The sequence below is a fragment of the Emydura macquarii genome, unplaced genomic scaffold (genome assembly GCF_026122565.2).
Source record: "Emydura macquarii macquarii isolate MOO-44397 ecotype Brisbane River unplaced genomic scaffold, CSIRO-AGI_Emac_v2 contig_3343, whole genome shotgun sequence".
NCBI lineage: Eukaryota > Metazoa > Chordata > Testudines > Chelidae > Emydura > Emydura macquarii.
The window spans coordinates 2,218,201-2,279,148 of record NW_027133480.1 but is presented as its reverse complement, the minus strand read 5'-3'; the positions used below and the strand labels follow the sequence as shown (position 1 = coordinate 2,279,148).

At 38.6% G+C, this 60,948-nt stretch overlaps 2 protein-coding genes and 1 long non-coding RNA gene across 3 annotated transcripts in view; 2 read left to right on the top strand and 1 right to left on the bottom strand.

The window, feature by feature from the left end:
• Window positions 1-1,757: 1,757 nt before the first annotated feature.
• EDRF1 (erythroid differentiation regulatory factor 1) lies at window positions 1,758-48,787 on the bottom strand. The gene is made up of 25 exons (XM_067533393.1): window positions 48,669-48,787; window positions 45,291-45,499; window positions 43,580-43,646; window positions 37,406-37,531; window positions 35,953-36,077; window positions 35,298-35,457; window positions 32,725-32,826; window positions 32,298-32,419; window positions 30,966-31,077; window positions 29,303-29,450; window positions 28,891-28,999; window positions 28,424-28,535; window positions 23,038-23,295; window positions 21,215-21,286; window positions 20,960-21,110; window positions 18,405-18,593; window positions 17,079-17,279; window positions 16,395-16,613; window positions 14,850-15,073; window positions 12,527-12,685; window positions 12,044-12,193; window positions 10,970-11,123; window positions 10,021-10,136; window positions 8,669-8,835; window positions 1,758-2,678 (listed from the first exon to the last, which is right to left on the bottom strand). The coding sequence occupies exons 1-25, from the start codon at window positions 48,783-48,785 to the stop codon at window positions 2,507-2,509; spliced, it is 3,741 nt and encodes a 1,246-aa protein (XP_067389494.1). The 5' UTR covers window positions 48,786-48,787; the 3' UTR covers window positions 1,758-2,506.
• A 216-nt stretch (window positions 48,788-49,003) lies between these two features.
• On the top strand, window positions 49,004-51,927 carry LOC137143569 (uncharacterized). The gene is made up of 3 exons (XR_010917202.1): window positions 49,004-49,159; window positions 50,526-50,609; window positions 51,822-51,927. It is a non-coding gene; the product is annotated as an uncharacterized lncRNA (long non-coding RNA).
• Window positions 51,928-56,781: 4,854 nt separating this feature from the next.
• TEX36 (testis expressed 36) overlaps window positions 56,782-60,948 on the top strand; it is an 8,762-nt gene continuing 4,595 nt past the window's right edge. Inside the window, exons 1-2 of the mRNA XM_067533398.1 lie at window positions 56,782-56,955; window positions 59,245-59,376. Coding sequence (XP_067389499.1) covers window positions 56,791-56,955; window positions 59,245-59,376 — 297 coding nt within the window. The 5' untranslated portion in view covers window positions 56,782-56,790. The remainder of the gene's footprint in view (window positions 56,956-59,244; window positions 59,377-60,948) is intronic.

Below are 60,948 nucleotides of genomic sequence, written 5' to 3'. Positions count from 1 at the left end.
TTCCAAACTCTGACTACAGCAAGCAGAAGTTGTTCCCTAGTGCTTCACAAAAGACTAGTTTTCAAGCTTAAAGAAAAAGTTGTAGCTTACTGACCACAAACGCCTGGTGAACATTGCAAAACAGGAGATGTTCTTTGACATCTAGTTTACACTACAACGTGGAATGTTATCAAGATTAGCCATTAAGAGACTACCAAAGTTATTTTTATTGGGAATCAAATGCAAAGAAAGGAGGAGATTAGAAGTCATAGGCCTTGTCTACACTATGTGGGCACTTATGTGGGCAAAACTTCTGTTGTTCAGGGATGTGATTAAACCACCCTCCCTCCCGAGTGACTTAAGTTTTGCTGGCATAAGCGTTTGGATAGTCACATTATGCTGACAGGAGAGCTCTCCCGTCAACATAATAAAACCAGCTCAATGAGCAGTGATAGCTATTCAGCGGGAGAGTGTCACCCTGTTTACTTTTTGGTTCTATAACTATAGTCCTCTTACAAAAAAAAAATCAGAAGAATCTTACCCCTTCTTAGTTCACAGGTGTTTGCTTTTGATGTAAACAGAAAATTAAAAACAAACACTGAAGTGGCTAATTATTATCCTCAATTGATACTTTCCTAGCAATTGTATGGCTATCCTAACGGAAATCTAGACTCTATATATTATTCATTTGATTAAATGGCAGGATACAAAATGAGCCAGGACAATTCCTTGGATAGCCGCATAACAGTAGGTATGATTTGAAGACAAGGTGGTTGCAAAGGATGTTCCCTTAGTGACACATCTGGCTTGTTCAATTGATTGGTCCTGATGTCTAATGAAAGAGATCTACCTTGACCTGCTTAGTCCAGGTCAAGTTTGCAGGGCTGACAAGAAAACTGTCTTACTCTTAATATGAGCAAATCAGATATTAAATCAGCCGGATACAACATGAAAGTCATGTCATTTTTAGTCACTTTTCAGAGTGAAATTACACTCTAACATGATGATAATCAGGATTTCATGATAAGACCTACCTTTTTCCCCCTAACACAGGGCCTTCCAGAATAAATACTGTTCAACTTTTCCCCACTGATGGCTACATGCTAGCTCCCAAAGAAAGGCAATGTATCAGTCTTAGGCACAAAACACTGCTTTGATTTTGCACTAGCATTTTGAAGTTATGTTCATAAACTTTCTGACACAGAATTTCTTCTTGCTTGATGTGAATATGGAGCAGACAATAAAAAAATAGTAATGGAAGGTGCAGTTCAATACTAACACCACGAATAGATAGCACATTGCAGGGAATCTAGATTAATGACAAACATATATAAAGTACCATTTGACTTCTGTAACTTTTTACTTCAAGAAAAAAAAGAGACCTAGCTTCCAATTCTATTTTGATTCAAGAGAGTTAGAAACATATCTATTCACCAAAATAAAATCTTGCATCTAAGAACTTCCGACAAATAAGATAACAGTTCATTATTGTATATATGTAGTTATAATACTTCTAATTTTTAGAGCAACACTAGTAAAAAATACTTCAGATTTCATGTTTCTGAATGCCTCATCGACACTTTGAGAGAGGTAGCTACATGTTTTAAGTCCTAACATATTGAGATGAGACTAAGGCCTGATTTTCAGATTTCCAAGTGAAATTAATCAGAGTTGTTGGTGCTCAGCACATATGAAAACGAGGCCCATGTTTCTTAAACCTGTTTTCAATGTGACAGGGCAGTTTGTGTCTCCTGAACAGAAATATTAAATGATAGCAATACAAAAAAAAATCAGACTTAGATGTGTATGTTATAGTTTTAATAAATAAAATGTATTTAAAATATGCTTTTTCATTTATTCACAGTTTCAAGTTTGAAGAAGAGAGGATAATACTATTCCTGATCAAACAAATCAAAGTACAGCTAAATCCATTTCACTTGCTGGTGAAAATGACACTCCAGCAATGGCTAATATCTGTGAAAAATCTCATATTGAGGCTAAAAAGGCACACACTTATTTTTGTGTGTGGTATTAACTGTAGTTAAAAAGGAAATATGTTTGCATATATAAAGGACATTTCTTTGTACAGTTTCAGTTAACATTACTGAAAAAAGTCTTCCAATACCGCTTTGCTTACAAAGTAACATTTTATACAAAAATATCCAAGGCATCCAACCGTAACAGATTACATTTTTATGCTAAACATTTTATTTTGCATCACTGCAAAGCACACTACTTTTCAGAGAAAGCAACTGTGTATTTCTCAAATGTAAAAGAGTGGAAGCTTTACATCTACATTTCCATTTTAGCACTTCACAAATGTAAAAACATTAGTAACCAAAGCATAATTGAGCTGTCATGGGATAGTGATGAACTCCTGTTCTTTCTCAGCTGTACCATGTTATAAATAGGTAATGCTTACCTCAACTTCAATAAAACTAAGCACCACATGGAACAAAGCCACTGACCCCATGTTTAACAAGGCACTGATATTTCTGCTACCTGTAGCAGTTTTATATTTAGAAAGTCACCGAATTCCAGTCTTATTGGCTTCACTGTTCTGAGTCAGCTGTTCCAATAAATTTAAAATGACTTCTATTCTTGCTTGCAGAGTCACACTTTTGTTAGCAGTTGCACGCAATAAAAGGGAGTAAACTTGCTTGTTGGTCTTAAGAACTTGCTCTTCTTCATTACTGCCACTGAAAAAGGAAACAGATAACCTGAACTATTAAATTGTATCAAACTGTGAACAATTACATTGTGCAAATATTTATTAAAACAGTGACTACCCACACAATCAAAATCTTGTTCTCCCCAGGTTTCCATGACTCCTGCTTCTCCCACTACCTCTCTAATCACTTCTCCAGTGTTTCATTCAGGCCTGGTCTACACTGGCGATGGAGGTCGACGTAAAGTCACTTACGTTGATCTCCGAACACCTGCGTCTACATTGGCACTACAGTTAAATTGACTTAAGTCGCGCCAAAGTTGACTTAATAAGACCACCTCTGCAAATGGCGTAGCACCTAATTCAAATGTATTGGTTCGATTTAGTGTCAGTGTAGACACAACTTCACTTAAATCGACTTTATTGGCCTCTGGGAGGTATCCCACAACGCCCCCTTGTGACCGCTCTGGACATTTGCGCTGTGCTGTGGTCACGCTACCTGGAAATGTCCCCTCCCCTCAAGCCCCGGGAACATTTCAATTTTCATTTCCTGTGCTGCCAGCGTGGAGAGAGCATTGTTGCTGTACTCCTCACGGCTACTGCAAAGCCCAAACGTGCTTCAGCATGGAGTCCACCAGAAGTCTTAGATCTTTTTGGGCTGTGGGGCAAGGAGTCCGTTCTGGCTCAGCTCAGAACCAGCAAAAGCAATCTGGACATTTATGGGAAGATATCCCAGGGCATGCTGGAGAAGGGACACAAGAGGGACGCTCAACAGTGCTGCGTGAAGATCAAGGAGCTGCGTCAGTCATATCAGAAAGCCAGGGAAGCTAACAGCTGTTCTGGCTCCTCGCCCAAAACATGCCGCTTCTATGATGAGGTGCGTGCAATTCTCAGTTGCGATCCCACCACGGTGCTGCCCCGCAGCATCGATACCTCCGCTAGCTCACAGTCCATGGACAATGATGAGGACTCCGTGGACGAGGAGGCTAAGGAGAGCAGGGTGCAGGAGAGCGGGGTGTCCGTTCTCCCAGAAAGTCAGGACATATTCCTGACCCCAGAGCAGTCCAGCAGCACACAGGACAGCACTAATGATCCCAGGGAAGGGATTTGGGGGGTAGTGATATCGATGGTGTGTGTGTGTGGGCGGGGGGGGGGGGGGGGGGGATGTTGAGCAAAGGCAAACAACATACAGGAACAGAAATTATTCCTGCATCTCATTGGAGAACCTGGTTTTCAAAGCTTCCCTAATACAAAGTGCTCTGTGGTTAGCTCTCAGCGTACTGCTGGAATCTGGCTGCTCATAACTGGTGACCAGTCTTTCTGCCTCCACAGCCCAACCCTGGGGGAACCTCTCACCCTTCGCTTCACACACATTATGAAGAACACAGCAAGCAGATAACACAGAAGGGAGGTTCTTTTCACTCATATCCAGCCTAGTGAGGAGACTCCTCCATCTGCCCTTTAAACGCCCAAAGGCCCATTCTACAACCATTCTGCAACTGCTTAACCTGTTATTAAAACATTCCTTGTTGCTGTCAAGTTGCCTGGTGTATGGCTTCATTAGCCAATGGAGCAAGGGGTAAGCAGGATCCCCCAGGATCACTATTGGCATTTCCACACCCCTGATGTGAATTTTTTGGTTGGGGAAAAAAGTGCCCACCTGCATATTAGAGAACAGCCCCGAATTACGAAATACGCGTGCATCATGCACCTTCCCAGACCACGCCACAGAGATGTTGGTGAAACGACCCCGGTGATCCACAAGGCCCTGCAGGACCATGGAAAAGTATACTTTGCGGTTTATGTACTCAGTTGCTAGGTGGCAGGCGATAAGATAGGGATGTGCGTCCCATCACTAGCCCCCCCGCAGTTTGGGAACCCCATTGTGGCAAACCCCTTCATGTGTCCTGCACATTTCCCAAAGTCACTCTCCTTCGTGGCAGAAGTCTATTGATGGCCCTGCATACTTGAATCATGGAGGTGCCCACTGTAGATTTACCGACTCCGAATTGATTACCAACTGAGCGGTAACAGTCGGGGTTGCCAGCCTCCACAGAGCGATGGCAACTCTCTTCTCCACCGTCAGAGCTTGTCTCAAGTGAGTATTCACGCGCTTCAGGGACAGGGCCAGCTCCGAGCACAGTTTGAGGAAAGTTGCCTTTTGCATACGAAAGTTTTGCAGTCACAGGTCATCATCCCACAGCTGCATAACGATGCAGTCCCACCAGTCTGTGCTTGTTTCCCTGGACCAGAACCAACACTCCACGGACTGCAGATGATGCGTTACAGCCTGCAGCCATCAGGAATTGTTCTGCTCGATGGCTTGTAGCAGGGCAGCCTTGGTGGCATCACTGTTGCCTGTACTCTACTTCAAAAATACTCGATGTTAAGCCGCAATGTATTTGTGATGCTCATAATAATAGTGCAGAGTTGAGCTGGCTCCATGTCTCTGCAGCAATGGCGAGTGCACGGAGTAAAAAAAAGTGCAAGAATATTTTGCCTATGTGTTTGGGGGAAAAAGGGAGGGGGAAGCAGCGTTGCATCACGGGACGATGACACTCGTCCCAACAGCCACCGCGGCTAGTTGCACTGTGGGACAGCAACCCACAGTGCACTGCTTTGAAAGTCGAAATAAGGGTGGACGTACGAGACCTGCGCAAATAGCATGGTGTGTACACGCTACCGCGACTTCTAAAAATCGGCTGCTGAAAGTTGACTTTAAGTAAGTCGACTTCACTTGGCAGTGTAGACATACCCTCAGAGTATCCGCCTCATTTCCACTCCAGCTTTCAGGCAGAGATCTACGGGGCTCTGATTCTCATCCTGTCGTCTTCCTTTACAGCCTCTGGGCAGCATATGCACAAACGTGACTTCAAGTACCATCTCTATGTTAACTCCCAGATTTATTTCTCCATGGTATATCTCTCTTCTTTCATCCAAACTGAAATTTCAGCCTGCCTTTCTGACATCTCTGCATGACTATTGAGACATCAATTTAAACTTGATGGGGCCAACATAGAATTCAATCTTTCCCTGCAGAAGCCCTTCTGCTTTCTCTGTCACCATGGGTACCCACCACCATTCTCCCTGTCACTCAAGCCTGTAATCTGGGCATCATCTTTGACCTGGCCTGTTCTCTAGGTCCTCACACCTAAACTATGTCTAAATCTTGCAGATTTTTCCTGCATAACATCTTTAGGATTTGGCCTTTCCTCTTCATCCACACAGCTAAATCTCTTGTCCACCAGTCCATCATCATCTTGTGTTTTGGCTACAGCGGCCTTCTCCTTTCTGGCCTTGACAAATGCCATCTTTCCCCACTTATCCATTCAGAACACCGATGCTAAGGTAGTTTTGCTGGCTCATCACTTCAACTATATTACCTTTCTCTTTGCAACCCTAAACTGGCTTCTCCTTCTCCAGTGCCCTGTTAGGAAATAAAACTCCAAAAGCCAGTTTTTAAAATCTCAGAAAAAGAACAACATTGACATTGAGGTTTGTTTGTTGAGTTCTGTTGGTTTTTTTTTTTTTTTAAACATATGTGACTAGTTGGTTTAAGTATAAATCCTTCAAGAATCGCCAAGAAACAAAGCAGCAATTAATTCATAATATTTTGCACAAAATAGTGTCAGATTTATTTAACACACAGAACAGGTATTCAATAAAAAAGCCACTGAAATGCAAACTATTTCCAGGATAAACTACAAAAATGCCAGGAGAAAACATCATTTTGAATTACTATTCCCCCTTCACCCCCCACAATTTTACATAGCGAAATTCAGTTCTGCTTGAGACTTAATTTTTGACATCTTACTTTTATGCAGGTTCATAGCCAGACTGCAACTTTCATGGCTTGAGCAAAACAGTTTCAAAGATGGAGTAAAAATTTCCTTTCTGCATTCCCCTTGAATGAGCGCATCAATTACCATGCAACAGCAAAGCAATTACTCAATTCCCACTCAGATCAAGCTAACCATTGCTGTGGAGGCATGTGGGAGGGTAGGCATTCCCTCCTTACCCCATAGAGAGAAACTGATTTGGACATATAATATTTGCACATTACATATAAAAGGTTAGAGAGAAAAGGGAATTTAACTTACCCTCAAAGCACTTCTACAGTTTTTGAATGACACACATTAGTTGCATTAAATTTGTATGACAATAGCATTCTGCTTTTATTTTGCAGACCTTGAAAAATTAAACACTGTAACAGAATTAAATTGAAGCATATACACCATGTATAAAGTCTTCAATATAAAACCAATTTAAACAAAATATTAGTGATTAGAACAGTAGATGGGAAAAGAAAGTCTAAATATTCTATTCTGACATTATACCCTATCCAAGGCTATGAAGTATGATAGCACAGAACCAACACAATTACTTGTGTTAGTGAATTACTCTGCATGTCAATTTGTTTAAAAAGATGGATTATACTCTGATCCTCTACATTTTGTATATTTATACTGCCACCGTGTGGAAGCTTTTTAAAAAATTAAAGGCACCTTACTGCTGCTACACAGAAAAAGTCAGGCTCTTTTCTAGTCTTTTGTCCTTCCATGTATGTCTCTCCCCCCTATGCTTTATGGTTCTTTTACGCAGGAGGATGGATGCTTTTGCTAAATTGCATTTAGCCAGCAGCATCCAACATAATAGCACATCAGTTGCCTAAATCCTGCCCAGCGACTATTTCAATGTGAAAATACAGACAACTGTACCTTGATCTTAATGCCAACTGTGCACTTAATACAGCATTCAGCAACAAAAAAAATCCTCTGTCAATGTATACGACACTAGAACTAGCTGGTATCACAGGTTTTGTAAACATGACTCCAAAAAAGTGATTTTTGCTATTACTTATGCGATTTCTGGTGCTCTACAAGCTGCTTTAGTGTCTACAGAGTCTCAGATGATGAGATCACCACATATTTGCAGTTGATGGGATAAAAGGTATTTTGTGAATCTCCCAAGGCAAGATGAAATATAACTACATCCAAGAGCAGTGATACTGGTGTAGGCAATTATTACACTGCCACACACTTTATTCTAGAGAACACCTGAAGGTCAATGCACAAAAGAAAAAGGAGAGAGAGAGAGAGAGAGGGAGAGAGAGAAGCCATGTTTTTGTTCTGAATTAAATCCTGACAGCTAGATACGGTATGAGAACATAAGGAAATGCTTACACAAAGAAAGGATAATCCTTTAGGCTGTCACTCCAATGCTTATTTTAGAAAATATATAGCTCTACCTTGCTAAGCATTACCCCACAAGTTGCACATAAAACCATCACTCTTCACATTTTTTAGCTGTAGTGGGGACTTCAGCATACTGTAAATTTCATACTTCAAACCCTCTCCAAAATCCAGTAATTTGCAATGGGTCTCCCAGTCATTAGTGCCTGTTAGCCTAAAATCTCTCAATTCTTGACAGCATTTTTTTTTTGGAATATATTGTTTGTCCAGCACATTAGGTGTATGTATTTTCCTTTGACATGGGTAGGTCTACCTTAGTTCCCACCTATGCCAGAACATTGCTATCTGCCAACAAGTGATTGCGATGCAAGTTAAAGATAACTTCTGTACACGTGTATGCACCCACCCACACACAGTGGAATGAGGGGCAGATAAACATTATAAAACATGGTGACACTCCCTCTCCCCATCTACCAGGGACAACAAAGTTTTGATAATTTTTTTTTTTTTGTTATGGCCATTCATAGATTCTTTTTATTGTCTTTCTTCAAGATCTCAGGAAACAACAGATACAAGATGCTACCCACACACAAGCAGCAGACAAACTTTTTAGGTCATTCCCTCAGTTATACAAATTATAGAACAGCAAATACTCAAAAGAGTAAGTCAGAGTTGAGATGTGGCTTGATCTCTCACACACAGGAATTATCTTTGCAAAAAATACAAATTGCATATACAAACACTGTATTTTCTTGCATATGTGTAACAGGTATAGATACAAATTAGAATCCAGTATTCATTTTACCAAAGCTAACAAGTCTCGACTTACCCAATTTTCTTTTTTGTTGATGTTAACAATTTAATTGATTGAAGAAGGAGGAATGACAATCGAGATTCAAATATACTGAGGAGTTTTATTACTTCATCTTTATTAAGGTTAGACGAGGAGTCACTAGGTGGTGTCTTCACATCACTGCTTTTGACATCCTCATTTATCTAAAAAAACCAGAAAGGCATTTCAACCTAGCCCAACTAGCAAATTATATTTTTACATCAGGTTTCAATAGTATTATTTCAATTTAATGTACTCATTAAAATACACAGTGTTAATGTCAAAGCTATTATTCCATCCTGTTTATGAAAGTGTTTTGGTAATAACTTACATCAGCACTGTACACCAGTTACATAAGGCTGGCTGTGAGTTTTTCAAAGTAGCTGTAATATGTTCTATGTACTCCATCAAATTTAGTTATGAAAATAATGGGAAAGCATGGATTTTGGTAACTGTTGCTCAGACTGTCAGTGCCATTGGATAATGACAAAATGTATCTCAACATAGGCAGCAATATTTACTTATTCAACCATCTGGATCCCTATGATAGGGCTCAACTGCAAAAACCTTCCAAATTTTTAACATTTCAGTGACATGGTGAATCTTACTGCAAAAATATAAGCCATGTTCAAAAGAAGTGTACATGCAGTTCTTAAAGACTTCAGAGGATCCATAAGTGTCCTACAGACAACTACTACAGAAATGGAAAGACATTATGGTCCATGTTCCAGTATACAGAAATGCATCAGTGTCAGTCAATTTTTACAGAACTGTGAGAATTCAGAACTACATTTCTCTTTCAAATTTTGGCAGTTAGCCTTAATAAAAGTAGTGTTAAGTCCAGTGTTACTAGGATTACATTAAAACTTGTCTTCTAAACATGAACTCATCTGACTGAGCTACAATATGTCATGTACATAATATATCATGATGTTTGGATATGATATTTTTGTCCTCAACATTTTAATGCAGAACTTCAGTTCTACTTAAATCTCCAATTGTTCTGGTGCTGTCTGACAAGGCAGAACTTGACAGGACTCCAGAATGGATGTAGCCTCAAGACTTAAGATCCTGTCACTTTGTTTAACTTGTGTCCTGTCTTTGTGCCTATAGAAGGAATACATGAATTGGAAGTGGTCAGAGAGGGGTATTTCCTCTGTATGTATGCTTATCCAGACATAATGAAGAGAATTTAACAAAAACCTAAAGATGAACTGTGATAGCTTAATATTTAAAGAATGATTCAATTATAATTTTAAAACCAGTATTTTATTCCCAAACGAACAGGTGTAAGTGACTGCACAAGGTGCAAAGAAGTAGATAATCAGACCACTTGTCCTTTTGCTTACCTGTTCACATTCAGCTGAAAGCTCCTTTCTGATCAGCTGGAATGCACACCTAGTCTTTATCAATATGTCTAGAGCCCCAGACAGAGTCTTTAGTTTTCCAGCACTACTATTTTGACCTAAAATTAGAGAAGACATGAGCTCTGGACTTACACAGCTACTATCATGCAAGGATCTGAGAGAGTCTTACACAGGTATTATTATTTGTATTACTGTAGTGCCTAGGAGCTCTACTCATGAATCAGGGTCCCACTGCATAAAGACAGCCTCCGCTCCAAGGAGCTTACAGTCTAAGTAAGAGACAAAACAACAGATGGATACAGACAGGGGAATACAAGTAACGAGACTGGTCAGCATGACAAGCAGTGGTCTCAGCACTCCAGCAGCATAGCTGTTGTCACAGGGTATTTTTGGTAGGCATTGTGGAAAGAGGAGAATTCCCTCTTTCCACAGTGGGATTCCACAATTCCTAAGGAGGGATGTGAAGGAAAATAAGATGGATAATACCTATGGGGAATGCCTCGGGGTGGGGGCAGCACAGGAAAAAGCACAAAGACATTTGTTTGAAAATTTCACAAGTGGGCAATGGACTTTCCCAGAGCGTGGTGGTGTCCCAAAGCAGGGGTACATTATTACTTTCTCAAGAAAATGGGAAAATGGACAGTAATAATTTTAGTATAGTTGTGGCCATGTTGGTCCAAGGATATTAGAAAGAAAAGGTGGGTGAGGTAACATCTTTTATCAGACCATCTTTAGTTGGTAAATGAAATAAGCTTTCAAGCCTACACAGAGGTCTTCTTCCAGTCTGGGCTTGAAAGCCTGTCTCCTTCACCAACAAAAGATAGTCCAGTAAAAGATGTTACCTCACCCATGTGGTCTCAGTAACAATATTTCTCCTAATTTGGACAACAGTTACCTCCCATAGTGATTCTTTATATGTAGTCCAACTTACTTGCCATCTGGAACTCTGCAAATGCTACTCTTTCCAACTGTACCCGAAGGAACTCACAGGGTGCATCCATTAAGAGTTGAAAAAGCTTCACTGCTTTACTGTAATGAAGATCAGCTAGAACTCGATGCTGTTTCCTTAGATGCTCATCGCCAACCTGTAACAGAAGTACATAATATATTAAGTGCCATGGAAGTTATAAGTGTTTAGGCATTCAGGTAACAGATGCAGTGAAAAAATTGCCTATAGGGGCAGGGCACAGCCACAATCTCTCCCCTGCTCAATTCAGAATTTTGAAGTTTTAAAAGCAAATGCAGGGTTGGCAATTCCCAGAAAAATCTAGTTTAGGACAGGGCGCTGGTAAGTAAATTTATTCTTAGAGTATACTAATGAAAATTACTGAAAAATACTTAGCAATTTGATAATGGTTTTGCAGTAACATGGTCTCTAATTTTAATTAAAGGAAATAAAACAAAAATAGCATCACCCTAAAGCTCGCTCACTCACTCCCATAACAGTATGGCTGCAGAGGTGACGCAGTATCCCTACACGCACCAGGTGTGGAGCAGAACAGAGTCCCCCCCGGCCAGGACTCTGCTCTTCTCCCCCCACCCCCTCCAAACCACAGTCTCTCCCACCACACCTTGTGCCTGCAGGGATCGGCTGTCACAGCCCGGTGGCAGGGCAGGGAGTCTTCTATAGCTCTGCTGTCATGGCCTTGCTGACTCACTCCTGACAACAGCGCTACAGAGGGCTCCCTAACGTATTTCAGGAGCCATTCAGTAGCAGGGTGGTCTCCCCCATGGCCAGAGGCTCCTCCTCCTCCTCCTCTCGGTCTTGGCCAGGGATTTCTGCTCTATTATCCAAAATGCCGCATTTTCCAAATCCCTACCCTGTCCCCCAGCATGAGATACATGGGGGACAAGGAAGGAATTTGATAATACAGATGTTTGGATAAACAGGAGTATACTATACACACACTATATATATTTTTATATACACACATACACAAAGCATAAATTACAGCACACAAGAAAAAAAAAATCTACAACGCAACTCAATATTCTGGACTATTACCTGGTTTCTCAAGCAACTGTGATACATGGAAGCCAGTCTATGGTGAATAGTTGCAGCCCGATACTGGCAGAGGGGTTGTCGTGCAGACTCTGTATCAACATCACAGTATTTCAAAGATTTCATCATGGCTTCACTAACTTCCTTCTCTATCTACAAAAACAAGATTTCATGATGCACTGTCAAAACATTTACTTTGAAATATGGAAGATCCAAAATGAAAGAACAGGTTGTTCTTTGTTTTCTTTTGTAGAAACTAAAATATAAATATGATAGTATATAAACATGGGTGTGCACTCCTCTTAATGTGCCATATTCTGTTAGCAATAACTGTCATACAATGGTTTTATCCTAAAGATTTACAAATTATGTATGCGCTTTGGCTCAGAGCAGGAATTCTCTACACCATTCTGCTCGTTCTTCACAAAAAATTAAAGAATGGCTGGCTTGTTTCAATGGATATTGTTACAAATCCTTTTTCATTACCTGTTCCTGAGCCTTTCTAGATAATGGTGCATAATCCTGCTGCAAAGTTGCCATGGTAAAATAGGTAGTGGACAGTTCCCAATTCACAGAATCCCAAACAGCTGGATGCATCTCTCTTTTACCCAGTGATCTTAAAGCCTTCAAATAGTAATCAATAGCCTGCAGAATATAAGCAGTAGTTAATGACACAGCTTTACAGCATAGTAAATGGTAACAATCCATTATCCTCTACTCATTCTAATATGGATGCTCTTAGCATTTCTTAAGGAGCACTTTTAAAATCTATTTAAAATCACGCATCTCTGACGTCTAACAGCTGGCAATTCCATGCAAATACAAATTTGGAATTTAATTCAGACTAAAAATATACAACACAAATTAGTTTACATTACAGTGCATAGGTATGGAAATGGAAGCAAAATTAAGCAATAAGGATGAAATCCTTATCTCCTGTGTAAAAGGGATGGTTTGGCATAAGAGAGCTACATGAGGGCAGGGACAGAATCCACCCAATCCTGGAAGCAGAGTACACTGTACAATGAGAAGCTAGCCCCCACAAACATGGGATATGTGGTGTATTTGAGAGACCCTATCCAGCTCTCCTGTCCAACCATAAGCCTACCTCCAACAGGATGCTGCAAAGACACTATGAAGCTTGGCTCTGGAGCCTACATGAGGGTGCAGAGACTCTCCATTCCTTTTTCCCACACAAATGAACTGTCCAGCTTTGTGTGTTTTGCGCCCCCTGAGGGCCAGGAAGATTTCTGTCCAAGACCTAACACACTGAGATCTTGTTTATACTGATACTAAAGATTCCATAGCATTATTCAGGAGAGTTGGGGGGTTTGGACCCAGTGTTCCGGTCAAAAAGATCCCTCTATCTTGGCATGCTGTCAAAGTCTACCTTAGCTGTACATCAGTGGTCTTTTATGTACTTTAGGAAGCCTTGAGGATCCTTTTGGATGAAAGATGCTACCTTAAATGTAAATTATTTTCTTCTGAGACCTTTAACAATCAGTCAGCAATGAGACGGAGAAGACTGAATGCCTCCATCTTCTCCTAGTAGCTCAGTGATCTTCCCAATCATTAAATGAATGGTGTAAAATATAAAAAGGACAATATTTGACTATAATAAGGGTGACCTTTAAGTTCACTGGTTATAGTGTTTCCATCAGATATGTTCACAATTTTTGCTCTCCATTCATTGAGGTCCTAAACTCCACTAAGGACTATTTTATAGCTAATCTGAATACTCAATTTTAAATGCACTTTTAAAATGTTTAAAATATAAGATTATATGGTTCTGAAAAGATGAAAAAAGGGAGTTTTTTTTAAAAGAGTTAAATGTTAGTTTTAGGTCATATGTTAAATACCATTTTCCAAGTCCCAATATTACTGCCATATATAACAGTTCAAAAACACTGCACAAGGGACTTCATAACTCAGAGCTGTAAGGTTTGTAATTTCCAGCCACGAGTACTTGGCTGAACATCTGTTATAACTATATTCTATTTACTCTGTTTTTATATACAGTTCTTAATTTTTAAAGTTCTGTTTTTAAGAGACTTACTAGACATTTTTAAAATAGGTAAATAATTTTGATATTTCTCAATATAAATTATGTATATAACATAAGGTAAGCGAGGTAACAGCAATCTTTTAAAAGACAGCCATGGAATAAGTACTGCTAATCAATACACTAAGGATCTGATTTTTTAAACTCAGACATACCACTGCATGCTTAATTTCAATGTGTAATTACACACGTAAATGGCTGTGCGTAAGTGACCGTGTGCAAATATTAAATCAGCACATTCCTTCACAATAACTGCACTCACAAATTAAGTTTCAATTTGTGAGAGCAACTGTATGCTTGTCGGGAGGTGAGGGGAAAATAATCAAACTATAAAAAACTTTGCTACCTTTTGTAACTGACAACACACATACCTGCTATTTTTCATAGTGAGCTCTTTCTTTACAGTTATCTTTATTCTTGGTATTTTCCTGTACACTTTCAATTAATATGAAATCAATACACAAAAAGTTACAAAATGTTTTCAGTCATTACATTTAAGCTTTAATTAAAATATTCATAACATTTCTGTCATTTCAAAGTGCTTAGAAATCAGTGCATCTAAATCCAAAGGTAAAACCCCACAAAAAAGATTAGTTTGAAAATGCTGAACCACAGCAAGTGATCCATCCAGAGAAGTGTATAGTCTCCTTGTATTTTATGGACATGCTTAGTGGAAAAGTCACTGCTCAATAGCAAGGCTCATTCTTTTAACAGAGGAACTGAGATCTCATCAACAGGCCTTATTACCTTATTATAATAAAGGGCCTCTTCTGGGGAAAATTCTCGCTTAAAATCTCCTCCAGCAGCACAATGTGCTTGAGCACAAATTCGCATCAGTCTTCCTGTGTTACACAACAGAAGGGCAGCATTGGTTGCATCATCAATTGAGTCAAAGTTATGAATTCCTTTTTCAAAGCAAGAGAAGCTTTTCTTCCACAGTTGCTGCTCTGCAGCAGATACACTTTTGCTCACTATATGAAAGGAAAAAGAGGTCTTACAATTTCATTCAAGCTTTTTAAAGATTTCTAAACTATCAACATCTTGATTCAAGTATTGTTCTTGTTCTATTTTTATATATGCTTTTCTGGAATTTAAGACCAGAAGTCAAGTTTGAAAACTTTAAAGTTCATCAAGAGTGCTTAGTCTTGGGCAGAACAAAGAAAAAATTAGTTAGTTATTTTTTTGGCAACTAACGATGATGTCTCATAAAGAGGTAGACATTTTGAATATGCCAACAAACACTACCCTGAACTGTATTGTTGAAAACAGTCATTGTCTTGTGATAACAACATTAAATCAAAAACTAATGCAAGTTAACAGAGAACTGATAAGACAATAACCATCATTAAAAAGACAATATTTACTCAGCCATCTCAAAGTACTCAGATACCACTTCTTTCCTACTGTAAGTACATAGAAATAACTCAGATTCTACGCTATAAGTAACCATGAGTAAATTTAATAACCAATCACTTTAAGTTTAACATTAAGGTTCAATTTCAGCTAAATACTTTTCTGTTAGAGAAACAGAAATGACAGAAAAGTAACATCAAATCAGAAACTTGTCAATAATGTCCCACAATAATAGCCTGTCTATAATTAGGCAAAGGTCACAAAAGACTATGGGTCTGTTAAGTACTTATAACATCCCTAAAATAAAAGCCTTAAAAAAAAAATTTTGCTTTGCAAAAACCACTCTTCCTATATGTCAGTACATTGCTATTAAATCAATTCCACTGAGGCATGTGTTCTAACACTCACACATGGCCCAAACCTGCAAAGATTTACTAACAGTGGTAACTGTGTCACTATGTATAGTCCTATTGACTTCACTGTGACTATGGACAATGCATAAAGTTAAGCAAATGCACATCATTCAAATATTAGGCCCTGTTTCTGCAAAGACTTAAGCAAGATCCCTCATTTTTGTGAGTAGAATTGTGCTAATGTTCTCATATGTTTTTCATGGAATTATAACTGTAATACAAAGGTTTTCTCAAAAGTCATATATTCTATATTACAGTACAGATTAACATGTTCATGTGTAAGTTAGAGTAACCCAAAAAACACCGCTTATAATGGAAATCCCGACAAACCATTAACTACAAGAGACAGTATCTGTTATGAAAAAGTTCTTTGAAATTCCTTTTCTTCCAGGAATGAAGAGTTCAGGAGGCATCTCTCAAATACTGTTGCTGAAGTTGATAATAATTGTTACACAATTCTATTCAGAGGTTTACAACAGTGAAGTAGTGTATGTAATAAGTGAAAAATTAAAAATAAAATACTTGCCTACTCTCTCAGTCTGCACTGCAGCAGCCTGATTCATGTAAAATACTCCAATTTCATTTCTGATGTTGCCCATCCTCTTGAGTACTTGTGTATGCTGCTCTGGATTTTGTTTTTTTAAATTACTAAAAAGCAAGATTTCATTAGCTGCCTCATAGCATTTGCAGCTAACCAAAAGCTGACATTCCAAGTCTGTAGACAAGTCAGTAGCCCATGCAAATACTGGAAAACAAATAGCAAGAACTGCATGTCAATTGTAAATTCTTTCCAAACAGATTTTATTTATTTTAGGGACTATGAAAAAAGTGTAGTAGTAAAAGTTTGATAAAATGATTGAGTTGTGCCCAAAAATTAAAGGGGTTCCACAGAGCCTAAGGAAAGGCAGAATGTGGCTATTACTTGAAAGATGTAAAGACTTTTTTTTTAATTTCCACTTAAGTTTAAAGTGCATGATTTTATCATATATTCTCCAGAAAAGCCATATTCCTAAAAAGCTATTTTAATTTCTATGCTCAGCTTTCCTTTTGGCAAGAAAGAAATAGCACCAAAGTACCATAAGATTCCCATACCCCCAAGATTGATGTACTATACTGTTTTGCCAGAATATGAGGAAACACTGTGGGATTAAGTACTGTCTGATAGGACCACTCTAATTCAGCCAAATAGATTATTATTTCAATGTTATACCTTGACAGTTGGATTCTCTATGAAGACTGTGCAATATTTCCTGATCTTCTTTAGTTTGGTAATTATATTCTTCAAGATACGCAGCTCTGTTATTTGCATTCTGGGCAAGCATTAGCTGGATATCACCACAAAGGGTTAAACATTGACAAAGAAACAGTAGCACTTCAGCAGGCATATTGGTGCAGAGCCAGCAGTAAGTATCTGGTAGGGGAAAAACCCAAGAAAACAAAAGTAAGCACCAAGAGTCTTGAAACATGTAGAATCCAAATTTAACTATTCGTAGAAGAGTGACCCTGTAAAACTGGTGATATCTTACTTAACAGTTCTGACTCCAAGTCATATCTAGCTGGCAGGATTAAGTTTTTACATCTGTTAACACCGTACAGCAGTCATAGATAAGGAGGACGAACTGACTTCTATCCCTGCTCACATAGTACAGAACCATTAACTAAGCTACAAATGCAAGGTCAACTCCTGCCCTCAGTTGTAACTGTGTAAAGCCACTGAAGACTATAGGATTTTCACAGGTAGAACTGAGGGCAGGATTTGGCCTGCAGAATCTTCATAACTTATGATGATATATGAACCAGGAAGAACAATTTGACTTTCAGATCACAAACTGATTTTCTAGGGATGACAATTAGAAACTACTCCCCTTGCATATTTTTACTAACCAACAGAGCATTATGGCAAATCACAATGCACCTTTTTTTAAACAGAGAAGAATTTCACTTTAAAGTCATTATATTTTCTGATTATACAAATTCTCAGTGTTATAACCAGGAAACAGAATCAGAATATACTCCATCATTCTATTCACTAAGTCTCAGTATTAGTTGGAGATGCACTCCACTCGTTGGGTATCTGCTTAAAGTTTGGGAGTGAATTTAGCACTTCTGAAAATGAAGAATGTATACGAACAGCTCAAGCCAAGTATAATGAATAAAGGTGCTGTTTTAGCTTTTCCGTACATTCCTGGCACTGGACTTCAAGTCCCAATCTATACACCGAGTTCTGCCCTCTACAATGCTGAGTCCTGGCCCTCTGCCTTCAACGTGAAACTGCCACTTGTGCGAATTGTGACAGTTTTGTAATGGGGACAAAAGGAATGAGACAGAAGAAACCTCTGGTTCAAACTAACAGGCTTCCCTGTGTCCAACCCGCTCAAGTCAGTTCTTTACCATAATTTGATATTTGTTAGGAGAATGGAATTGGTGCACCAAATTCTGTCCTCAGATGCCACTGAGTTTTTCAATGGTTAGCAGAAGTATTTCCCATTATTTGTCTGTGTGCAACGTTTAAGAATAAAATATTCCAATTACTTACCATGGCACTGTAAAGCTAATTTAATGTATCGTAATGCTCTTCCATATTTCTGAAGACTCATAGCAGCATCAGATAGAACATAATAAGCCTTCGATGACTTTAGAATCAGCTGGAGTTTCATTTTATACTGCCAGGATCCAGGAATCATTCCTGATTGACTGGAATGTTTATCCTTTTGAAATGAGCCCACTATAAATACAAAAATAAAATAAGTAAATCTTATATCTAATCCAGGAGTCAAAAACTCAGTTCAGTGGTTTAAATCCTTTATACCACAATGCTGCCCAAGTAAAGTCATTTAACCTTCTTGCCTGTCACGTTATCCTATAGGTAAAATGGGCCTAATAATATTTGGAACCCATATAGCACTTTGAAGTTATACAGAACTTTTTCAGCTGTTGATCTCAAGGTACTTGACTAAGGTGGATATGCACAAATAGCTCCCTTTTAATGGAGCACATACATTTGAAATAGCTTGAGACACACTGTGGTCTAGTGGAGGAGAAAGTTCTTTTCATGTTTGGGACAGAGCAAAGTGGATAAAGGCATTTACAAATGGGGTTGGGGATTTTTTTGTTTGCTTTGCAATGAATCCTTACAACCTAAATATTAGCTCCAGTATTGACAAGAGCAAATAGGTGGAGGCTTTCTGGTTCTGAGAATCTCCAGCAATGAGGAAACTGTATCATCTAATTTCTGCCTGGAAGACAGAACTTTTGTAGTCTTCCACACTGTTAGTGCCAAGGCATCTTTAGAATCATATGATGAGGCTGCTTCCTTGATGCTGGAGTAGCCCTGGAACCAGACAGAGTGCGCCACTCACTTGGAGCCAAATAAAGGTCCTGGTTCTGGCACCAAAGATTTCTGCTTCACCAGTTCAGGGGGCTTTGAAGCAGACAAAGATCTACAATGTCCAGGCCAGAGACTCATTCCTATTCAGGAAAGCAATATGACCACCATCAAATCAACCTGGAGCAGAGCACATCTCTTTTTGGACAAATATGATACATCCTACATACTACCTAAACAGTTCAGACACACAGTGCACTGGCTGTCAGCAAAGGTTCTTTCTGAAACATTAAATTTGAGGGAAAAAGGCCGTTAATCCTCCCTTTATGTTTGGGAAAGTTTTCAGGAGAAGCATGATACTACACATTTTGCACCACAGAGCATAGGTACAATAAAGGAAGAAACTTTGTTTCTTACCAATCTTTGAATTTTCTTGGTCTAGTATAATTCAATCTCTATTATCCAAACACTAGCTGGTACCCTGAAACACTTGAGTTTATTCCTTTTGCTGCTACCAAAAGTCGAAAGGGGAGACTGAACATAAGAGATATTGTTTAGGTGTTTATCCTAGCTCAGAATGCAATGCAGCCTGTTTAACGGTATATTTAATCTGAAATTCTGGACCCAATTATTGGAGGGAGGGGTGTAAAAACCAATATGTCATTTGCAGATCTACAAGTCACGGACTTTCAACTGACACCATCTATTGTAAATCAAAATTGGAGGAGAAATGGTAGACTGTTTCAATTATTATTCGTTTAGAAAAGCTTGGGACACTTTATTATTCTTTTTTGGTTTGAGAGTTGACAAAGCATGGCAATATTATATCTTGAAAGTAAGCACCATTCCTTACCTTCATGGCAATAATCTTAGTATTTCATCTACCATAATATAGCTATTTAAACATTGAAATCTATTCTAAAAAGTTAACTCTTATGAAAGCTATAGAAAAAGAAACTGCCTTCCACTGAATATACTTTGCCATTTTCAGCTCCCAGAAAAAAATATTTAACAGCCAGTTCAGTTTTTAACTGACTACTGGGTTAATGGAAGGAAACTCCAAGTAAAATTAAATCCAAGAACCCCTAAAATTTATTTTTTGAATTATGATTATATGACAACTGTCTTTTTGTTATTTTACATAGAGCCAGAAAACTAAAGCAAGGTACTCAGATGTTATGGTGAAGCAGCAAATGCAGGCTAGTGCAGATTTAGTAATTAAAACATACTCAAAGACATTTTTATTCAAACAGTTCCTACTGTTCTTGCATAGACAGAATAATAACTGCAAGGCAAGAAAAGAATATCCTGGCCAGTAATGAGCATGATGTTGACACTAAAATCATTGCCAAACTCCACAGTCTTGGTCTTATAAAGATAATTTTTCTAAGTGACAAAAATCTAATATCATCCAAACACACACACACACCCCCTAAAGGGGGCACTACATCACCATCTAGGAACAAAATGAAATCCTTACAGAAGCCAATGGCAAGCCATATCTAAATAAAATGTAGTAACCTTATGTACTTACTATAAAAGGATCTTTAATATGCTAAAAGAATCCCTACTGTCCTGTTTTTTTTCATATTTAAAAGGAAAGGCCTATATTCTCCACTTTTGTTTGTGTGCAATATCCTTTTCTGCTTTTTCAATCCATGGCGTAATTGATGATTTACAAGTAAATTGTTTAGATGATCAAAATAAAGTAGCAGCAGTGTGCTGCACCATTCAAAAGGTCCTACTTGCAAAACAATTCAGCTTACTTTTATCTAAAAACAAAGCCATCTGTTTTTCCAGACACTCAGGACCACCACTTGCGGATTCATCTTCGTATTTTAATGGGATTGGGGTGTTGGGGTTAGCTGCAGGAAGGTCACCATCTTTTTTAATACTGCGGTCAACCGATTTCAAGCCCTTTAAAAAGAAAAAGTCTTTTATTTAGTATTTACTTGGAAGGTAAACTAAATATAAACATGCCAAACATTTTGACCAGGACAGAACAGCATTAGGAAACTTACCTCTAGAACATAGCTGAGCACAAGTCTACAGCGTTCCTCAGTGTCATGGCAAACAGGAAAAGCACAACTAGGCTTAAAAAAAGAAAAATATTTTAAAGAAGGCAGACCCATTTAAAAACCACAAAAACTATGAAGCTTTAAAGGATAGACAGCAGAATCCAGTTTATTTGGGATATGGTTAACAGGCTACAATGGAGATTATTAATGGAGTATGCTGAACTCTATACTATATCTAGATTACAACATTTCTTTCCTTTACTTCAGCAACTGCAGATACTAATGGTCTTCACTGTAGTGTTGAACTAGAATGTTTACCTAAACTGACTAAAATTCATGATCAGTCTGTTCTAGTGACCCAAAATCCTGAAGTAAGGGCCATAGAAGGATAGCAGCCTCTTTTCCAGAAAAGCAGCCACAGAGTGGCTGCAATGAGCCTCCTAAAAGGGGGAAGGATGGACGAACAGGCAGGCAGATGTGTAATTCTATTTCATTCCACATAACCCATTACTCTAGCTCTATGCAAGGAGGGAAGAATTTCACCCTAACCACCTTTTCTGAATGACAGGAACAATCTTCATTGACCAACTTTTAGTACGGGAGAAAGATGAAATCCTGCCAGTGTAATATCAATCCAAACATAGCAAATAGAAGTGCAGTACCCTCCAGTAATTAATCTTCGCTTTAAGAAGAAAAATCAGTGTAGGGTTTCCACTACCAACAGGATGCTAGATTTTTAGCAGAGGGGCCTTGAAGTACTAAAGCTTGCAGGATATCAACGAGCATTGGTGATAACACAGATCTTGCAGAGTCTCTTTATTATTTGGCATAGGGACTAGTAAGAAAGTCAACCTTTTTGACTTATATGATATACACTTTGCAGAAGGATAACTAAGCATGAGGCAATCAAGCGCTTCACTGCCACAGATAGGGCTTAATGAACTGTCAAGCGGCAAAGTGAAACATTGTTAACATTTGGGAGCTAAATGAGGAAACTCAGTTTCACATTATTTGGTTGTTTTAGAATAGATATTGTACTAAACAAAAGCTGCTTTGATGAAGTTTGACAGATAGTAATTGCATTACATTTTTGCTCATCTACATATTATGGAAGCATATACCAGAGAAGTTTCTGAAATATTTATGACTGAGGTGCATGCCAACAGCATCATGGTTTATATTAACGCAACCTAATCAGAGGCATTTTTTCATACACAAGTGGGGAAGGAGATAAGATTTCTTCCCTCAGAATGGCTTTAACACACCACACTTTCAAACAAAGACTGCTAAATTCTGAAGGACACAGAGGGAACTGAGGAGTAACCTCCCCCCAAATCCATGGGGTAACACTCAGCTTCCTGCATGTCAAACTGTTAAGGTACATTCCAGAGATGTGCTGGGAGATCATGTATTTTAGTGTGGACAATCCTTAATTCTCCACAGATATTAAATACCTTTCCATATTCAGATTATTCTACAATAAGGATGAGTAATTTCTCTATAGGTGGCTGTGCAGAAACTAACAGACAAGTATAATACACAAGATAATAAAGCAAAAACAATATTAATCTGCAATAGGATAAAAACTAAAGAGCCACAATTTGGCCCAAAGATTTTATTTCCTTTCTGCCCCATATTCCAATTAATCTGAGGTAAACAAATAAGAGCTGGCATAAAGGTCTCTAGACATTTTTTTAATTTTTTATTTTTAATAAAGGAACTGCTTACAGTTAACTGTATTTTGACAATGCAAGTAGCACTATGTTCATTTCAAGCTTTTTTATTTTATTTTAATTTTTAAACTGCACAGCTTTTTAGTAACTTACTCGTATCTGATGAATAGATTTATATTTTTCTGGTACCGACAACTCTCCAACAGATTTGATTACAGCTACCGCTTTATTATCATCTGGTGGATCAGAACTGGTGCTGTAGGAACCATTTTCATCACTATCTGGCATTTCTTCTTCCTCTTCACTATAACTTTCATCAGAGTTCCCATTTAAAGGAAACTCTGCATCTTCTTTTTTAGGCTCATCTAACTGGAAGAGTTCTGAGAGCATGTAATTTGCTGAAGCAATAATCTTATTTAAAAAAAAGAGAAAAAATATTTCAGTTACTGCAAGTTACTAACAAGAATGTTTGCATCTGCATAATTTAAAAGAGAAAATCCTCCAACCTTAGCTCCATTATCAAGAAAATCAAGCTCAAATACATCCATGGCTGCTAACACTAAAACTCGAAATCGGAATTCAGAAGGTAAACACACCACTGGTGCACAAAGCAGACTGGCTCTGCGGATGTGCGTGACAGATGCAAGTTACAGGAAGCTAAGAAGTTACGACCCTCAAGAGTCATGATCCAACCCTACTTTCAATGCAATGCACATATAACAGGTTGTGGTCCAAATTTATTCCATTTCTGAGATTTGCCTTTATTCTTTATAAAGTAGCAAAAGCCCTGAAGCAGGAATGGAGTAACAAACTTTAGCTTCAGCTCCCTCCAAAATAGACTGTTCTCAGTGTTCCTCTTCATATTACTTTGTATCTATCTCACCACATTTCTTGCCACAGAGAGTAACTCAACCATTTGAGACCCAACATGACTGCCAACAAAATAGCATAGAGTTCTAAAGCTTGCTTCTGGCTGCAGGTCTTTACTTCTACCTCTCTACTCCAGACCTGTCTACTTCTATACAAACTACAGTCTCATTCTCTTTCTCCAACATCTCCTTGTGGATGTCTAATCCATCATCTTGAGTTCAATGTAGCTAAAACAGAGCTCTTAATCTTGTTCCTCCAAGACTTCTCTGCTACCTCCTTTCTCATCCACTGTGGATAACACCATCATTCTACCAGTTATTCAGATCTGTAACCTGGGTGTTATCTTCAAGTCGGGCCATGTTCTGAGTCCTCACATGCCAGCTATGTTCATATCAGAAATCATAAAACCAGATCCCCCAAAATCATGAGATCGGCCCCAGAAATCATATCATCTTCATACCATGTATTTTGGTATAAATTGACTTAACATCCCTTTATTCTTCATGCTGTGTGTGTGTGATAATTTTAAGTGAAAAGTCAACCTTTAATGCACACAAAAATGCATGCCTCTCGTTGGCTGCTCAGGTGGAGACTCCACTTACTATCTTGCGGGTGAGCAGAAGGTAATAGGGAAACTGCCACACATTTCCTATTTTGAGACTTCCTTCTCCTCAGTCTGGATCACAAGCAGAGAAGTCATACCAGACAGTGGGAGACAAGAAAGTATTGCTGCTGGGTCCAGGACCCTCCCTTGACTTCCTGCTCCATTCTCTCTCCCAAGACCCTCTCTGCTATAGAACCATGCAAGGCAGGGCTCAGTGGCAAGACCTGTCTGTGTCCTCTGCCCCAAGGTTCCAACACACAGCTCTGCCCATGTGTCCAGCCCTGAATATTGCAGGAGAGGAGCTGCCTGCATCATTCTGAGAGCTCCTCCTGCAGCTGCCAAAATACCATGACTCATGATCAATTTGCAAGAGCTGACAACACACCACTGCCTTCCCCTGGCTGCTCAGACTGGGCTGCCCACACCCACCGTTACCCCTAGGCTGAGGGAGCTCCCATTCTATGCCCTCCATCTCCCACCCCCCATCACTGTTCTCTGAACCACCGCTCTGCCTTCCTCCTGCCCCACAACCCGTTTCCCATTCCCCTACAATTCCAAAATATGCCTCCTGGTGCCCCCAGCACCCCACTCCTACTTATTCTGCCCATCCATCTTGCACAGTGTCCCTGCATCTCACAGTCCCTGGGTCCTGTCTAGCCTCCTGAACTATAGAGCATCAGCCTTTTTGCCTGTCAGCATGGCTTCAGCCTGACTGAGAACAGTGGCAGGAGGCAGCCAACTTTATTAAGCGCAGCCTCACTTCCACATGTAGACAGACTGCAAGGAAATGGTGACTATCTTGCCAGCTTCAGCCCCATTGACAGTAACATAGAGATGGTGGCCACTTTGAATAAAGGAAATTTATTAATAAAGGAAATTTCATGTGGCAGCCTGTTTTCATAAAACGTTTTAAAAAATCCCAAAATTGCTTGAGTTGCGATTAAATCACAGGCGCTCACGATACTGCATCTCCAAGGGCATGTCTACACAAACACTTACTGCATGGCAAGCTGAAGTATAAATCTACAGTACTCTAGTATGTCACACACTATGCAACCTTTGGGGTGCAGTAGTAGTGTCCTCACAGTCAGGGCACACCACACTGGAGTGCTACAGATTTACAGCACAGTTTTACATGTAGTAAGTGTATGTGTAGCTGTTCCCAACAACATGTCATTTCCTATCCATCCACATAGCTAAAACTCATGTCTAGGCTCTTCTCATCTCATATCTTGATTACTGCAACACCAATCTCTCTGGGCTTGACAAATGTGATTGTGCCTTGCTGATATCCATGGAGAATGCCGCTGCAGAGAGCATTTTCCCAGCCTGTTGCTTTGATTAGGTCATCCCTCTCTTTAGATCCCTACTATGGCTCCTTCTTCATCATACCAAACATAAGCTACTTATCTTCTAAGGCCCTTTATCATCTATACACACCTTAGCTATCTCACATTCAGTATTGAAAAGTCAACTCCCACCTCCAATTGGCCCATTCATCAATCTCCATCACCCACTCGTTAATTTTTCAAACGGGCACCTTTATTCTTTCTGTTATGCTGCCCTCATGCTTGGGAGAAGCTTCCCATTAACTCATCATCCTCCTTCAAAACCCTTCTTTCCTGTGTGGCCTACAAAAAAAATTTACAAGGGCTAGATTGCTGGTGTGCTCAGAGTGCAGTCTGTTGTATTTACCACTATTAGCTCATTGTTTCCTTGTACTCCATCAGTCTGTCTCTATCCATATGTTGTCTCTCGTCTTATACATAGATTGTAAGCTCTTTGGGGAAGGGACTGGCTTTTTGTTCTGTGTTTTTTACAGTGCCTAACAGATCCATGACAAGGATTCTTTGTGCAGTAATACAAATAATAAAATACTACACTTGTCTTCTTTCTCTCTCTATACATATACATTATACATATACAATGTATATGGAGATAATCTCCTGATTTATTAAAAAATGGTTTTCTGATCATAGCCACACTTGAAAATTAGTTTAATAAAATTTCACATATACCAAGATTTTCTTAGCCATGTAAATAAGTCAATGACTATGGTGAGGCAAACTTCTAGCTATGTCAGTGGACTTTCTGGTAGACTCTCCGGCTTCATAAGAGTTTAATTCACAGATTGGCATAAATCAGCTGCAAACCACTGTCGTGAGTGGCAGTATAAAACCCTAGAGATAAACTACAAGTTATTTTTGACGTGATGTATGTATGTACTGGTCAGTTTTTTTGTTTTTTTTTAAAAAGATAGTGAGGGTTAATGCAAAAAGCTTGTTTTATCTCCCATGGGTTTAAAACAGGTACTTCAAGAAATAGTGGTGGCTGTTTTGAGGAGTTGATCTCAGCTTTGGGGTCATGAATAAGAGCAACCAGTGTGATGAGAACCAGAAGATGGAGGAGGTCACCACCTAGGTGTAAGCAGGAGCAACAATAATTTGGAACTAGAAACCACTCCCTTCCCCTACGCAAGATAAGGTAAGGAGTGGAAGACAGTTCGGAATCCCTTTTCTTACCCACCACAATCCAATGTCTAACATCAAAATACAGATGTAATGATGTAGACAATGAAAGCTAGCATCATGGCCTCTACCATGGTGATAGATATAGCCATTTAAAAAGTGATCCATGAGCTGTGATACTATATTTTAAGATTACTTTTATGTCACCTCACGACTCTGATCCAGAGCATCCTACTGATAATTTAACTCTCTATGTTATAAGCTATACACTGAGTCCAGACAACAACCACCATTGGGCTGTTTCATGATCTGCCTTTCATATTTATGGAGACAGTTTTCAGTTGACAAGAGTTACAATCTGAAAAAAAAGGGGTTTTAAATCTAGGCTAAGAAACTGCCAACATTAAGAGAAATTTTAGAATAAATGTATGAGCTTCAATGTGAGATATCTTTCTAAATAATTTTTTTTGCAAAGTTTATGAAGTTTCCTTAAAGGTATTGTATCGTAGTCTACATATGATAATACATATTACTGCCCATACAGCTGCTTCAGCGACATCATGGTCCATTCCGCAATTCTACACCTGAGCCCAAAAGCCTCTTTAGATTCTTACAATCTAATCCATCAGTCCCATAGGGAACAGAATCTGACAGAGGATGCTGAAATAGACAAATAGATCCCATTATCCTCTGCTGCCAGAAGGGAAGCAAGCTCAGGTTTGGCAGCAGGAATACTCAGGGCCAGAGTTAGAGCAACGAGTCCAGACCTAAGCACCTCAAGTGCAACTTCCCTGCATGGCATCCCCATAAGACAATAGCCAGCTCTTTCTGGCTGGGGATTGACTCTCCTCAGCATAACCAGATTCTGGTTTGGCTTAGAATATGAATAGAAACTGCCTCTACCTCTGAAACTGCAGGTGTTTGAAGCAGCATAAAACTTCTATGTTCTAGCTTCAGACATTTCTTCTGCCTTTCTTACTGCTGCTGGATATGTAAGATGTCAACCACTCAGCAACTTGAGAAGCACCATAGTCTAGTGGACAGGAGTCAGGAGATATGGATTCTGTTACTGGCTCGGACACTGACCTGCCAGGCAAGTCTGTTTCTTTCTCCTACCTTCTGTCTTGTCTATTTAGATTGGATGTTCTTCAGGGCAAGGACTGTTTCTTAGTATGTATTTGTACAGTGTTTAGCATGAAAGAGTCTTGATCTTTGTTGGGGAACTCTTCCCCCAAAGAACAGTCAATGTGAAGTTTTAATTTAATCATAAAGAGGGTTTTTTAGACCCATATTGGTGGTTTGATCTTCAAAATAAGAAAAGTGAAGTTCATTAAAAAAAACACCACCCCAAACCATGCAGGCACGCTTGTATTGTCATTTTTCAGTCCAGGGAACTTCTATAACTAAGGTCCATTGTCCCTCCATGAGAGGATGAGATTAGCCCACTAACATGTTGCAGTCACACTGTAATTAATATAGCATTTGGTTACCTTATTAGTGCTTTTAGCTGAAGGTAGAATGTCAAAGTCTATTTTTCGTTATATGCAAGCTACATGTCTTTCTGCACTAAAAAAATCTATTAAAATATAATTCTTACTTGAGGATGTCTGGCTTTATCCAATAATTTAACACAATTAAGGAGCAATGTTCTGATAGTGCCATAGTGTTTCTTGTTCTGGGGTTTTTTCATCATCATATTGCAGGCAACCCTAAAAGAAAGTTGAACAAAATAGTAGACATAGGATAATTTCTTTGTGTCACTGAAATGTCTATTACACCATTTTTTCTTATTATTTCCTGCACATCTAAGCATTCTGCAAAGCCCATCTTTTTTAGCAGGTTTCTAGAGAAGGACTAAGATGACAGAGAAATTTGAGGAATGGGGAGATTCAGATTCAGTTAATATGATTGCTGGCTGATTGTTGTACATATAAGGGAATGGAATGATGTTTTCGTTTTATACTGATTTTTGGATTGCATTTTTAATTGATGGCCAGAGTATCTTATTTAAATATAAGTAAATAAAATACTGCAACAGTTTTTGCTTCTATAAGAAATACTTACTTGTACAGGAGAATTGCCACCGGCATTGTGAAAGGGTTTTGGTATTTATCTTCGGTTTCTTCACAAAGCGTGGTAAGGTCATAGAGCTTTACTATATCACTTCCACTTGCTGAAAGAGAAGATTTTTCAATTAACCAACCTGACAGTATAGAGATCTCAAACAGGGCCATATTATCCATTAGGCACAATAGGCACAGTGTCTAGGGCCTATGAAACTTTCAGGGCCTACGAAAAAAATTTTTATATACAATATTTTATTTTTATTTAAAAAACTATTTATTAATAGCTTAAAATCAAATTAGTTATTTCGGTCAGGGGGCCTACGAAGGCAAGTGTGCCTAGGGCCTACGAAGGTCTTAAAACGGCCCTGGTCTCAAACGTCATTTATTAACTCAACCAAGGAATTGCTTACCTTTAAAAAGCCAGTAAGTATGTCCTTCTTTGGTGCAGTTTGATTTCAGAAAAGATAAGATATTTTGAGCAATATCCTTTATTACTTTGGTAGAAAAATTGGAGTTTTCCAAATTGGGAATATCTTCAGTCTTGATCATTTCATATTTCTGTACAGAATGTATTTTAAACACACATTGAAAAATCTTCATAAAATATATTGAGGATGGCTATGCAAATAACCTTTCATCATCCATTAAACTGAAAACAGAACTTTCATTATTAATATTTTCTAATACTGATAGCCCTCAAAATTCTGAGCTATGAATTTACCATTGTATCCAATTACGTTTGTGTAGTTTTACTTTTTATACCCTTTGTATTGTAAATTGCTTCATCTAGGACTGTTAATAAAAAAACTTGTTGTCAGGGACAAAGTGAAATTCTGTGACATTTAACACATACAGTAATCTCAATAAAATGATATAAAATGAGTACAGTTATGCTGAACAGATTGGCTTAGACTATACTGTTTACCGTTAATAAACAACTGTTGCCTCAACATATATTTGTAATTTAAATAAAAGTCTGAAATGATTGGACGCCGGATCCACACTTTTACTACACGCTAGTTTACAACCACTTTTCTGTATTCTCCTTACAAGTTTCAAGAGTGCTGTATAATTTAAGATTTTTCAAATCTGCAAAATTAAGTTTGCAGTGAGTTTGGAGTTGTACAGTTCTTAAAATTCAGAGGTAGATACACCTATAAAAATCAACAAATGATCGCTTAAAATGGAAATGTTGACACTGGGACCTTTCATGTTTGCAAGCACTTCACACAACAGGCTCCAACCTAGCTGACTTTTAGGCGCTACCACAATATAAATACTAAAAACAAACAAAGATTCTGTTAAAAGAATATTGTTTAGGTTGCAAAGTCAAGCACACAAAAGTAAAGAAATCCAAGAGTTACAGCTGCCCATGCAATCTTAATTCTACCTCCTTGTGCATCCCAGTTGTACATTAAATGAGGCAGGAGTCCTGTGGAAACAAGCTATGTATGCAATCGTAATTAAAGATACTATCAAAATACACAACAACGAGAGAGAATTAAGGTTACACCCGTAAATCTGGCATTTCCTAACTTCCAGGTGCTTGACTTTTCAACATAGATAACATTCTTTTAATGTTTGATTTGTAATTTCCTAGGCGTGTGTGTGTTTGTTTTTAAGAAAACATAAAGCAAACTAAATGTCCCCTTCATGCATCTTCAGCAGGGCTTGAATTCTGAATACCTTTAGTATTATACCACATAGTCCTGTACCTCAAGTGGTAGAAGTAAGTACATTAGCTGGCAGCAGCAGGAGGCTGTTAACCCATTTTAGGGGTGGAAGAACGGGCTCTTTTTAATTGTTCATCAGTTCAGCCACATCTGAACAGAATTTCACGGAACTAGCAAGAGTGACCTCTCTAGCCCCAGGAATTTGTTTGCAGTCAGCCTTTAAAATGTGAGAGGGACAAAAAATGGCAATATTGGAGAGTCTCAAAAAAAGGTTTATAAAAACTTTTCTAGTGCAATGTTGCTTCTAGTTGCCCCAGAACAACTTCACTGTTATGAATGGACAAGTTGCATTAATCAAAGAATTGGTAAAGGGCACATAGTGTAAGATGTCAGGACTTACCTGAACAATTCCATTAACATGAAAACACATCACAAGTTCTGGGACATTACATATTAAGTTGTCCAACCAATAGTCAATTCCTGTTAGCACGTTTATTGGCTTGTTGTTATCCCTACAGCAAAAATATTTCTGGTATTACTTGGAGCAAATAAAGATATTTTTAAAGCTATCAGGATACATCTAAGCGGTTTTGTTTGTTTGTTTAAAATCGCCAGTTAAAATAAATGTTTGTTAAGAACTTAGCTATGTGTGTCAGCAGAAGGATAAAAGCACAACCTTAAAAATCAACATAAAAAAAGCTTTCATTTGTGACTAAGATTGTATTTTAAAGTAGCACATGGGGAGCTATACTAACCACTCTGTTGATATCAGCATCTGTTACTGCTAAGAGGATACATGCACATTAATGCCTTCAGCACTTTAAAATTACAGCCCAAATTATTACTGAGATCACCCATAATTTTTCCCCTAAAAAAGGTGTTTAGAGAACTAAGGGACTAACAGAATTAGCTGGAACCAAGCACATTGCAAACTCTCTTACCCAGCGCTACCAATGCACCTCAGTTCTGGGCTGCATTTACAGTATCCAGCTATGTGAATCCTGAGTGTCTTTTGAACAAAGATGGCCTATTATGCCAAACTGGCTCCAACTTTTTAAGCTTGCTTCCATCTTCCCCACCCTATAAAAGGCATACATACTTGTCTTTCCTCTCACCCATGCTGTGGGAGACTAGGCTCCGTTACTTCTTTATGGGCAGGAAGAACAAGCAGCAAGAACAAAAGAATCAGATAACAGAATCAAGCAGATATTTTCAGCTATTGATGGACAGTAAGCCATAACTATATTATGCACGGCATCCAACTCTTTAGTATTTGAGCATCTCACGAATATTAATGTATCTTTACAACATCTGTGCAAAGTAGAGAAGTGATACTCCCATTCTACAAATTGGGGATTAGAGCAGAGATTAAGGACTCTGATTTTCAGAAGTGTTGAACACCTACAACTCCAACAAAGACAGGAGGTTGCAGGTAGTTGGCACCTCCAAAAATCAGGCCCTATGTGTTTTGCTGAAGGTTACATAAGAAATCTGAGGAAGAGGCAGAAAGAGAACCAATACATCTTGAGTCCCAATCCAGTGCCTTAATCACAAAACCACCCTTTTAATACCTTATGAAACCATTACCACTTCAATGTTAGAGTATAAAATTAATCTTTAAATGAAGATAAAGAATTAAATTATCTAACAAAATATATACACACAACTTATATAAAATTGAAAAAACAAATAAGTCAGGGCTGGTGCACGTCACATTAATTTAAGAATTCACCTGAGACGCAAGCTCACAGCAGGATATCTTCCACCTCCAAATATAGGCATATTTGATCCTACTAACATGTGAATATCCTCAAAGGTCCACAAGATGTTTCGGACAAAGTCATTTTTAAGTCCCTTTGTTTAAAAAAGAAAGTGTCTATAAATAATCCACTCCATTAATTTTTTCTCCATCACAATCTGCAGAATTACTATGAGAAAGCAAGATGTAAAAGGCGGCAAATAAAGGACAGCACATAAAGACTATGCTATGGGTTCACAGTAACTTAAAAGACCAAGATCACAGATGTCACAAAAACTATTTCTACAAATGATTTAATTTCTCTCCCCCTCCCCACCAAGCCAAATCCAAGTTAGAGCAAATTTAAACGATTTGTTAAACTGGGGATTGTGTTTCAGATCAGATTTCATATAAAGCATACCTGACTGTTTTCCCCGTCATTGAACAAAGTAGTCAGATTTTGTTCTTTGGGGGCTGAGGCCACATGCCCCACTACATATGAGGGTTCAAGAGGTACACTTCCCTATGAAAAGCACAAGGATATAAGGGGTGATTCTGTTGCTGAGGTAAAATCAGGTCATTTTAAAAAGTGTATATATATCCTGAACATCAGAAGCATAAAAAGTGAAAACCTTAATTCCAACCTTTATTTGTTTAATGTGTACAACTTTCTTTAGCCAGTAGTATACTTCAATTCTTTCTTACTGCCTTGAAATTTTAGTATGTAATTTGTTCGAGGTTAGCCTTCATTTACATATAAAAAAAAAGTAGTTTAAATTCTCAAACTTTGGAAGATTAAATACAATAAGAAAGTGAAAATATTAAAAAAAATAATAATTTGGTACCCATGAAAGGCACCACATTCACAATCCTGAAGATTTAAATCTTCTGTCCCGAAGTACTATTTTTCCACAGAAAAAGCACAGCATGTGCTGCAAGAGTGCAAGGTTTTCTGCACTGCTTTGCAGCATGCCTGAACCATAACCTGGAAACAGTACCTCAGTGGAGGAGAGGGAGTAGGAGTCCTTTCTCCATGCCCATTCAGGCATCAAGGTGCCTTTCTGCTGTGAAAGGATGGCAATTATGGTTCCAGCTCATAGCACATAGAATTGTGGCAACTTTACCAGTGCAAGCTATATTCTATGTGGTGAGCTAGAACAGAGTCTTCATAATTCTTTATCAATCATCTGACTCATCTAGTGTCCCTCTTAGTGGTAGTTTCTTTACACAGATAGGTGATCATTAACATCTGAATGTCAATAGAATTCTGGAATTTTTTAAATATAATAAATTTACGTTAATTATGAGCAAAACAGCGAGAGTTCTGTGGCACCATAGAGACTAACAAATTTATCTGGGTATAAACTTTCGTGGGCAGAAACCCACTTCGTCGGATGCATGAAGTGGAAACTTCAGTTTGGTAGGTATACCACTTCATGCATCCGACGAAGTGGGTTTCTGCCCACGGAAGCTTATACCCAAATAAATGTCTTAGTCTTTAAGGTGCCACAGAACTCTCGCTGTTTTGCTAAAAACAGACTAACATGGCTACCGCTCTGTAACTCATTAATTATGAGGCTACTCTACATGCACAAGAACAACTACTTCTCCTAATGTGTTTAAACATGCATTGCATAGACTGAACTCTTAATATGATGTATAAAGTCCCTTTAACTTCAGGGAACCTTAATATTCAATTCCACTATCTGATTACAACATAAAGAAAGAAAAACCTGGCTCCTACCTGGCTGAAAACGTGTGTGCAACAAGTCAATCTCTTTTCAGCCCCTTTGTGAGCAATTATACTGAGGTCTGGAGTAATACTAACCAATCAAAATGCACATGCAATTGCTTATATTGTATTGTATGAGTTCAGTGGAACCTATTCTACTTGGGATAGCCAATACCATATCTCTGCTTCCTTTGATGTATGACAAAATAGGTATTTGCGTATGCTGCTTGAATGGCTTAGAGGTGAACAATATTTTTCTGGATCCCTAACTTTCTCTCTTCTTCTTTAGTGTAAAGTCTATCATCTTTAATAAATTAATGGGCACAATGCAGAAAATTCCAGGTATGTTTGATAAATGTTTCTGAATCACTAATTTTAAAAAACTAACTGTCCATATACACTATTCTGGTGAATATCAAGATTTCCTATTCTTTGACATAAAATTATTATTTGACCAAGATTTTGCTTCAGTAAGTCTGGATTCAACAGAAATAAATATTTGGTTAAGATTAAAATGCCCTAAGAGAAGACAAAGTATTCTGAAATTCTTCCAGATTTCAGTTTCATCCATTTCTGCCCATGTCAGTGCTACAAAAGATGAAGGTCACCAATCCTTAGCACATCCTCAGAGTACCAGAAAAAGGGCTGAAACAGAGTAACGAAAGAGCCATCTTTTTTCAGTACAATTATTGAAGAAATAAATGATCAAAATGCAGTTCCTTTAAGACTGTGATTGACACAAACCAACAAAAAGCAAGAAATGTGAAATTATGATATTTCACATTAACTCAGTATTGCAACACACAATGTATGAAAAAAATCACTTTTCTCAGCCCCTCCCATACTTTTGTTTTCTAGGCGCAGGCAGGACATTCAAGTTACATTTGTATGGAATATTTTTATTCCAGTGTTTTATGACCAAGTGTACTAAAAGGGAGCCACAAATTAAGGACAAGTGCTTATTCTGGAATGAAACCCAACATTAGAATTAGATACAGAAAAAGCATTAATCCTATTTAAGAAAAAACAACTATAGACATCAAAAACTAGTTTTACCTATCTGAATAAAATTCAAAGCATTAGGTACCATATATTACTGCTCAAGGAAAGCCAAAACTGGTGCTTTTAGAGTCCATTTGAACAAAGCTTTTTCTAAACGTTAGAGACTGCTTCTCTGGATAAAAGAAGGTCTCTTGACTACTACATTTCTATAGCTTATATTAGATACCAAATACCTCCCCCTAGATTTAATCCGTATTAACCTGATTAGAAGAACCTGGATCTTCAGATACTGAAGAAGGCATTTCAAAAGGGGCTGGCCAGGAAGCCCTTCCTGCTTCATCACTCTCATCAGGAGCTGGATCTTCATGATGCTGTTCTGCAGTGGAAGGAACTGGCTGAGCAGCTCCATCACCATTAATGCTGATGGAAAGACAAATTCAGTCAGAAACTAAAATGAATGCAAAGAATCAAGCTTTGAGATTTTGTTACGATATTTAATGCCTAACCGATATTTACTGCATTTTACTGTCACAAAAAAAAAAAAAAGAGAGAAACGCTAATTAAATTATAAAACTACTCAGCACTAAGCAGCTTGTAAATCCATCCGTTAAAGTGGAAAGATGGGTGGCCAGGATCATGTTAAAAATCCTTGGAAATTGTGGGTTTTTCCCCAGGCAGCAGTACTGCAATGTGTTTTCAACTAAATCATGCTCAGATACTAAAATATTTTAAATAAAGAACTTATTTGCATCAGTGTTGTATTCTTAAAACTAACTCCTCTCTCGATTTTCTTTCTTTTAGGATAAAGAGACAATTTCATATCTTTAACATTTATTTCAATATAATGAATAAGAGAAAAGTAAATTGTGGACAAACTCCCAAGTTATGCAAATAAAATGATTATAATCAAACTACCTGTAATATAAAAACTTGGAAAGTATAGCCTTCTGGTACCAGTGCTCTTTACTCTTCTTCTTTCTTTGCCACTTCTGATCTATTAGTCTTTGATAGAACTCTTTTAGCCATGTCCAGTCCCCTGTCTAAGCAGCATAAATAAGTATGAAATTAATGTGAAATAACACATGAATAAAATAATCTAAGTTAAGCACTTAGATAAAATATACCCATCCATCATGAAATGGCAAAAAAATAAAAGAAAACTTAAATATCTTTTAACAGATTTTCACAAAGATGCCTTCGCATCTGAACTCTGAAATCAAATGCAAAGTACTCCACTTAGGAAAGAACAATGAGTTGCACACATACAAAATGGGAAATGACTCCCTAGGACAGAGTACTGCAGAAAAGGATCTGGGGGTCATACTGGATCACAAGCTCAATATGAGACAATAGTGTAACACTATTGCCAAAAAAAAAAAGGGGGGGGGAGAGGGGGGGCAAACATCAAGTTGGGATGTGTTAGCAGGCATGTTGTAACCAAGATATGAGAAGTAATTCTTCCGCTCTACTCTGTGCTGATTGGGCCTCAACTGGAGTACTGTATCCAGTTCTGGACCCCACATTTCAGGAAAGGTGTGGACAAATTGTAGAAAGTCCAGAGAAGAGCAACAAAAATTATTAAAGTTCTAGAAAACATGACCTCTGAGGGAAAATTGAAAAAATTGGGTTTGTTTAGTCTGGAGAAGAAATGACTGAGGGGAGGACAAGATAACAGTTTTCAAGTACACAAAAGGTTGCTATAAGGGGAAGGAGACAAAATTGTTCTCCTTAACCTCTGAGGAAAGGACAAGAAGTAATGGGCTTAAATGGCAGCAGGGCAGTTTAGGCTGGACATTAAGACAAACTTCCTAACCATCAGGGTAGTTAAAAGCACTGGAATAAATTGCCTAGGGAGGTTGTGGAATCTCCGGCATTGGCGATTTTTAAGAACAGATTAGATAAACACCTGTCAGGGATGGTCTAGATAATACTTTGTCCTGCTGTAAGTGCAGGGAACTGGACTAGATGACCTCACAAGATCCCTTCCAGTCCTACTATTCTAAGATTTTATATTTCAGTGATATCTACTCTTCTAAAAACAGTATTCTAATTTCATGCAGTGTTAAAAGACTGAGTAATAGATTTGTAAAACTGTCCAGCAACATCAAAAACATTAAATGAAAAGATGAGAAGGAGTATTTTAAGCATATAATGTCATCAGTTAAAAAGGTGTCTGATCTGCTAGTGCAACTTATGGATTCTCTCTTGTTGGTATAGAACTACAACTAGGGGCTTTGTGTAGAATTGTTTGTCCTTGTATATAGTTCTCAACACTTTCGTTACATTTGCTATACCTTTGTGCTGACGACACTGAACTTGAAATAAATATACCAGATGGCCGAAGACATTAACAAAACAAATAGTTAACCTGAGATGATCTCATGAAGAGCTCCTGAATATCTAGCTCATCCAGTAAAAGGGTTCGCCCAATACGGTGTACGGCCATGCTCACATGCGACTTGCTGTAGGGTATCTTCAGAAGTTTTTTAATGTTCTTGCAAAAAGACAAAACAGAAAAGTTATGTTCCCCACAATTATACTGAATTATAAGAGAAGATTTAATAATTAGAGTGTTCTTCAGAAATAAAAGAACCTACCATGAGTGGAAAAAATCAGAGTAAAATTTTTTAAGAGGGATATGCCACTTTAAAAAAAAAAAATCTTCAGGTCATCCATCTCCTAACACTCCTGAACAAAGTATGCCTCAACTAGGTTATCAGACAGCTTTTTTTTTTTTTCATCTGTCAGTGACAAAAGGCACCATTTCTGATGGAAAAAAGGCCATCTTATAGCTCTTGCTCTGTTTTCCACCTTCTATGTTTCTCCCTCTGGTTTTCCTCCCCTTTCTCTTGCTCCTCTGGCCAAGCCTTGCCAGCTTTTGATTTTAGCTGTAGTTCTAATGTTCCTCTCAGAGGGGAACATACCATGCTGCCCCAATGGTTTATCAAGCATAAAAGATCAGGATTTGCTGTTTATAAATCTCTCATCAAACTACTACAGTTGAAGTGGATCATTAAGCAATTGGATTCTAATTTACACTGAAAATGGAAGTTGTCACTGCTTGCCAGTGAAGTTGTAATAGCAAATGTATATGCTCATCAGTAGTTTGAGCACAGCCCGTTCCCATAAAAGTAGTATCTGAAAAAACAAGCCTTTGATATCAGCTGTCACCACTCATGATATTACCACTCAGTATGATACTGCTTCAACTGTAGATTCTTCTTTTAATTATTATGTGTACTACCACAGAGCCTAGGGACCCTAGTCTTGGACCAGGACACCATTGTGCTAGGTGCTGTACAAACAGAACAAAAAGACAGTACCTGCCACAAAAAAGCTTACAATCTAAATGTAAGACAAGAGACAATGGATCAGGGTGGATAACAATACCAAAAAACACCAAACACACACCAGATTTTTTTTTAAAAATCATCAATAAAATACTAAATTTCTCTCGTTTAAAAAATAACAGTTACAATTAAATCTCATCACAAATATGCTAAACCTACTTTTACAGTCTCATAAAAATGAATTAATGACTCTACTCTGTCCAGCCTAACTACCAATTCTTGCTTCTTGAAAGTTCTAGGTTTTCAGTTTGTTTCTCAGCAGACTAAAGTTGCATATTGCAAAGGAAGACACTGGCGGGATAGGATTGTTGTTATTCTGTGTTTATGTGGTGGTGCAGCTGGGCCAAGCAAGGCAGAGGAGCTAGTTAAGACACTGTCTTAAAGACAGAGAGACAAAGAATGGAGGCAGAGTAGAAAGGAACAGTGGAGTGGACTGGAAAGAATAAGGGAAAACATTATTCAGTATACACACAGCTTCCTATATTCCCCCACACTTTTGCCAGATAAAAACTGTCATGGCTTCTGGGCGTAAGAGACCCTATCTGGAAGTATTTTGAAGAAATTCCTTCCCTGGGTAAAAAAAGAAAAATGTGTCAAGTGCAAGAAGGAAATGCAGGGCCTAGATGCAAGAATGAATCATCATAATGAAAACTGCTTATTAGGAGAAAATGATGTGGATGAAGATGTGGATATGTCTGAAGAACAATGTGGAGCAACTGGTTAGAAACTTAAATAATTCACTTTGCAATGCATCATTCTTCAAGACTCTTGCTATGCCTTTTAGTATAAGTGTGATTTAACAAGTGAATTCCCAAGCTGTTTGCTATGTTGGATGTTGCTAGAAGAAAAAAAGTTTAAACAAGCCATAAGGATTAGCTAAGCTAATTAGTTAACAAGTTTTAGAATCTATCACCCAAGTATACGGTACAGAAAGCTACAGTAAGAGAAATCTAGAGTTGCCATTGCCACTGGGTGTCATTTTCTTATTTTATATTACATAATACACATGTCAACATCTCAGTAGTGAATGAGAGATAAACAGAGGGGATAGGCCATGAAGGGCCTTGAAAGCGACGACAAGAAGCTTATATTTGATTTGATAGAGAAGAGAGAGCCAGTAAAGAGATGACATGATCAAAGCATGGTGGATAGGAAACTTATCTTTGCAGTAGCATTCTGAATGGATATGAGCAAGACCACAGAGAAGGATGATGAATTAATTGAAGTGATGAGAACCTAGATCAGAATTTAATTGTAGATGGATAGAAGAGGCAGTATGTTGCAGATTTTTTCTGTATGACATCTCTAAAGTTTAGACATAGCCTGGGTGGGAGGACCTAGAGGGAGGCCCAAGTAGAAGCTGACACCCAGTTTAAGAGCCTAAATGACAGGCAGGATGGAGATGTTGTCCATAGTGACTGAGAAAGGAGGCAGTGGGAAAGGGGGAGATTTAGCTGCTTTGAGCTTGAACTCACAGCTAGACATCCATAAGGAGATGTCAGAGACAGACACCAAGATTTTAGTTTGGACAGAAGGAGACAAGTCTGGAGTAGAGAGGTAGATCTCAGACTTGTCAGAATACAGTCAGTTGAATTTGTTTGCAGATGAGATTATCCAGAGATAAAGTGTAGAAAGAGAAGGGGACAAAGGACAGATCATTGTGGAACCCCCATAGAAAGTTGTGGGGGGACAGAAGGATCCTAAAGAGAACAAGCTGAAGAAGTAATCAGAGAAGTAGGAAGAGAACCAGGAGAGGACAGAGTCACAGAAGACAAAATTTCAAGAAGAGAAGTGTGGTCGACAATACTGAAGGTGGCTGACAGGTCAAGGAGAATGAGGATAGAATGCTGGTTCTGAGTTTTGGCTAAGAAAAAAGGTCATCAGTGACTTTAGAGATACAAAGTGGTCCAATAAAAGATATTACCTCACCCACCTTGTCTCTCCCATGTCCTGGGACCAACACAGCTATGACGACACTTGCATACCACAATTAGTGACTTTGGCAAGAACAGTTTCAGTGAGCAGGTCACCCAATGAAATTAATAGGCAACAGGTTTAAGAGAAACAAAAGGAAGTAATTCTTCACACAATGCACAGACAAGCTATGGAACTCATTGCCAGGGACTGTTAAGGCCAAAACTATAACTGGATTAAAAAATGAATTAGATAAGTTCATGAAGGATAGGTCCATCAATGGCTATTAGCCAAGATGATCAGGGAGGCAACCTCATGCTATGGGTTTCCCTAAGCCTCTGACTGCCAGAAGCTGGGAGTGGATGACAGGGGATGGATCACTTGATGCTTGGCCTGTCCTGTTCATTCCATTTGAAGCATCTGGCATTGGACATTTTTGGAAGACAGGATACTGGGCTAGATGGACCACTGATTTGACCCAGTATGGCCATGCCTGTTATGTTGAGTGCAAAGGGGAAAACCAGATTGGAGAGGATCTAGGATGGAACTGGAAGAGAGGAATGCCAGACAGCAATTGTAAACAGAGCATTCAATGAACTTAGAGATGAAAGGGAGATGGGGTGGTAGTTGGAAAGGCAAATGGGGTCAAAGGTGAGTTTAGGGGTTTCTTTTGTTTGTTTTTTAAGATGGAAGAGATTAAAGCGGCTTGTATTGTGAGGGGAAAAAGAGTAAGAGGTTCAGGAAAAGAGTAAGGGAGATGAGAGTAGGCACAAGGGAGATCAGAAAACATAATGGGGCCACTGGGGTGTTCAAGGAGCAGCACAGACACGAAACTTCTGTGTTTGTGACAGGGAAGAAGAAGAAGAAGAAGAAGAAGAAGAAGAAGAAGAGAGTTGTTGGAAAGGAATGGAACGCAAGCTGGGCAGGGGAGAGGTCATGTAATTTTGTCAATTTTCTTTTGGAATAAATCTATGAGATTCGGTGTGGACAGAAGTGGAGGCAAGAGGTGGAGAGGATTTGAGGAGCGAGTCAAAGATAGCAAAAAGGTGGCTGAGATTGCAGATATGGAATTCTCTTGCAAATTCACTCCCCAGATCTCCTAACAGGAATCTTATAAAAAAGAAACTTCCTTGTGTTAACAGCACTTTGTGTTAACAGCACTTGCAAAGGACTTGTGGGTTCCCCAATTTGTCTAAAAGTTTCATCCATTAGCAAAGTATTACCAATGGATTAAAAAAATATTAAATTTGAATCCTACACTACCAATTTTAGAGAGCTATTTCAATTACCATATATAAAATTAGAGCTGGCAGAAGTCCCTTTTAGTTGATGTTAACCAAAAAGAAAACCTAAAATCTTTTATATCCAGAGAGGGATTTTTAAGTGAAAAAAGTTTGCATGAATACATTAACAGCAAGTTGATCGAGTTATTGTCACTCAGGATCATCAAAACGAAAGCAGAGGAAAGAGGAGCTGAAAACGTAAGTTAGCTATGTGAATATGCTACAAAAAAATCAACTTCTCATAATGGAAACATTAAAAAGAAAATGTGGATTTATGTTTAAATGTTACTGCATAATACCACAAAAATACAAGATTATATAATATTAATTATACAAAGAAAGGTTTTAAACGCTTGAATTTAATACAAGTTATTTTCAAAGCAAAAACAAAACCCAACCCCACCCAAGAAGTTTCCCAAAATTAATATATTTCTGCAAGCCCAAAAATATGTATATTTGGAGATAATGATCATCTTGTGATAATGCTTTTGAGAGTATATCAGATAAGATAGCTGTCATAAGCAACCGATAAATGTCTGAGTATTTATCAAAATGTAATTATCAAGGTAAAACAGGAGGCTCTATTTTTAAAGCAGGAAAATATGGTCCCATAACAATGTTCTGTTCCACTGATAGTGTTATGGGTATACAAAATGCCTCACAAAATTTGTATCCGCATCCGATCCATGATCCACAAAAATGTTCCATGAATATAAAGCAGGTATCTGCAGATTTGTAGAGCTCTACAAATAAAAACCATGCCAGCTGACTCAGGCTTTTGGGGCTCAGGTTGCAGAGCTGTTTCACTGCAGTATAGACTTCTAGACTCCGGCTGCAGCCCAAGCTCTGGGACCTTCCCACCTCGCAGGGTCCTACGGCCCAGGCTGCAGCCTGAGCACAGAAGTCTACACTGTAATTAAGCAGCCCCTTAGCCCAAGCCTTGCAAGCCCAAGTCAACTGGCACAGGCTAGCCATGGGTGTCTAACTGCAATATAGACATACTCCTTGTTTTTTCCTTAGTCTGCACATTTACCTTTCCCACTCTTTTCAGGCTAGTAACTCATATGCAAATGGACTATAGATGTGGACCCAAATAAAGGTGAACCTTCAATAGGGTTCCACAGTCCTAATTTAGTTTTCTTATGCAGCTAGCTCAATATGTACAGCCCTGAGAGCTTCTTCTTATTCTGGTTATCTACTGCATGGTCAAACTATGACTACATGGAGCATGGCATGAGGCCAGGAAAATGTACAAGTACCACAGAAAATATGCACTTTGGATAAACATCATAGGAACTTTTTGGTTATGTATGAACAGAGTCCTCATGAGTAAGAAAGGATTCATCCACCCCACCCAAGTCTAGTTTGATATTTTAAGTTTTACATTAGGCTACCGAAATGAGATTTGGGAAGGATTCTGTCTAATAGAATGCCTACCCATCTTTATCAAATGTGTTCTTTACACTCTCATTCTGTGAAGCATTCAGTTGAACCCACATACCACTTTGTTTATGTTCATTATTGTATTGTACATGATCATACCATTAGACAGCAAAGGTACATTTGCATGAGTGTTACCCAGTAGTGGAGAACCATATGTACTTATGGCACTATATAAAATGTCTTTTGTGTGCCAAAAATACCCTGAAAGTATAATATTTCAGATTCACATTTATGATCTACAGTGTAGGAATTTCATATATTTGCTGTACAAACACAAATCACTGCAGATGAAAAAAACTTGTTGATGGGAATGCATAAAAAGAAAATTTTATTTGTACTTTATTCATTCAGCGGTCACAATTTCTTTTAAACTATAAGAAAATAGTCAAAGTGAAATGAGTTTATCTTCTATTGCAAGAGTTTTCCTTTCTTAAAGAATTTAACTAAATAAAAGATCACTAAATAAAACAAAGTCACTGTAGCACAAGCCATTTTCTTAATCAAGGTACTATTAAAAAACTGAAGAATTATTGAACTATAAATTGCACATACCTCAGAATCGGACACAACATCCACATCATTTCCAACTGAGTCAATGAAGTCATAGGCCATGCCAAAGCTATTTAAAAAATATTAGACATTTAAACCATTGCATTTTGACATTTAAAACATAACTGCATGTTCCTCAAAGTACCTCGTGCCTCTTAAAGAAAACCCATTCTTTCATAAAAAGAGAATCCTCAGAGCCATTACTAAGTACAACGGGATCTGAGCTTTAAATACTGCGAAATCATTTTGAAGTTACAAGTGGCTTCCAAGAAACAATATTTAAATTGTTATTGAAAACCAGTTTTCAGTCATTACAAAATACAATAAGTTTTTAGAGTGATGAAGGCAACCATACAAGATGCTTTATTTATTTTGTAATGGAGAGGAGGGGAGTTGCAATAAATGAATTAGCGTGTCATGAGAAGTGGTTATTTGCCAGAAGGGAATGAATATTCATTTTCCAAAAGTTTCTGTTCTCTTAAGTGATTAAAATTGAGGAGCTAAGCCCTGTTTAAGAGCTGGACTTCTTCCTTCCTTTCATTTCTATTTAAGATAATGTTGATTATTTTATTATTTTTAAAACTCAAATTATTTTCCACAAAACTGACTTAGCAACAGAACATGCTCATTTTAATAATGCAACATCCTTACTGTTTGTCTGCCTTATTTAAAACCTGTATCTCTCCAAATTGCATGTAATTTAAAGAAGAAAGTTTCCTATGTAGACCACTTTTTCAAATTAAACTAGGTGGCACGTTCATCTCAATGTGACTAGAGACATTCATATAGCCCTGAACTGGTGCTTTAACTACTAGAATATGGTGTTTCCCTTGGAAGCTTGTGAATTTCCATCTGTGAACAATTCCAAAACAAAAAAGGTAGAGAAAGTAAAAACAGGAAGTTGCAAACCTATCTAACAAACCACATATATTAATTCTGCCCACTTTTTAATGTTTTTTTAAAGATGAGAGGTATACGTTCTCTGCTGTGCATGGGGTACACAAGAGGTATGTGCCACTTAAGCCCTAATTTAGTGATTTAAGAGGTGTGGGCACTATGCATAGTGTTGATTTTCATCTTATATGCCAATCTGCTTTGAGTGACTTGCACTCGTTCAGCAGATCATCCCAGACTTAACATTGGACAAGGAAAGTTCAGCAATGAAAAAAATGTCTCCTGTAATGCTGCCAATTTACAAAATATTAAACAATCCTGTTTTCCCTAATTCTTTTCCTTATGTATTTGCCACCGATTTTTATTTTTAAAAACATACATTTATTGTAGGTATGGCAAGAAAATTTCACTTTCCATAAGCATGTCCATTCTTATTCCTGAATTTCCAAGCCTGCAGCCGATTCCTGACTGACAGTAAGGAGGCTACACATTTGTTTCAGAATACTATTCCATTTCCTTATGTGATCAAAGGGCAGATTTCCTATTACAATTGAGTCAATCCAGTTGTACTGACCAATCGATAACATCCAATTGTAGGTCTGTAGTCAACATAGAGTGAGTTTGATTGTCTCAGTCCAGTTGCTAGCATACACCTCACAAAATACACCATCATAACTGAAATTCTTATTCACCTCCTAAACAAGAGGTATTAAAGCATATTGGGTAAGGGAAGGCAAAGGGGAGTGGGAAGACAGAGAAAGAACGAGAAGCAGAAGCAATAATAGAGGATAGGAGAATTTGTAGTGATGTCAGTGTTTACCTTGAAAATGGTTTGCTTTTCTTGCTGTTGCCAAGAATGGTTGTTCCTGCTGGCCCCAGTTTGGCGCTTTCACGTAACCAATTGGCAGGTGGAAGTTTCAAATCAGTCTTCTCTTGAAGACGGGAGAATGCTGCTTGTGGTGGGGCAGATGAGTATTTCACCACAGCACGACTTTTTACTTCATTGCCTCCAAGAAAGAACACCGATCCCTGGTTTGCAAAACAGAAATTAAAGTCCTTCATTCATAAAATAGTTTCTTCAAAAGTTATTAGACTTTTCTTGATGTCAGTTCAATTCCATTAACTGACTACACTAGGAATACAATTAACGACAGGCCTCGTTCTACCCAACTTAATTAAGGCCTAATCCTGTAAAGATTTACACACGTTTAACTTTACACATTCTGATAAATTCCAGTGACTTCAGTAGTATTCTTAAGCAAGTCCTTAACTTTATGCACTGTGAAGAACACCACTGAAATCAGTCAGTAGAACTCACCACAGAGTGTAAAATGAAGCACATGCTTTATAAGTCTTTGTATGACTGGGACTAAGAAAATATATTGAAGAACACTGGGTTTATTACAGATTAAGTATAATAATGAAAAGCATTGTGCGCTGACATAATTAAGGGTTTATAATTATATTTTTGATTGCTGTACCTCAGTCCTGGTGTAAATATACTATTACTAACACAACTGAAGAGAAGGTATTGTAAGTCAGACAACCTTAACTACATGTGCTGCTATGTGATCTGCTTATATTAGTGCCTTTCATTTCAAGTCCCCCAAAGTGTTTTATACCTATAGTCAGCATTCACATCACTCCCTCATGATTAGTAGCAATCAACCTATATCAGCATATCACAGAACATCTGAACATCAGAATAAGAAAAACCAACAGCAAAATAAATGTTTTAAGTATTACCACATAGAAAACTGAAACAAGCCCTCATTCTGGTGCTGAGTTGTTCTGTAATGTATCACTTACTCATTCTTTATCCCCAAGGTAGCTGCACTGCAGTAGTACAGTGTTGAGCCCTGCATGGACACAACATTTGTATCCGCATCTGATCTGTGACCTGAAAAAACGGTCCATGGATATCAAGCGGATATTCTCGGATTTGCAGGGCTCTAGTACTGTGCACGCTGTGTGTAGAAAAGGACCTGATTCTGCAGATTAATCTGTGTGAACAGACCCTTAAGACCAGGCAGACTCCCAATGACCTAAACTGGGGCCTGTCCATTCAGGTCTCCTTAGTAGAACATCTAGTTTCCCAGTGCTGTATACAATAGATCTAAAGTCTGAATATGCAACTAACAGGCATAGCAAAAGTAACCCAGTAATCTCTTATGTAACAATAAACATACAAATTATTTTAGACTAATGCCTCCGGGAAGCTTTATCTTGTCTACATTGGATTTCAAACACCAGTGTAGCTCAATGCAAACCCCTACTCTAGACAATTTACACTGGTACAGTTTACTTTAATTTGAAATTCCCCAGATCAGATCTATACTAGGGATCTGCACAGTGAAGCTATATTGGAAGCTGAAATCTTGATTTAACAAGGCTATTTTTATCTCTCTTGTATAGAACTAAATACTCTTTCAGTGCTTAGCAAATAAATAATAAAAAATGATTGCCTTGCAGAGCCAATAATTTGTAATAAAACTTTTTTTATAAAAAAAGTTTAACAACCTTGAGTTTAGTGAGAGCAGATGACCCATGTATTTCATTTCTAGTGTTTTCAGAGGGCTAGGCTTTGCAACCCAATGGCACACACAGGCATAGATGCCAACAATTACAGCATGGCTAAACACAACGAAGATTCAATAGCCATGCCCCAAACCTAATTTTGGCTGTTGCATTAAAATACCAAAGAAATATTGAGGAGGAGTGGAGGGGCGGGCAGAAGGAGTCACAGAATGAGGAGAAGGAAGGAAGGCAGGTAAGAAGGGAGAAATGATTTGAAAGGGGAAGAGAGAATTTAAGGCTATGCTGGTTTCTTTATTGAAAAACATCCAAACAGCAGCTCTGGAGAGCTCCTCTTCTTTCCCCTGCAGCTCAGGCACTACAGCACTACAGAGCAATTTGGCATACTAGGAAGTCTGCATTGTGGCAGCAACTCATCATTATTCTCATGGGGTATGTCAGTTTACCATGTGTTTGCAGTGTAGTTTTAGCTGTGTTGGTCCCAGGATATTAGAGACATAAGGAGGGTGAGGTAATATCTTTTATTGGACCAACCTCTGTTGGTGAAAGAGACAAGCTTTCAAGCTACACAGAACTCTTCCATAGGTCTGGAAAAGGCATTCAGAGTGTCACAGCTAAATACAAGATGGAACAGATGTCAAACTTGCGTATGGGCAGCAATACACTCCACCTACTAAACTGACTGAACTGTACGTAAGGGGTGTTCTCTAGAAATCATTCCTATTGTGACTGCATGTGTGATGTTATGAATTACGCAAAAAGCGGGTGGCTGATGCACCCTCTCTAACTGCATGTAGGAAGCTTATTAATAATTACTAATGTTTAAAAAGGCATGTTTATGTGTTTGCCCTGAAAACAGGTCACTGCTGTGAAGTAAAATCCAATGAAAAAAATTGAACTCAGTAGTGATCATCACAAGGTGCAATGTTGACTAAGAGTATAGATAAAATAGACATCCGTTTTTTAACACTTTTTATCAAAGTACTTTACAAACACTCCCTAATCCTAAAGAAATAGATTCCTAACAACTGGTCTGGTGTAGGTCCATATTTTTTCTCCTCTTAAAGACAGAGAAAAGGAAACAAGAGTGGTTAAGTCTGTTTCCCAAAGTCAGAGAAGGTCAGCACCCAGAATGAATTTGACTGTTCCTGGCACCCAGGGCCGTGCTCAGACCATGCTCTTCCTCCCTACTTCGCACTTAGGGGCAGCCCACTTTGTGTCAAAAGAAAACCCGTGGCCAGGGTGAGGCACTCCCTTCCCACTCCCAGCGCACTCTCTCTAATTCTAGGCACGGGGGGTTGAAGGCTAACTCCAGCACCCAGACAACGGGACACTGCCACCACGCTGTGTGCCTGAGTGACACACGGTAACCTGACAGGTGCAGACCGGGCTGCATGCCGGCCATGCCCCCGGGGCCCCGGCTTGCTGTCACCTCCTCCCAGGGGGATAAGGTGGGCGATACCCCCGGCTATGGACACAGGACGGGCCAAGGGTGCGAGTGCGCAGGAAGAGCAGGGCAGGCACCCCGGCTGCACGACACCGGGGGGAGGGGTGCGGGAGGGGAGCCCACAAGCGGACGGGACCCCGGCTGCTGGAGCCTCACCAAACCGTGAGCTCCCCGCCCCGCAGCGGGCTCGGAGCCCCGGCGGGGGCTGCCGGTTACCTGCTTGGGCTCCTCCGGGTCTCCCTTGAGCTGGGCGGGCCCCCCTGGGTCGCCTCCCCCAGCGGGGCCTGCTTCGGCGCCGGCTCCCCGGGGGAGGGGGTCCCCCGTGCCCTCCATTGGCTCCGTCCTCGCAGCAAGCCGGGCCCCGGCGGGGGAAGCTCCGGCACCGGCCGGAGAGAACCGGAAGGAGCGTGAGGCGCCGCGGCTGCCACTAGCAGCCCGAGGGGAGGAGAGGAGAGGGCACGGAAATCTCGCGGAGAAGGATTTTTCTCGCGGGATTTGCCGGACCGCGGGTGGCCGCAGGCTCAGCCCTTCTGCTTCTGTACCTACGCCCACAGCTAGCGCGTCGCGAACGTGCCTGAGTGCGTGTGTGGCTGGCGAGGCACGTCTACACTGAGGCTTTAGTTAAGGCTCCGCTGTGGGAACGGCTTGTCTTTCATGGCTGAGTTGATTGGTCAGTCCCTAACTCTGGGGTTCTACTGTACTATAAGGTGAGTGCATAACTGGTTGGAAACCCTTCCCGGAGAGTAAGTATCAGTGGTTCACAATCAAGTTGGAAGGACATATTGAGTAGAGGGTCTGACCTTGGAAGTCTACACAGCAATGAAACAGAGCTGCAGCCCAAGCCCTGCAAGGATGACATTGGGAAAACAATAAGCTATCACAAAGGGGAGTAGGGTTGGAGACTGGAGCTTGTTCCCAGGTCAATGAATTAGGGTCCGGGTGAATAGCTTTTTTTAATTACAATATTCCATTGTTTCAAATGTGAGAATCAAAAACTAATTAGGGGAAGCCAGTCCGGCTTTTAGGTTGACTGGCTGGAATCCATGCAGGTCCTTAAATGTTCTGGACCCACATTGCTGGTTGAAAAGTGACTCTATCCTTTGATAGATATTATTACACCACTTAAACAAAAAGTAAATAAAATCAAGAAAACATATCACCAGAGCTAAAATACTATTAATAACATTAAATTAAATTATCAAATCAATATCAAATTGAGGTCAAATCAACAAATTAGCAGACTTTTGCCAATCTCAGCAACGAGGCAAATGACTAAATGGATATGGATACCAAACTACATGCGTGAAAACAGTAAAGCACTATACAAATGTGCACTAAGTATTATTACCTTTTCACAATTAGAAGTGAATCCCTTAATACACAACTGAGCTATGTCAGTAAGACAGCATGAGGAAGCCTGCATTAGTATTGCCTCTGTTCTGCTGTACCTCACCAGTATAGCGGCCTGTAGTTTCTAGAGCTTTTATTCCAGTACCTTTCACTAGCACTAAATTCACACACATACTGTTTGTTACATGCATGGTGTAACATGAGTTTCTGTAAAAGAACCTGTCCCTCTAAAACACTACACTGATAATGATACTCTTTTATATGGAGTATAAGACCTCTTTTATAGAGTATTTTGAAATCTACTGATGAAAAGTGCTTTATAAGAGCTAGCTGTTATTGTTAATAGCAAATAGGCCTATACAGGTGTAATAAAGCTGATCAAAAATTTTCAAACAAAATTTTTTTGTCAAAAAATTGCCTGTTTTGAACATTTTGCACACACAAAAAAGTTGATTTTTAAATAAATTTTTGTTCTTTGAATTTTTTTTTTACATTTTATCCAATTTTTCACTAAAATCATCATTAAAACATTATTGAAATCATTAACATTTTTCTTTTACCAAAAGCTGCTGCAAAAACCTGTTTTTGGTAAATGAAAAATTTTGATAACCATTTCAGTAAAAATTTTTATTGAAAAATGTTAGGGAATGTTGATCCATTTCAGACCCTGTGAATAGGAAGCAACTTAGAAATTTCAATTTATTTTATTTTACCACTTTACAGGCTAGGCTTTCTGGAGTTCCGTGAAGCCCTGAAACTACCTTCCCAGACTCTCAGTGTATTGTGGCAATCTTCCCTCTGTAGGAGGTAGGCTGGATGCAGCTCCATAGGGAACGTGTCAGAACTACAGCCCATTGTGGCACCTGCAGAGAAATCCGAGACACTTCCCCCACCTTTCCCCAAGGTTTCTATAGGACAATGAGAGACTTAGTCGGCTGTTCTAAACACGTTAAGAATTCTCAAACACCATATTGTCTATGGAAATGTCTTTAAAAATATAATTTTCCTGATTTCATAGATTCATGGTTTTCAGAGCCAGAAGGGAGCATTGTGAACAACTAGTTTGCTCACCTCTACAACACAGACCATTGAACTTCCCCAAATGAATTCCGAGTGCATATCTTTTAGAAAAACATCCTCTCTTGATTTAAATATTGTCAGTGATAGAGAATCCAGCATGACCTTTGGTAAATTGTTTCAGTGATAAATTAACCTAATTGTCAAAAATGTACACCTTATTTCCAGTCTGAATTTATCTAGCTTCAATGTTCAGCCATTGGATCATGCTTTGCCTTTTTCTGCTAGACTGAAAAGTACATTATTAAATATTTGTTCCCATTATATAGATACTTTTAGATTGTAATAATGACCCTTTAACCTTCTCTTTGTTAAACTAAATAGACTGAGCTCTTTGAGTCTATTACTGTATGGCATGTTTTCTAATCCATTAATCATTCTTGTAGCTCTTCTCTGAACCCTATCCTATTTATCAATTTATTTCCTTGTTCAGTGTCTTGTTTTCATGACATACTGTGGAGTGTAATGTGTTACCTACAATTTAGCATCTGTTTGAAGTGCAGCACTAATGGATGAGTGAATTCTAATTGGCCCCCTATAAAGGATAGATCTAAACAAGTATTACAAATATTTCAGTAAGATAATGAAACATAGGTGAACTGGGACCTTTTAAGACTGAAAAATCTCATCCACAGCTATAGCTGTAGAGCCTTTTCTGACTGCTTTCTTTATTACTATTAGTTATATTTCCTACAACATAAACCACAGTGTTTTACAACTTTCATCCTTCAATATCCAAGCCCCCATCTACAAAATCTAAATCTTGCTGTGCCATAGAGTGAGGTAGCATGAAGACAGAGAGAGGAAGCATTAATGTAGAAATGATGTTGTCATGTCTCCTTGGACCCTATAAATATAACAGAATCAGACTTACTGACTAAACTAACCAAATGTTTTTTAACAGCTTCTTCTTCTTTCTTATATTAACTGCTGCAATGGAAGCATGGAGCAGAGAAAGAGCTGTCAAAGCCTAGAACAGCCTGAAGATATGGGGCCAGTTCTCTTATTTACTCACATGTAAATTGAGAAGGACTCCACTGAAGTCAATGGAATTACACTAGTGTAAATCAGATGTGATTAAGAGGAGAAACAAACCTATGGTTTGAGCACAAGAAAATCCACTGTATACACAGTGTGAAGGAATATAGGAGAAACAATTTCAAACGTACTAAAGGATTGGGTGGAAAGTCCAACTCAGCTCCTTAAAAACAACAACAAAAAAACCCCATAATTTAAATTTTAGCTCAGAACTGTAAGAGTGATCTGGCACAAATAAGTACCCCCCTTCAATATACTAGAATGGAAAAATTAATGTCATCATTGACAACAAAATGATAAAGAGTACAAATCATTGTGCAGAGGGCAAACTTTTGATCCATCAGAAATGGTTTTGATTTCTACCTGCTAGTTTTCTTTCCAAAAGATCCTTTTGTAGACTTTATGAAATATTTGTAGCCTGACTCAGACCAATATTAATACCAATAAAATAATCTAGCTCATGGATAGGCTTTGACAGGATTGGGAAGGAGAGTAGCCAGGAAGGGCTCAAAGAAAGGAAGTGTGTTATGTGATACAAAGGAAGTCATAAGCTGGTCCAGCTGCAGTGTGCAGCATAAAAATGTCATGTTGAGGGGAGAAGAGAAGGGGTGACATTCTGACCTCAGTTACTCCAGTGTAACTCTGGAGTAGCTACATTAAAATCGGTAGAGCTGCACCCAATTTACACCAGTTTAATTAAAATCATATAGGTTTTTGCATTTAATTTCTTTGCGTTTATTGGAATATGGTCTGAACTCAGATGCTATCACCTAACAGACCACTATTTTCTTTCTCTCTATATTTCAAACACAATAACGTTTTAACTTAAAACACTGATGAAGGATGTACGTCCAATATAGAATTCTTATTTATCTGTTATCCTGCATTGCAGATGTTACAAAGTTTGGACCCTATTCTGCCATCAGAGTCACACACAATTCTCTGTGTGCCAAATCCTGGTCTCCTTAATGTTAACAACAGAACTCTCAAGATTTAGTTTTTTACTTCAGTGAGAGTTATACAGATGTATCTGAGGCCTGAATTAGACCCTTTTTGTATATCTGCATCTCTGATTATGAAGGGGTTTTCCCTCTAGAATATAATTTTAGAATTTAAGGTGTTGGTGTGAAAAATCACCAATTTCACAAGCGGGACCTTCGTGTTGCATAAATTCTGCTATATGATATGAATAATTTTTTTTTAAATGAATGTAGTGCCCATGAAAGGTCTCAGTCCAAAAGGACAGGAAACTGAAATCCTTTCTTTTTCCACTTTTAACACACCACAGGGAGTGGCAGTACAAGATCACCCTGGCAATGTGCCACAACCCTATTTTTTGTAACTTAACAGTGATGAGCATTCGTTATCCTTAGGCTTCAAGACTAGAGCATAGTCAAGCATTCACATACATTTTTGCAAGATCAGGACCTAAATAAATATTCAGCTTCCAGTAAGGAGGTTTTCATCATACTCAACATCTTATCAATTCAGGCTGATAGAAAGGAAATAAAGGATATCTTGAACCATTACTGCTTTTAGAACAATTGGAGGAAAAGTTTTCAAGTTAGGTTATAAATGTCCATCATGTTGTTATGAACAATGGCAGGTTTTTTTACATGTAATTAAGTCCAGGTGAGCAGATAGCCTGTGATCTACACTGTGAATATTAACATTAATAGGCTTTTAGTGATTTTGAGATGATGAATTTTATTATTACTGTGAGTCAAATGGGGAGGTACTGCTTTATCTTATGTAGAAAACATCACGTCTTTGATCTGAAAATTTTCTTTCATTGTTCTCCAAGAACACTTTTTTATATATGTGCATGTGAGCTTTATTTACTGTTTAACCAACTGTTTAAAAGATTTATCTAGACATTCTCCCATTTATTTGTAACTTTTAGGAATACTTTGTGAACTACAAATTCAATTTAAACCTTCTCCAATCTACTTTCCTATTTTCTTTTTCATTAGTGCAAGATTATTTAAAATACATCTGCAATATACAAAAACATCTTAAGTTTTCCATCAGTGATTTTGACAGAATGAGATTTTTATTGTGCTCTTCATAAAATTCAATTTATGTGATACACAGTTTTAAAGTTACAGTCAAAATACAATATCCTTTCATTACTGTATGAAATTTGTTCCTTACCATATTAGCTTGCCATTCTATGTTGAAATTCTATGTTGAAATTGCATTACTTCTTGTGGAAATGTACTTTGGCAATGTGCTAAAACTGTAGAAAAAAGCCTGCTGAAATGGTAAAACAACCTAACAATAGCAGGCAGTGATTGGCTTCCCCATCCAGCCAGTAACTCCACCACCCAATATGGGTCCTTCAAACAAACTGACAGTCAACTCTAATGACTCAAAGAACTGTAACTCCACCATGGATGACTCAGGATGTACTGATTAGCTCATTACTTATGTTTAGGCAACTCGCTCCTGGTATCTCAATAATCCATATCATGCCATTTGCTTTAAAACTTGTGAATAAAAACAAAAGCCTACAGCTGCCTTCAAAATGTCACTTAATATACTGAAAAACCACAACTCTGGCAAAGCTTGAATAAATTAACCATGGGCAAACATTCATTACAAAATTCACCATCAGAGTTGGCACGCTTGTTGCCAGATTTCACCATTTTAATCACAAGATTTGTATATTTAGTCTTTTTTTAAAATTCTGCTATTTCTTAACATTTCTTTTCTTAAAATCCTGCTATTTTTGAGACTCGCTGCTTTTATTTTATTTACTTAATAATAATAAAAAAAGTTTCTAGCCCTCCAAGTTACAGAGAAAAGCTTGAGAATGTTAACTTCATAGGCTCAAAGCTGGAAGGCAAGTAAAAAGTCCCTAAATTTATTTATTTTTTTTAAATCTTGTGACTTTTTAAGTCAATCCCATGATTTTTTGTGGGCCTTACTCATGATTTTTGAACATTTGGATTTGGTTATACTGGAGTTGTCCCACTGAACTTTATGGGACTACTCACAGTGCATTAAGTTAAGCATGTGCATAAATTCTTGCAGAATTGGGATGGTAGTATGTAATATTTTCCTTACCTTCTGTTAATATTGAAATTCATTAGTCATCTTGTACATTTCCTTAACCCCTTGCTTTTTTTTTTCAGGCAAGTAGCCTTGCTTATTCATTTGCAATATAAACTGAGTTTGCACTTTTTTGCACATTTAAGACAGAGATTTTTTAAAAATGAACACTATATTACATATACAACTAAGATGTGTAAGTCTAAAACAATTCAATATAAGTACAGAAATATATCTCACAGGCAATATGTTGGTGAGAAAACAGCAATTGTTTTAAACACAGCACTATCCTATGGCAATAATTAGAATAACAAAGTTAAATGTAGCCAGAGCTGGGTGTACAAACATTCTCCTAGGGAAAAAAGCAAGGGGGGAGGGGGGGAAAGCAAGGAGAGAAGACTTATTTCCACAGCTAATATTCTGTTTGTAAATCATTTTTAATTACCAAAAAGCTAGATGTTGACTTTTTAACATTGATCACAGTATTTCTATAACTTTTCTAAATCAAGTAATATTTTATTTGATTGGAATTTTTGTGGGGGTTTTTTCTGTTTCAGTAATGGTATCCTAATATTGTGACATCCATACTACTTTCAAGTGTCCTTGTTTTTATTGTTAAGATTCTTTCTCTTTTCTACAGATATTATCATCCAGATTATAAAATATCATTGAAATGCTTGGTTTAAAATACTTTATTGGTTCTAAACAAATTAAACATGTTTCAGAATCTCTAGTCACCCTCTCTTTTTTACGAGACTGTCCAAGAGTTTATTCTTTTTGTACCATTTTTTTCCTGCCGCATTTGAGTGCTGGAAAGAGTAGTTTTGTCTTCATTTGTGTGTTGACCTGAACCTCATTGAAATATCAGAACCACATGACAGGAGATTCATAATACAACTTGGCTATTTTACACAAAGCCTGAACCACTTATATTGTTCATAGACTCATATCACGGTATACATGTAAGAACAAAGGAAAACGATCCCACTGATGTTTTTCTGAGCTGATTCCTGAATTTTAAAAATAGCTTCCTTTAAATAAGGTATAGCAACATTCCTTTCCCAAAGGAGATGAGTTTAGAACAAATTTACCAGGAGCTGAAGTGGAGAAACCATCTTGTATGTGTGTAACCCAACCATTCTCCCTGATCCTTCACTTTGGAGAAGGCATCCACAGGGGGGTTGGGTCTCTCCCACCCCTCAGATAATGGAATCTTCACCCACACAGGTACTTCCCCCCACTGCTTAATTTGTGCCAGCACTTGTCAGGGCTGTGCCCCAGCATCTCTAGGCTTGGCAATTCATAGCCTCTGCACCTCTGGGCTTACTGCATCAGTTTTGAATGTAAAAAAAAAAAATTGCTTGAGCCCCAGCCCCTCTTTCATTACACATTGAGCATTGCTTCCCCCTCCCTCCAAATAAGGGGACCCACACTCCCTCAATTGCAAGGTCTCACCAACCATAAAAGGGGTCTCTCCCTGCACCAGTATGGGGCCTCTTTTTTCCACCCACAGAGGAGGATCTTCACCTTCCCACCCCCACTGAGGAGGTAACTCTAACCATAAGTGATGGGGAAGTCTCCCACACCGGATGGGGAGTTCTCTAGCCCTTTAAAGGAGTGTGGGGGGGTCCCCCTACTCCAGAGAGACCAATTCCTCCAATAGCAGGGTCTCTCCATCCCTTAAAATGGGGGGGAAGGTTTCCCCACTCACACTGGGGTCAACGAGGGTGGTCCCCTCACCCACCGGCGGCTCCAGTGGGCGAAGGCGTTGTGTTTCAGGGGTCGCGAGGCAGCGCGTGAGCGGGGCGGGCCGGTGTCTATGGCAACCACTGTCCGGCGCCTGTCCCGGAGCCGGGAGCGGAGGCAGCAGGCCGGCTGGCGCCGCGCAGCCAGGGTGGGAGCGGCAGCAGGTGGCGGCCCGGGCCGAGCGGCGATGCCCAAAGGCAGGCTGGCCAACCCCAGCACCGAGCGGGACGGCGCTTGGGTGAGAGACCAGCAGTGGGCGATCGTGTTTCTATCCCCGGCCAAGCAGGACCCGAGCTCCAGGCAGGAATAGCCGGCCGCGGGGAGCGGGCGCAGAGCCCAGCCCAGGGCACCGACCCCCGCCTAGTGCCGTGGCACGAGGAACACCGGTCCCGGCCAAGGCAGCTTATCGCTGGGGAGCAACAGCTCCACTTGCCCCAGACCCACCGCCACCCTGGGGCTGGCAAAGCGCCCTGTAAGAGGGCGGGCGGGTTTAGCCCGGGTCAGCTCGCTTCGGAAGTGCTGGCTTTAAAGAGCGCGGGCCAGGATCTGGCTGGCTCACGGCCCTGAGCCCCACTGGCTTCCCTGCCCCACAGCAGCTGGGTGGCCGTGGGCACGTTTCTTAACCAGGCCCTGCGAAGAGAAGAGGGGCCATGTGCCTGCTTTCTTCCTGTGGCACGTGAAGAAGGCTTTCCAAGCTTCTTTTCTATTAGAAATCCAGGCCTTGGCTACGCTTGCCGGCTCCTGATAAAACTTGGTCCGACTGTGTTTTTCCCCCCCATGACAGTTTTTGTTGGAAACAAACAAGCCTTTCGTTTTCAGTAATATCCGCTGACATTTTTGAGTTTTCAGCAGAAAACTTACTAACCAAAAGACTTTGGTCAAAATATTTTAATGATAAAATAAAATCTTCTGTGGAAAACAAACACTTCCTGCAAAATATTTAATCAAAAACCCTATTTTTCTGTCAAAAAAAAAAAAACTATTCTGTGCTCTGAATTATTGACATTACCGATACCAAGAAAATGAAATCTAGTTACTTGAGATAGGATATAATTTTAGTCAAACTATCCTTAACTTTGATTTTTTTAATACCTGTCTAACTGAAACTTTTGGGAGAAAAAGATTTCAGTCTTCAATTCCTCTACCCCTTCTACTAAGGACTAAGAAAGCTGACAGTATACATTTCTGAGTCAAACAAATTCTTCAGCTAAAAAAGGAAAATAAGTCTTGACATTCCTGATGTTTCAGTTGTGCTCAGATCTTCTTGTTAAAGAAGTAAAAAGAGACAACCCTATTTTTTTCTTTATAGATCCCATATAATCTCTCTGTTTCCACTTCTTTGAATGAGGATAATCAGGATTAATTGCTTATATCAAAGCATTATTGTGTGGATTAATTAGTTTACATTTTCAAAAAGTTGCCCCAAGTAAAGTGATTATTATTAATTTCTATTTGTAATTACTTTTTGTGGTGACAAGGGTATTATCAAGTTATATGCTAGAGCAGTGATGTTAAATCCACATGAAACATTTTTTAAAAAAGCTTCCCCTTTTCCACTAGAAACTTGCAGCATTTTCACAAATAGAACAGCAACATGGAAAGATGTGAGATCAATTTTACAATTATTGGAATTGGTTGAATAACTTCTAATGTCATGATCTCATCACCTTATGATGTGTTGTTCCATATGGGTTTAGAATTCATTCTGTAAAGACATAGTAAAAATCACTTTACAAATCCAAGTTATAGATCCATTTTTCCTTTGCAACTTTCTTAGACTTTCAAAAAAATCTCTACTTTCAGAGCACATTCCTAACATTTTTTCCACGTTTCTAAAGTGCATGGAATCCTCTTCTTTCTTTTTACTTATAGGTAATTTTCTATTTCTCCTCCAAGAGAATTCCACATTATATTTGTCTCAATTATAAGTTGCACAAGAGCAGCAACAGCAGCTCGCTCTTACTGTTGCTGAGTCCTAGGCTCCTCAACACTATTCATATGTACACACATTTTCCATGAGTGATTTGCTTCCTCTTGCAAATTCTAAGATCCTGAACCTATAACGTGCTGAGCATCACCTGCAAGATGCTTAGTGCCAGCAAGTCCAGCCTTGTGCTATCTGACAGCGAGAGCAACAGCAATAGTAAAGATGATGACTTTGCAGCTATGGTTGTGTAAAGGATGCTCCCGCAACAGTAACTATCACTACATAATCAACTTTCAGAAAAACCTCTGGAAAACTAACAGGATGTTTGCAACCTATCATTCTAAATACTCTTTGTGTGTTACATCCTTTTCTCCTTCCCTCATCTGTTTTGTCTATCTACATCAGAAGCTCCTCAAGGCAGTGATTGTGCTCTCCTCTGTGTTTTGTACAGTGGTTACACAGTGGGATCCTTATTCTGACTGGGGCCCCAAGTGCTGCTTTAATACAAATAATAAAAAAACCCTGAAATTTACAATTTCTCATCTGCTCTTCTGATGCTGATTTGTTTGCTTTCTGGATCAAAACATTTATATTTTCTAGTTCCCTCACCTTGGAGTATTCCAAAGTCAACCCGAATCAATCACAGACTGTATGCTAAAACAGGTACAAAATCCAGAAGAAGTTCAGTATATTGAGAAGAGAGTGCCACTGGTATACAAAATTCGGGAGCAGGTTAGTTATTATGGACATATAATTTACTTATGGAACTCCTTGCTGCAGGATGTTATTGAGTAAATGCTTACTTAATTATCTGAATAAGAAAGAACATAAAAAGTATAATGGCTTCTAGTCTTCATGCTTGAGGGAATAAATTGATTGCCATCTGTGGTAAGGAAAAATTTATTCCAAGATATACTGTTGCTCAGTTATTACTATATTTTGTTAGTTGCTGATAACTTTCTAAAACAAATTCTTTATTTGCGGAAATCTACTATAATTGGTGTCAGTCGAACAAATGTGGATAAAATATTTGTGTATGAAGGTTTGATTTAAATTTGGTAAGTAATTTTGAGTTGAGTGTGGAAAATAAATGTTTCCTTGAGGAAGTTTGTTTTGGTAACTGAAACAATTAAATCCAGAAACTTAAAACGTTATTATTTTTTTTAAAACACACCATTAAGAGTTAAAAATCAAACCAAGTTTGAAAATAATCAGTACAGTGTTTTTAAATTTATGAACATTTAAAGGTGACAATTTCATACATGCACACTGATCCTACAGTTGGATGCATGCATGCAGACCCTTCCTTTTTTCCCCATAAAAGACCCATGGAAACTGAATGCAAAAAAGTATTCTGCAGCACAAGGGTTGCAATATCGTGCATTCCAATGTTCTGTTTTTGTAAGTGCAACTCTTAATGCATACCATAAACTATATAAAATGTTCATTAAGGTCACATTTACTTTGTGGTAACAATTTTAATTTTTAGAATTTCCTAATTTCTCAGACTATTAAGGCAAAATAAATGGTAGTTCTTTAAATATTTATTATTTATATATTGCTATTAATATAAGGTGAATGTTATCATTTTAACATGATGTTATAAGAAAACAAAAGAAAGCCACAGCTAGCTCACATAGGGCCAGTTTTGGGTAACCTTACTCCTCAATTAGACTAAGGTTCTACTCAGTGTAAAGTTATCAGAATTTACACCATACATAGCACACTGTGCTCCAGTTCTGGAACTCAGACTGTCTTACACCCAGATCCTTGTCCCTCAGAAAGCAGGGAATTTAGCCTACTTTCCCTTCCCAAAGAGTTGAATGTCTTGGTTTAAGTGAACTCCACTGTTTGGATTTATCCAACAGGCTTTCTTGAAAGTTGGCAATTTAAATCTAGAAGAGACAACCAGTTGCATCCTTAAGGTGGTCAGTTTGTCTCTGGCTGCTGTAGGCCAAAATTCCTTCCATTCCACCAAATAATTCTATAGTACTCATGATGGTTTCTCTTGTCCTCCCTGAGGAGGTGATATCTTCATAGTGCTTTTACAATGAGGCCAGAGGCCAAATTCTACCTAATTTATACTGGTTTAAAAACAGAGTAATTTCAACTGACCTCAGTTTATTAAGAGCAGAATTTGATTAAAAGAGAATAGTTAAGAGGGGAGTTTGGGAATAGTGAGGAGAGGAATACAAGGTTATTGTGAATTATTATGGGGATTTTATATCTTTCTCTGAAGTATCTGGCATTGGCCACTGTCAGAGAAAGACTACCAGGCTGGATAGGTCCATACCTGTATGACCT

Bases quoted from the DNA above. Each gene is read 5' to 3' on its own strand.
- EDRF1 (XM_067533393.1), bottom strand. From the start codon at position 48,785: ATGGAGGGCACGGGGGACCCCCTCCCCCGGGGAGCCGGCGCCGAAGCA. The intron at 32,827-35,297 runs GTTAATACGGAT...TGCTTTTCATAG, and splicing joins ATCCAGGTTCTTCTAATCAG to GGAAGTGTACCTCTTGAACC. The intron at 8,836-10,020 runs GTAAGCAAAAGG...TGGTTTTTTTAG, and splicing joins TTTCAGCTGAATGTGAACAG to ATAAATGAGGATGTCAAAAG.